The 72,089-nt window shown below is 29.0% G+C and overlaps 5 protein-coding genes and 2 non-coding genes across 7 annotated transcripts; 4 read left to right on the forward strand and 3 right to left on the reverse strand.

The window, feature by feature from the left end:
• Positions 1-13,098: 13,098 nt before the first annotated feature.
• LOC124922215 (zinc finger CCCH domain-containing protein 30-like) lies at positions 13,099-15,635 on the forward strand. Its single transcript, XM_047462948.1, has 2 exons — positions 13,099-13,242; positions 13,723-15,635. Exon 2 carries the CDS (start codon positions 13,790-13,792, stop codon positions 15,482-15,484), a length of 1,695 nt encoding a protein of 564 aa, XP_047318904.1. The 5' UTR covers positions 13,099-13,242; positions 13,723-13,789; the 3' UTR covers positions 15,485-15,635.
• A 2,761-nt stretch (positions 15,636-18,396) lies between these two features.
• LOC124921578 (protein DETOXIFICATION 42-like) lies at positions 18,397-23,161 on the reverse strand. Its single transcript, XM_047462252.1, has 13 exons — positions 23,014-23,161; positions 22,820-22,941; positions 22,515-22,727; positions 22,284-22,447; positions 20,455-20,590; positions 20,152-20,248; positions 19,957-20,057; positions 19,644-19,807; positions 19,488-19,559; positions 19,207-19,323; positions 19,021-19,116; positions 18,797-18,918; positions 18,397-18,687 (listed from the first exon to the last, which is right to left on the reverse strand). Exons 1-13 carry the CDS (start codon positions 23,043-23,045, stop codon positions 18,645-18,647), a joined length of 1,479 nt encoding a protein of 492 aa, XP_047318208.1. The 5' UTR covers positions 23,046-23,161; the 3' UTR covers positions 18,397-18,644.
• A 484-nt stretch (positions 23,162-23,645) lies between these two features.
• LOC124921579 (ALA-interacting subunit 3-like) lies at positions 23,646-26,924 on the reverse strand. Its single transcript, XM_047462253.1, has 8 exons — positions 26,408-26,924; positions 25,402-25,460; positions 25,253-25,327; positions 25,050-25,163; positions 24,867-24,937; positions 24,466-24,763; positions 23,987-24,276; positions 23,646-23,906 (listed from the first exon to the last, which is right to left on the reverse strand). Exons 1-8 carry the CDS (start codon positions 26,487-26,489, stop codon positions 23,852-23,854), a joined length of 1,044 nt encoding a protein of 347 aa, XP_047318209.1. The 5' UTR covers positions 26,490-26,924; the 3' UTR covers positions 23,646-23,851.
• Positions 26,925-33,673: 6,749 nt separating this feature from the next.
• Positions 33,674-35,650, forward strand: LOC124921694 (myb family transcription factor APL-like). Its single transcript, XM_047462384.1, has 6 exons — positions 33,674-33,922; positions 34,086-34,162; positions 34,267-34,324; positions 34,399-34,468; positions 34,717-34,759; positions 34,845-35,650. Exons 1-6 carry the CDS (start codon positions 33,718-33,720, stop codon positions 35,220-35,222), a joined length of 831 nt encoding a protein of 276 aa, XP_047318340.1. The 5' UTR covers positions 33,674-33,717; the 3' UTR covers positions 35,223-35,650.
• Positions 35,651-39,537: 3,887 nt separating this feature from the next.
• On the forward strand, positions 39,538-39,698 carry LOC124922943. The gene has a single exon (XR_007097989.1). It is a non-coding gene; the product is annotated as a U1 spliceosomal RNA (small nuclear RNA).
• Positions 39,699-42,268: 2,570 nt separating this feature from the next.
• TRNAI-AAU lies at positions 42,269-42,342 on the reverse strand. Its single transcript has one exon. It is a non-coding gene; the product is annotated as a tRNA-Ile (tRNA).
• A 1,887-nt stretch (positions 42,343-44,229) lies between these two features.
• LOC124920926 (organic cation/carnitine transporter 3) lies at positions 44,230-45,967 on the forward strand. Its single transcript, XM_047461516.1, has 2 exons — positions 44,230-45,251; positions 45,329-45,967. The coding sequence occupies exons 1-2, from the start codon at positions 44,300-44,302 to the stop codon at positions 45,877-45,879; spliced, it is 1,503 nt and encodes a 500-aa protein (XP_047317472.1). The 5' UTR covers positions 44,230-44,299; the 3' UTR covers positions 45,880-45,967.
• The last annotated feature ends 26,122 nt before the right edge of the window (positions 45,968-72,089 follow it).

Consider the following 72,089-nt stretch of genomic DNA (forward strand, 5'->3'; position numbering starts at 1 on the left):
TTAACATTCTGATTTGTTTCATAATCAAAGTCTTCCACTTCTTGAAAATAACAAATACTTTAGACTTGTACTTCATAAAATAAACATTTTTTTGAGGTGTGAAACTGATCATTGCTACTATATCAAGTTTGATAAATCGTACATTATTCTTCTCGTAGAATCGTAGAATGATCGTAGTCGTTCAATGGGTATCAATAATAATAACTATTATTATGACGCTTTCTGAAATTGGTTCTAAAATCCGATGGAATTGGTCGGAAAGTTAATCGTTCTTCTCGAATACCTACGAACTCGATAATCTATTTGGTATAATTGTTGTATTTTTTTTCATCTCAGACAAAACTTTGTCCTTGTGTGCTTAAATTTTTTTGTCATTTTTAATATAATAATAATAATAAAAAATTAAGACAAGCTGTTTAATAAATATGATATCAAATAAATTTAAATACTTTAAATTAATTTATTAAAAACATAAATTCTTTTTCTTTCCTCAAGGAACATGTTAAATAATTTGACACTTAAATTTCCAATTAATATTGGTAAGAATTCCACTTAAATAGTATATATGAACTAGGGAACAAGAGGCGGTGGAATGATGAATCTGGAATTCTGGATTCTCTTTAATTACAAGTTCCAACCATCTTACCATAAACCCCAACAGAATCAATCGTGTGACCGACATAATAATAATAATAATAATTTCATACACAACCTTAATAAACACATAAACCAAAAGAGAGAAAATTTGAAAAGCCAATTATAGTACTATATTTACTCGTCCCTTTCATTATTTATTATTAATTGTTTATGCATGAGCACTTTGAATGAATACACATTCACATGCTCACATCAATGGAACTCATGAAATGACTTTTATTATTACTTTTTTTTTTGGTAAAAGTAATTGTTCATTGTCATTTACTCACATTTACCTACCATTTTTACTTGGGTAAATGCTTAAAGTAATATATGTGATTGAATTAACTAATTTAATGCATCAATAAAAATAACATACAATCAAAACAAATAGTAGTGGATTTAATAAAGGACTAAAATCTTATAAGTACTCATTTTTTAAAATTAGTTAACAACCAAAAAAATAGATTTGTGTAAATTCATTTTGGTTGTAAAATGGAAGGATAATGACCCTAAATTAATTAGTATTAATTAAAGAATACCAATATATGCATTCAATTTGATTTGTAAGGGTTGTTCAATATTAGGTCTCAACAGAATATTTGACTAAATTTTAATTTATCGATTTTGAATTTTATTTTTAGTTTTCAAATCGAATTTTAAACCAATTGAATTCAATTACAGTGAGTTTCAACTTGAAACCAAACTGAATTATTTTTTATTATTTATTTTAATCATATAATTATATATTTTTTATTATATAATATTTTCAAATTTTGAATTCGGATCGAATTCGAATTATTTAAATTCGGATCGAATTCGAATTATTTAAATTTGAAACAAAATTTAAATTTAAATTCGAACCAAAATTTAAATTTGATTCGGTTTTTTAATTGCCTAAAAAAAAATTTAGTAAAACTCATTCAAACTATAAACTGCTAATATTTTTATTCTTAATTAATTTATAATTTAATTTCAATTATTAGAATCATTCATACTCATTTTTTCCTTCTCAAATTCTAACTATTTTTTTTTAAATTATCATTGATTTTTTTACCATTTATATATATATATATTAATTCATTAGATTAACTGAGTTTTTTTATTTATTTAATAATTTTTTTTTTGTTAAATCAACATTTTGTGATACATAAATAACACAACAAAAAACTAAACAACTTAATAACAAAAAGGAAGAAGAGATAAAATAGTCAAGAATATGCTTCAAAATCAACCTTCTTCTTTCATTGATATCGTCTCTTCCTAATCTACTTTATTCGTTATTTCGTTATTTGTAATATTATACTTATCCAAATTTGACAAGATTTCAAACATTAGAAGTGTTTTCGACGTTATTCATAGGATTAATTATGATCATCTTAATTTCTAATTTCCCACTTAGCTACATATTAATTCGTAACAATGACATACAACACACAAATCAATCATTTCTGAAACAACTCATGATGTAAAATCTGAAAAACTACATTAGTTTAGAGTCATCGATCACTATATATAGCTAATGAGATCCAAACCTGGCTACATGCTTCTTTATCCTTCTACGTATAGAAATAGACTTAGCATGAATTACAAGAGATATATAGAAGACCTCACTATAAAACTTAATCAAGAAGATAGACTCGCAAAAGCCAATGAGAAGAAGTCCTCCAAGTCCGGAGGAATATAAAACGCGGTCTGGACATCATGAGCAGCCAATGCCCGTTTCACAACTCTCCTCTTCTTCTTCGGAGCCGATGGACAAAACACAGTCTCAGATATTCGAAACTCGCGACCTTTGGGAGTACAACAACCGGTTACATAACCATTAATCTCCACAAACTCATCACTACTCTTGCCTTGCCTTTTCTCGCCACTTTTCATAGTGTAGATAGCAAAATTTCCGCCCAATTTAGGGTTCTTAATTATATATGCATGGTCACAGAAAAGCTAGAGAGAGCAGGTATATAATGGAACTTTTGGCTTAAAAAACATGAGCAAAACTTGACTATTGGAGATTAGTGACGTGAGTATAAGCTAGAGTGCACAAACAAGTGAACAAAAAGTGAATCAATTAAACATAACCACTACATGCTACATGATAAAATCCCTTATCTTAATACCAAATCTAATTTATTCAGATTTCTTTTTATTCATCAAAAGAAGTACACTCTCTTCATTAATATTGGTTATGGTTTTACTAATTATTATTGACCAATACACCACCTTTCCGTGAAAACAATCATTTTACTTTTGTCCTTTTTTCTTTGTATACTCTCAAATAATTTATTTTTTTAACTCCAATATTAGTTAAACTAAGGCCATATTTGGAGTATTTAAAAAAATAAAAGCAAATATCATTTCATTCCATCTCCTATCAATCACATAATTCAATTCATTAATCACAATATTAAATTTTTTTTATTTTAATTTATTTTATAAAAAATACCAATTTAAAAAAAATATTATAGCAAACAAGGTTATTAAAATAATTCACAAAGTATTCCAACAGCTCGCCCATAAAGAATTAGAAGAAAAATATAGGTGGATTATTTTTTCTAATTGAGTTGTTTTTAAATATAATGAAGTCATTATGGTGTATCATTAAAATCTCAGTTTTTATTTTTTATATAGTAAAAAAAAATTTAAGATTTTAGCTAGCATAGTCAATATCTCTCCTTCTAATAAGTACTTAATGTGAATGAATCCTATAACTTAACTAAATACTCATACCAAGTGTTTTCTTTCAAAACATTTTCGCATATGCTTGTGAAAGTTTCGAAGACACTTATCAAGCCTCCATTCATAGAGTGGCAGAGTAATATCGAACAAACTTTGTGCAACCAGCTTGATACAAGGCCAGGAGTTCAAAAAGCTGACGTGATCATCCTCCGTCTAGGCGGCTATGCATTGTTATAGAAGGAGTTAAGTATTAAGATAGAATAGTTTCAGGTGTAATAATGACTATTTAGGAATTAGAATTGTGATGGACTTAAAAATATAGCTAAAACAAATGTATGAACGTGGCTTTTACAATTTTTTAAATTAGAGAAGCATATAGTAAATAAATTGAAACAAAAAAAATTATGGACAAAGTCACATTTCTATCATAAAAAAATAAAATTAAGCTTTAGCCCCTTAATAGTTCCCGCCTTTGTTCATGGGAGAATTGGGTACAAGTCACTGTTATTATTGGGCTTCAAAGGCCAACAAAATGTAAACTCAATGAAATTAAACCTTATTTAGTTATACAACCACTAGTCTCCTACCATGATGAATGTGATCTCCCATTTTTAAGGGAATTCAATTCGCTAAGGATGTTCTTCCCTCTCATATTTCTGTGTTCTGTCACTTTCCCTCTAGTTATAGGTTTTCAGGCAAAACTGTGGTTTGTTTAAAAAAAATAATAGGTTGTAACTAGAGTAGTTACCAATGATAGTAATGTGTAAAAGAATTGTTTCCACCAAAGAAATCATATTTACCACTAAGCAATAATGCATAATCAAACTTGTTACCACCAAAATCATTTATATAAGCCACCATATTAAAGTGAGACGTGAGCCTATCTTTTGAATTTTGAATGAATTCGAAAGTGTTATGTGAGTCATTTTTTTCTTTCTTTCTGGTTTTGGTTAAAAATTTATAATCCTAAATTGTAAAAAAACTAATAATTGAAGAAAAGGCATAATTGTGATGTCATGCATGATGCATGATGCATTTAGAAATGTGTATATGTTATATATGTTAATTGATCAATTACTTTTTTATGGGTAATTTTAATTAAGTAACTACTATGGTGGCATATCAATTGTGACTAAATTTTGAAACGTGTCACAATTCAAGAAATAATATTATCAAATTTAATAATATTTATTATTTCAATCTAATTAAACTTCACTTCAATAACAAGTCTTTCCAAACATTTAATATTAATATGTGGGTACCTCATCTTTAATTAAGATCCAAACAATATATAACACCTAACATTGCCATCAGTTCATTTACTTTTAACATATCCTTGGTATTACCAAGACTCTCTAAAAACACCCATTAATATTTGAATGAAATTGAAACATTTTTTACCCTATCTCATCCGTTGAGATCTCATGTTAAAAAAATCTCAAACTAGAATCATGTAATCATTTTTAAAAAATTACATTTTTACCTTTCTCTATGGAATCCAGCAAGAGAGTTATGTAGCCCGCAAACACACTTAACTATTTAACCAGATGCAGAACTTGCTACTTGACGAGCTCGAACCCAAAAACTTAGGGTTAGTATCCCCTCTTATTACCGCTAGGCTTGAAGAGGAGATCCAACAAGAGAGTTGGATTATAATAAAGCCGGCTTCTAATGAATCTAGGCCAAAGAAGGACAGGGTAAGTGTCCTATATGATGTGATTATTCATCAGACGGTGGAGATGAAGCCATGTGGTTGATTCTTAACCAAAGCTTTTAATGATTTAATTATTCGATCCCTTCAAATGTCCCATGCAAAGGTATTTGTTCAATCTAAGGGCCATTACTGATTGTCATGAAAGTGTGACCACATGATCAAATCTAATCTTGTGGTTCAAGCACCACCAAGGCAATGAATGAGTGCCACGTGTCCCATTGGGTTTGCTACTTTTTTTTTTATTAATAGCTAGGGTTTCTATTCCCACAAAATCCTTTCGTTATAATTAAGAATATCAAATTATTTGGTCGGTGGTTCTTTTTCATCAAACAGTCTTAAGGCCTGATTTGGTATGCCAGTGATGGGCTCATGACTTGTTTGGATTCATTTGGATTTTTCACAACCGACTACTTATCCTTTGCTGCATTCAAACATACTTTTCAAACCAACCCATAACTTTATTCAATGTTATTGTAGAATAGCTAGCTAGTCTCATTTTTTCTAGCCAAAGAAAGAAATAAAATATTACTTTTTAAATATATATTTTTTCGGCTTAAAAGAGTGAATCAGGCTTAAATAGTTAGTTTAATCTGGGACATTTTTAATATTTTTTAGTTTTTTTAATTAATATATATATATATATATATTACATCATTATCATTATTAATATAAAATGATCATGATACTAATTGACCGTAATTTGGGGGCAGAAGTGAGAGTATTTGAAGGATTTTTTAATTGGTCAAAATAAAATTTTATACCATTTTAAACTAAAGCATTTTTATGAGTTTATTTTTTTTTATCATTTTGTCAGGTTTATTTATTTGGTTATATCAGAATTTTGTTCAAGCTCGTTTAATGTAGGGGTTATTGGAGTTTTTTTTTTCATTTTTATTTAAAATAATTATTTTTTTATAGTTAAAAGTCAAAAATATCATTTTTTAAAGATAAATTAATTTTATATAATTAAATAAATGTTTATTTTTGTATTTAAATATATAAAATGAGTTATTAGAGGGTTGAAATATAGAAAAATAATGATTGAATTTTGGGATAAAAATCAAGAAAAATTCAGTTAGGTATTAATTTATACTCAAAAAGCTAGTTTTAGGTAGTTATTTTAAAATGTTCTTGCAATTTTATTTGATTTTATAAAAAATCACTATCATTATAACAATCAAATAACTCATTTCATCCATTAAAATACTAAAATACTCTTATTTTATCTTTTAAATACAAAATAATATTATAATAATTTAATAAATTCAAAATCAAAATAATTTACTTTTTAATCAAACAAGTTTTTTATTTTATTAAATTTTTTTATAACTTCAACAAAAATTCTCATATAACCAAAATATGGAACAAACCTTTATCATTTTAATTTTTAGAGTTTATTTCTTAAAATCATGATGTTTATTTGCTCAAATTATTCATGCACATTCAGCTTATTTACAAAATAAAGTCTCATATTTTAAACAACTTATTCGCAGTCACAATATATTGAGTAGTTTGGTTAAGATATATAAATAATAAATTAGAAAGAGAAGTATTATTGTTTTGCTGCTTTTGCAGACGAATTACTAAAACGCCCCTTAATCTATTGGGAGCTGTCAAATTTGAAAACCTTCTTCCTTATATTAAATAAAAACACAGACATGGATATAGTAAAAATAGTGAAAATTTTGTAATTATTTTGAAATAAGGACGGGGATGTTTCTATGAATAAATAACTCATCATGTCCATACTCAAATGCATTCATTTGTAAAACCAACAATATTGTCCTTTTTTTTCTTTCTTTAATAAATTAAAATATTTTAATTTCATTAATTTTCATGGTCTTGAATACCACCTGCATTATACTGTATTTTAGAACTTTTATGGGGTTTTGTCGAAAAACAGATAAAAAAATATATTGTTAAAGATTTATTTAAGATAAATTAATAAAATATTTTTTTTTGTATTTAAAATTTAAAGAAAAATAAATAAAGTATGGATATTTTGATATTTTAATTAATAATTTAAATGATTTGATGATTAAAATTATATTAATATAATAGAAAAGGAGTTAAAAAAAAAAAGAATCCAAGATCAAACCAAACTCTTAATAATAGTACTATAAACTATTTATAAAAATAATTGTCATAAGTAAATACAAACTCCCAATCCAACAAGACATCATATAAATAAACTACACTTAAAGTTATCAAGTCACATTTTTATGTGAAAAGTCCAAGATAAATTTTGAATTCACATTATAGACAACTATAGAAGAAACGAGAAAGCTTGCAAATTTTGACTATTTTAACATAAAAGTTAAACAAAAACAATTATTATTAAGAACTTCATGATTTAATTAGTGGTCATAATAGATTGTTTTCAAAAATAAACTAAAAATAAAAATCTCACTTGACAAACAAAATAACATTATTCACTATAAAAACAAAAAAAAAAAAGTATATCATTTATCAAAAAATCTTACTTCTATAGATACATTAAATGTTTTACCATGGCAACATATAGGTATATATAATATATAAACTGATGGCCATTATGTATATACAATATAATAGAAAGTATACAATTGATACATGTACATATCTAATTTAATTAATGAAATATTTAGTAGATAAATTATATAAGTATAGATGGTAGGAAGCTATAAAATGAATAATTTATATAAATTATAATAAGTATGAGAAAAAATATAAATTATACATGTTTTTATACATTATAATAGATTAAAAGTAAATTAAAGATTTTTTATCTCTCCATACATTATTAATATAAAGCTTGAATTTTATATTTGACTTGATTTATTATTTTTATTTTAATCTGTTGAATTTGAATGATTTGTTAAAAAAAATTATATATATTTTGGTGTATAATTTTGATATAAAGAAATAAGATTAACAGAAAAAAAAAATTATTATTTTTTAATGGTAATATAACTAGACTAACATGATCGCAATCTTTATTTTGATCTCCTTAATAATAATCTCTTTCAGGTGGACGTAACCAAGTTTTATTTTGGTGAATCACGTTAAAATTTGTATTTTTTCTTTATTATTTATACTATCTCTCGTATTTCCGTTACAACAAATTGGTATCAGAACGAAGCTAATTCGACTATTTGTTCTTTCAATTGAGATGACAACAATAAACATTAAATTCGACAAGTTCATAGGGGAAAATACATATAGTCTATGGTAGATCAAGATGTTAGCTCTACTAAAATAACAGACTTATGGGCCACTGAAGTTGTCGATAGGAGCAGAAATAATTGTTCAGTTGACCATTTTTGAGGAGAAGAACCATCGAGGTCTTAGAGGAGGAGAAAGCTACTAAGTTATGGTTGAAATTGGAAAGTATTTACATGACAAAGTCGATCACTAAAAAGTAGCTTCTGAAGCGACGTCTATTCAACCTACAAATACAGAAAGATATAGTAAATCTGGAAGATGTTCTTCCCTTAATTTGAGGGATCTGCGCCATAAGACGACTAGTACAGCTACCGACAATCAAGCCCCGAAGTTGTTTATTAGCGGAAGATTGAGCGATAAAAAGAGAATAAGTACAACAAGTCGTCTATTCCAAAGGGTCTTATGTAATTACAACAAATAAATTGTACTCGATTCTAAAGTTGCATAATGGTTTGTAGCATGAGAGTATTCAAGTTAAGGTGGTGATTTGTTGAAAAGACTTGAATAATTAGGATTTTTTAATGAACCAACTCGATCCACCTACAAAGAAGTTATTAAGTTGTCTTAGAACAACCGTAGGTCGTTTTGGCATTGACTAATACATCTGGAGCTCTAACCCTAGGAAATCTCTTGTCCTGGAAAAGGTCGAGGTTTAAGAAATTTTAACTTTGGTTTATATGTCAATAATTTTTTTAATAAAATATTATTTTAAAAAATTTATAAAAATATGTTTTGACAATTTAAAATTAATTATAACAATATAAACAATTTTTATATGATAACAATTAATACACAATTACTAAACAATATATGTACTCAAAAAAAATGAAGATTTGTGATAATTTTGAGGAAGTGGAGATATATTATTATTATTTTTTTTTGATAAAAAGACTTAAAAATATTAATATATATAAATAAAATAAAAATAATAATTTAAAATAGATATTTTAATATTTTATTTAATAAATTGATTGATTTGATGTATGAGAGAGTGTGAAATAATGTTTGATTTTTTTGGAATTATTTGAATAACTTATTAACAAACAAGGCCTTATACTAAATAAAACTTAATCAACCGCATATTAAAATATTTTTGTTATATTATCCATTTATACTATAATTCCTAGAACCGAATTGTGAATGCAAACAAAGTTAAGAAATAAAAAAGATGTGATCATTTAATTATTATTAATGATCATACAAGATAAGACAATATTGTATATTTTAACATGATGATATCACCATTATAAATTAATTAAATAAATAATTAATTATAAGATAAAGACAATATCATATAATGAGACGGACAATAGGAATATAAATCCGAGATTAATTTTGTTTCTGCTGAAGATGATGTTGTGCCTATTTATTCTCCTCTTGTCTGTTTATAATCGGCCAAAATAGTCAGAAAACACACTTATTAATTACAATCAGTTTCTATAATGTCATGTTTGGTTGGCCCCCTTTTACTTTAATCACTTTCATAATCTATCTTATTTGAAAATACCCAATTTTATATATTGAAATAAGTATAAACATGTAGCATGATTAACCATTTTAAAATACAATTTATATAAATAATAATTTTAAAATAAACTTGTTATAAAAGTCATGAGTTCAATTATTATATAGAATGTCATAATTTGAGATGAGTGTCATGTTTGTAAGATAATTTATATTAAAATAAAAAATAAATAGACTTGTTATAACAAATAAAAAATTATTGGATTGTATTTTTCTAAGTCCAATCATAATTAATTATAATTTTACTTTTATCAAATCATTCCATTTATTAATTAATATATTAAAATATTATTAAAATTTTCTTTTACAAAAATTTATTATTATAAATTAATACTCCACTAGGTCTGTTTAAATTTTTTAAATAATTCAAACAAAATTAAACATTATTTCACTCACATCTCATTCACCACATCCCTCATATCATAAACAAAAATATAAAAATACTTTTTATTTTAAATTATTATTTTTTATTTTATTTATATATATCAATATCATTTAAATTTTTTTACAAAAAAATAATCATTATCTCCTCAAAATCATTCACCGTCATTATTTTTTTCTCCTTCTAGATTTTTAAATAACCTTAATTCAAACTAGGCTAAGAATTTTAATGAAAAAAAACTTTATTACTCAAAAATTAAAATCACAACTATTCAATATTTTTTAAATAAACTTTAAGATAACTTTCAAGTCATCAAAAAGAATAAGACTTCCAATTTTATTTTTTTTAAATAATTCTTTAAACTACCCTTTATACTTTAGAATATTAGTGATTTTGAGTTTAAAGAATTAAACTAATTTGTATTTGATAATCATTGATTAATCTATGTTATGTAAGCCAATCTTTTTATGTTGTAACCTTTAGTTGGTTTAAAAATTATGTGGTGGTAAAGGAAGAAGATAAAAACAAACAAATCCTAAGACGGTGAAGAAGACGAACTTACCCTTATGACTAAACGCGGAAAAATGTGATTGGTGACGTGTAGGGCCGAGCATGGATGCGCATCTAAAATTAGTTGCTTTTAATTTAGTGAGAGCTTGTTTGATTGAATTTTTTATATTATCTATAATCCAACAACCTATTATACATATTACTTTTTCAATTTTAATTATTAATTAAAATATTTTATTTAATTTTAAAATACTAAGCTTGGATCATTCTAGTATTCAGATTTACATAGACACTCTTTTTTTTCTTCAAAGAATCCAATATCAAACCAACTTTTACGCCTTGTTCGGTCTTAACTTATTTAAATAATCCGATAATTATTGGAAGATAAAAAAAAAATATTATTGAAAATGATTTTGAAAAGATAATTATATATATATATATATATATTTTTGTGTGTAAAAATACTTAAAAAGTTATTTATATATATAAATAATAATAATTTAAAATATAGAATTTTTTAGTGTTTTTGTTAATGAATTGATTAATTTGATAGATGAGAAGGTGAGTGAAGTGATATTTAATTTTGTTAGATTATTTAGAAAATTCAAATATGAAGAAGAAGGTCTAAGGCCTTGTTCGGTATGGGTTTTTTAAAAAACTTATATAAAATCAAATATCACTTCATTCTTTTTTATCTATCAAATCACTCCTTTTTATCTATCACATAACTCAAATCTTTAACCAAAATACTAAAATACTTTCTATTTTAAATCATTATTTTATATTTTATTTATATATATTAATACCCTTTAAGTCTTTTTATAAAAAATAATCATCACATCTTTAAAATCATCACAAATCATTATTTTTTTCTTCCTCTGACTTTTTAAAATAACCCTAAACCGAACCAACTATAGGTCATTTTTGGGTTATTATGTATTTTTGAAATATTTTTATTAAAAGAGTCGGTGTTAGCCAACTTCTATATTAATTTTTTTAAATATAATTTTTTTATATTAATACATTTAAAATTGTTTTATTAAATAACTTATTTATTATATAATTACAAATTTATTTAAATAATTTAATTGGAACAAGCTCGTTTGATATTGGGATATTTCTTTGAAAAAAGTACTGTTTTCTTATTTAAATTTTAAATTTTATAAAATAAGATAAAATATTTTATTTAATAAATTCATTCTTATAATACTTAAACAAATAAGATAATATAAAAGTTTATTATTATTATTTTTATAAAAAAAACATACTAAAAATATAGGGTATTATTTTTATTTATTTTTTAAAATTTTTAATAGAAGAGTGATAAGGAGAGGGAACGCGGTAGATAAGAGCATCTCCAGCGCATGACCTGTGCCCGCATAGGACAGCGTGGAAAATGGCAGGTCATTGCTTTTTTCCATTTTTTGCATTGTAGATAAAAGCAAAAGGAGGGCAGTGCCCTCTATGCCGATTATGCCCTCCTCTGACATTTTCATAATTATATAATATAATATTATTATAATATAAAAATATTAATTATATATTCTCAAATTTTACTATAATATAGGAATATATGTTATATATTCTCAAAATTATTTTTGTTTTTAATATTATAATATATTTTAAATTATAAAAATATTTTATATTTTAATTTATTTAATATTAGTTATATATATATATTTAATTAATAAATATATATTTTAAATAAATTAATATAATTTTGTGAAATTTTCAAATTTTCCTAAAATATATATAATAAATTAATAATTAATATATTATATATTTAATTAATAAATATATATTTTAAATAAATTTATATATTTTTTTATTAATTATATTAACACGTTTTAAGGTTTAAAATCTCAAATTTTCCTATAATATAGGAATATAGTTATAATAGTATAAATTAGTTATTTATTTAAAATAATATAAATAAAATTTATTATTTAGATAAGAGGGCGGGCCAAAGCATTGGAGTATTTTGGCCAAGTACAATATGTGTCCGCTTTTTGCTGATGTGGAATATTGATTTCACAAAATAAGAGGGCAGAGGTCTTGTGCGGATGCTGATGCTCTAATGATGTGTCATTATATAACTGGTTGAAAAAATGATAAAGGACGAGAAGAATTCATTATTTTTTCAACTAGTAGGAAGAAATTTGGGAGAGTGAATTAAGAAGAAATTAAGTGGCACAATTTACTTTGTTTTACCCTACTATAAAAAAATCATTAAAGAAATCAAACAAGCCCACTATGAATTTATTACATTACATATGAGAAGTCGTAATAGTACAAATAGCAGGTAATGGAATAGTAGTATTCGTAGACTCGTAGTAGTAGTATTACTTTTATTATTGGTTGGGCGATTTTTTCAACAACAAAAAAAAAAAAACTTTTTTTACTTTTTTATACCATAAAATAATATTTTGAATAACTCCGTAATAAATCTGCACTCTAGAGATAGTAGAGAGAGAAGACATAGGAAATGGCGTAGAAAGAAAAAGAAGAAGAAGAACATTAGTTTCTCTCAGCTGACTGTTTGTTCATTCTAACTCGTTAGATCTGTTGAGTTTCTGCAAGAAAAAAAACACAGGTACGATGATGATGATGATGATCGATCTCTCTTCATTTCCGATGATCGTCGTCGTCGGTTTTAACTGTTCCGTTCACTCTACTTTTGATTTGACTTGGATGTCCAAGACCACCGTCAATTTCTTTCTTTCTTTCTTTAATTCAACACGCTATCTTCTTCCTTAGATATAAATATCAGTTTCAAATGAATTTATGGTTTTTTTTTTAAAGAACGAGAACAAGAAGAAGATGAAGATTTCTTTAACCATTTTGCTTTATTGGGAATTCTTTTTGAGGGATTTGGAATTTGTCATTTAAAAAAGGATCATCCTTTTATTTATAGTCTGTTTATCCCAATCTTTTCTCTTTGTTTCTTTTTGGCATATAATTAATTAATTCTCCATTAACACCTATCTAGCCTTTCTATCTTCTTCTTATAGATAGATAGATATATCTTGATTAATGTCTTTTCTTGTTTTTTTGTTAATTTTCTGCAGTTGGGTTGGGTTGAGTTGGATATATAACTACTGATGAAAGCTATTGTTTGATTCTTCTAATTAAACCTAGACATGAACAACAACAACAACAACAATCTGACAGTTGAAACAGAGGATACCTTCGCCAGTTTGCTTGAATTTGCAGCGAATAATGATGTTCAAGGCTTCACAAGATACGTTCAAAACGACCCTTCTGGGATTCATGAGGTTGGATTATGGTACGGTCGTTACAAAGGATCGAAGCAAATGGTTTTGGAAGAAAGAACTCCTCTAATGGTGGCTTCTATGTACGGTAGTGTTGATGTTATCAAAACTATCCTTTCTTCTTCTTCTTCATCTTCTTCGTATGTCAATCGAGCTTCTGGTCTTGATAAGAGCACCGCACTTCATTGCGCCGCCTCCGGCGGTTCAATCAGGGCGGTTGAAGTCATCAAACTACTTCTCCAAGCTGGTGCTGATCCTAATTCGATTGACGCAAATGGGCTTCGCCCGTCTGATCTAATCGTGGTCTCGCCCAGTCTCTATCATTTGAAACTCGAGCTGGAGGAACTTCTTTTGGTTAGGAACCCGAATTCGAATTCAAATTCACCGCCTTTATCTTCTTCCCCTGATAACAACGAAACCCCATCTTCCGATTCCGATTCGATCCCTGATATCAAGAACATGAAGAAAGAGTATCCGATTGATCCTTCAATACCCGACATCAAGAACAGTATCTATTCAACTGATGAATTCAGAATGTTCTCCTTTAAGATCCGCCCATGTTCCCGAGCCTACTCCCATGACTGGACCGAATGCCCGTTCGTTCATCCCGGCGAAAACGCACGAAGGCGGGACCCGAGAAAGTACCATTACAGCTGCGTCCCGTGTCCTGATTTCCGAAAAGGGTCCTGTCGAAGAGGCGATACCTGTGAGTACGCCCATGGAGTTTTCGAGTGTTGGTTACATCCTGCTCAGTACAGAACCCGTCTTTGCAAAGACGGGATTGGTTGTAACCGAAGGGTTTGTTTCTTTGCCCATACACAGGACGAGTTAAGACCGTTGTATGTCGCTACAGGCTCGGCTGTTCTGTCGCCTAGATCGATTTCGTCGGTTGATTTTTCTCCGTTTACTCCACCAATGTCACCATCGGGAGTCAACAGCGTTTACCTGCAGTCGAGCCGATTGAGGTCGTCTTTAAACGCTAGAGATATTCCAGCCGAGGAATTAAGCTTGATGATGGATCTCCACATGCAAGAACAAAAGATGCTAACCGAATTATCACGGGTTCATTCGGGTCGAACCAAAACAAACTTGGACGAACTGTTCTCGGCCGAGAACCTGTCTCCACGGTTTTCCCAATTTCAGAATCAAGGGATGTTATCTCCTAATCATCGGAGTTCTGGCAGGATGTCACCACGAAATGTGGAACCAATATCGCCTATGAATTCGCGAGTGTCGATGCTTTCGCATCTTGATAAGCATTTTCGTAGCCTTAGCTGTCGCGAACTTGGGTCTAGTTCATCGGGTTCGCCAGGGGATTGGACGCAGTGGGGTTCAAATTCAATGGGCGGGAAGGTTGATTGGTCGGTTGTTGAGGATGGTCAAGTGGGCATTGGAGAGGAGCCCGATCTATCGTGGGTTCAGTCGCTTGTGAAAGAATCATCTCCTCAGGAAACAGGGTTAGGTGGTGTGGGTGCGGGTGATCCATCCGTGATCGGGTCTTGGCTTGAACAAATGCAGCTGGATCAACATTTTGTCAATAGTAAAAAAGGGGAAGATTTCTGATTGAAGAATTAAGCAGATTACTAACTAAGGGGGGAATATTATTCAATTTCTCTATCTCTTGTTCAGATTTATTTGTTACAATCTGAAAGCTTGGCAATGGGTTTTCTTCATGAAAAATAAACCAACCAACCCTGTTTTTCTTCTTCTTTTTAATTGAGAGAAATATAAATTTCTTCCATAAATATTATTATTACCCATTATATTTAGTTTTGTTCATGTGCTCCATGCTATATGTCATTCAATAATATTGTCATTGTAACAAAACTGCAAATTGGGTTCGAGTATTTACATTGAAACATTTAAAAAAAACATAATCGTCGTCTAGATGGAAAAACAAAATATCTAAGTGGAATCAAATGAATTACCTTATTTAAAACTTACCTACCAAGTCCTCAAGAAACAGGTCCTGTTCCTATCCTCTTTATTGAGGGTGATATTAATGAACTCTAACCTATTTTTTACCAATGCCAAAGATGTTTAAGTTTGTATGTACTTTACATTCCAATATTAGGATAGCTTGATTTTTCAAACACTCAATAGTAGAGTATTCAAGCAACTAATAGTAGTAGGTTAGTAAGTAATAACAACGACAAAAACACCATTTATTTCTTAAAAGTTGGACAATTTAAACTGTATCGAGCTAAACAACGCCTAACAATATAGCCCTAATATGGACTCTTTTAGAGTTGGATATTGTTACTAGATTATGGCCAAGTAGAAGAATAGTAACGATTTGGGATCTCCTTTGAAAATCTTTGAATTCAGAATGAGTCTTGCATGTTTCCAACAAGGTTTATTGGGAAGTATAAATGCGGCTTTTGCAAAGTGTCTGAATAAATTAGAAATATTTTTTAACTCCGGTTATCTTTTAATAGACCATTTGACTTAGAGAAACAATAAATATTTCGGTGGACATAATTGATCTTCTGGACTAATCGAACTTAAATACTTTTCATTGTTGATTTATTCTTGTTTTTTTCTTCTATGAATTAGAATGTATTCTACCATCTCATTTTCCTTGTTTTCTTTTATTCCATAACAACCATTACTTTTAAGAAAATGTCATCTCCTCTAACTCTATTATAATAATAAATAAATAAAAAAATACCAAAATGAGCAATCTGTCCAATTGGAGAATAGTGAGTGCACAATAACTATATTGGGCAGTCCTTTATGATGCCCACTCCTAAGCATTGCCAACATAAGGAAAGGGCATCCCCTTTGCCTGCCCCTCCCCCAAAACAACTCACGTCTCATCCTCATTCCTTTTTGTCATCTTAGTTGTGAAGCCTTTCTTTTTAACATGTTTTCCTAAGTTCATGTATTAATAACCGATAAAACGACGTACAACTTTGTGATTGTGATCATCGATTTTATCAAGATTAACCACCTAACTTTTCCTCAATAAATAATTACATGTTATTTTACCCATTTTCAGTTTCAAAACATAAATATGGAGGGTTAGTATTATTAGCTTGGTAAGGTAGTTAACCAGCACCAAACTAAATTATTATTATGCATTTCCCTATTTAATTACCCATGTCATAAGAACCTTAAAATATGTAGTTTGACAAATGATCAAGAATTACATTCTTGTTTTCTATTGTTTTTATTGGGATTTGATTAAGAACCATATTTCTTTGCTTTTTGACTTTATTTTCGGGATAAAGTTTGCACGATCCCGCAGTCATAACTTCTTACTTTAACTTAAGACTTTCTTAATGAGAATCGAATATAATCTCTTGGACAGAAAAATAATGTTAATGGAAAAGTCATTAAATGCCCGCTACATCCATTTCTAGGTGATTAGGGATTCCAATGTGAAAAGATATTAAGACTTTGGTTGCTTATTTAGAGGAGGGATGGTAAGTTGTCCAAGCCGGCCCAATGCTGCAGATATTGTGATACCGATTTTTACTCAATCAATGGCAGTCGTTCTTTCAATGAAAAAGAAGAAGAAGATAGTGTACAATAAATGAAGTCCCGTCAATATCTTGTATCCATTTTGGGTATGGTATTATTAGTTGAAAGATATCAAAGTATGACAAGTAGAAAAAATGAGTCACAAGCCACTCACAACCATGTATGTGGTAGTATTGGATTTGGTTATAGTCATCATCACATTTCCATATATATTATTGTTTCTTGATACTTTCACTTGTTGCTTCCTTTATTTTCTATACCTATGAAAATAGAAACCAACCAGTCCTTGTTTGGAATCTAGTTGTGGTTTCATTCTAACCACTATTTCTAATGATGCAAAATGGGAGTTTTGGGTTTTGATTACAACCAAAATTTCATTCACACTTCCAAAAGGTCTCTTTTTTCCCATTTCTTGCGAACATGTGCATCACTTTCTTCTTCGTTTTTTAATAAAGTCACTTTAGTTAGGTTAAATAATTGTATCCATCAGTGGTTGCAAATGGTTAGCTAAAGTTTTGGTTGCAACCCACGATTCATCTCGAGTCAAAGCATGTTAAACCGTTAAATTAGAACTCTCCTTAGACAATAATAGAAAAAATTATTACAGCCAGAGAAAGCAAACGCCAAGAAAGTGACCAGAAAATGCCATTTTGGATGGCTACATAATGCAATAATTCATATAGACTTGATCATCAAAAGGGAAATCAATGATGGAAAGCATGCAACTTTATGATTGTATTATAACATCTGAAGTCCAATGAAGTTTGGTTTTACTCAAATTGATATATCAACTTATGGTGGTATTGAAAGTGGTTTAGCCCCCATGTTGGGCATAAAAACAGTGCTAGCAAACATAAACCCATAATTGCACACAAATGTTAGAAATATGTCCAATTTTTTCCCATTGTCATTATCACTCTATTACATACAAGTACCTAACTAATTCAATTAAATGATAGAGAATATGCAATCCGTGCCACATATTTCAATTCAAACAAAACCGGCTTGAGATGCTCTAAATTCCAAGAAGAAAAATCCAATATAATTTCAAATAAATAGTTGGAAAGGTGACATTTCTTCTCCCCTCGTGTATAGTTTATAGATCTTTCAGCATTAACATTTACATCATGTGCAAGTAAATGAAATTAAAATAATCTTCCCCATTTAAAACCAGTCGTCGCCAGTAGGGAAAATGTAGAGAATCCACGGATTAAATGTGAAAATATTTAGGAGTTAATCACTCCCTAAGAAAACTCCAAGGTCCAGTTCCAGTTCCTATCCTGTGATATCATGAGTAACCACTAATTGTCGGTTATCTGTATAAGCCAATGCAAGTTTCTAATTCAGGATTTTTTTCACAAATTGTGATCATTAGAGAAGGAACATTACCTCCAAAAGCCAGCCAATGCCCGCAAAGTCATGAAGATGGACAAAGCTAACCATATACCAACAAAACCATAACTTGATGCCAATAAAATCAAGCATAGGATGCTCACTGATGAAACCAAAATCTGCATTAAATTAGGAATGAAGACAATCAGCATAGAAAAGAAGTATAGTCCTTGTCAAAGTCCTATAAAACCACATTTTGGAGATAATATTAAATCTCTTACCATAGAATACGCAGAATAAGAAAAATCTGATGCGCCATAGTTGACACCGTCGAAAACAAATGCTACAGAATTAATGGGTTGTGTTCCTATAACAAACTTAATGAACAAACCAACATTTGTCAGTTCTAACTAAAAAAAATTAAAAAATCTGATAAATTGTTATATAAAGACACTCATAGTCATTACAGGTATGCCCAGGCTTATCATTTGGATGACATTGACATCTTCTGTAAATAACTTTGAAGCAAAATGCAGAACTGAAGCCACGATGACCGAGAGAATCAGGCCAAGTGCTAAACCCAACTGAAATTTACAATTATTAGTAATCTATATATGTAATATATACATAGGCCACATCTGGAGTTTTATGTGTATAAAAAAAAACATTTATTTGTCTGCTTACGTGTTGATAGAGCAAAAAACAACTAGAAACATAATAATATGAGTTAACCAAACGAGAGAACAACCTGCAGTACACGAGCTACTGTTGACTTGGCTTTGACAAAATCCTTCCTTGCAAATGCACTAGCTAGTATGGCCTACAGGGGGGGATTAAACAAGATAATCAATGAAGGGAGAAAGAAAGAAATATCGATCCAAATGGCTTATGGAAGAATTCTTACTTGCCCAGCAACAGCCAAACCGTCAGCCAGCAATGAAGTTGCCAGCCAAACCTGCAAGCAAATCTGAAATGCAGCCATTGATGTTGTTCCCAGTCTTGAAGCCAATGAAGCAGAAAGAGTGACACAGAATGTAGCAGCTATTACTCTCAACAGTAACAGAAAACCTATTTGGATCATTGGTATACCAATTAATCATCAGAACCCAGAAGCATTAAAAAAAGAAAGATTTATGCTTTCCAATCAACAGGCATGAACAATTATATGACAACTGATTCCAATAAATTCCTTAAGAATATCATCATATTACACACACCATTTTTAAGAAACCGACCAAATTGTAGATGAGTAATACTTGGGGGTAATAAATCAACTTCTCCCATTAACTTCCACAACAGTATAAGGGACATCAAGTACCTGCCGGAAATGAACAGTGAACAAAAGCAACAATTATTCAATGCTGACATGATTTGGCAAACTCAATGAAATAATGAGCAAGAAACGTACTTACTGGGACACAACATGGGCAATGGCAGCACCGGTAACACCCATACGTAAAACATAGATGAATATTGGATCTAATATGACATTCACTAAATCACCAACCACTGCAAACACAAATAACCCAAATATTTAAAATGATTTGATGTAGAAAAGCTATAATCATCAAGTGATCTTATTTCATTTTCCAGTCTTTTCTCGTGGCCTTAATCATATTAAAATTACAATAGAGGATGTTTTCTGCAAGGTTTGTGAGACATATTATAGGAACAATTTAACTGAAGAATCGAAAAGGAAAGGAATGTTTCTTTACCAGTTGCATATAATGGTGTTTTTGTATCTTTGAATCCACGAAAGACTCCTTGCATGGCCAAAGAAAGGAGAACAGCTGGTGCACCAAGAGATCTCACTGTCAAGTACTGCCTGGCTGGATGTAGCATAGGTGAATCCTATAAAGATAATAAAAAGAGACAGATTTACCCATGTCAATTCGCATTGGAAGCATTTGATACAAAACACTTAGAAGAAAAAGAGGACGAGAACTGAAGAATCCCTTAAGAAAGAAGAAGAGAAGATAGACCTAAGGAAGAAGATTCATTTCATAATCAATATTCATATAATGTACATACTAAAAAACTACTTTCTCTTGTTTTTTTGAGAAAATGTCAACTTTTATATCAACTAGAAATGCGTTCACAAGTTACAATTGAAAGTCATAAAATTAAAAAAGAGACATCAAATCCTGAGCAGCTAAAAAAGAGACATCAAATCCTGTGCATGTTCTTCTTATTTGTGAGAAGCAAAAGAGTTTCCTTCATCCTTTCGCTTTTAAACTGTTTTCCTTCGAAAATTCTTTTGTTGCACTCCTTCCATTCCAAAGTGTGCACTGCGTGATAAGAAGGGGTGGTCTTCCATTTTGAGTTGATCCTCATGGAATCTATCCATTGGTCCACGGAGTTCGAAACTGTATGAGGCATGATCCATTGAATATTGAGTATACTCCAGAACATATTTCAGATGTGAGAAGCGAGTGAGTAATGAAGAATGATATGATGCACTGGTAATTATTAAGTTATGACTACAAATTACTACCAACTGCTAAATAACTTCTAATAACAATTATAATTAACTACTTATAACTATACTTTAATAGTTGTTGGCTTTTCTTGATAATGAAAACAAATGGGATTGTTAGTCATGTCTAGGGTTGCCCAGAAACGCTTGTCCCATGTCCCATAACATCTTGATACAATAATGTGGAAAATACAATTTAGGCACAAAAATGTGTCCCATTTCTATGGCACACTTTTACCCCCAAGAACCATTTATTCCAAGTGGTTGGAAGTTGTTTGTCTCCCAAGCAATACCAATGTAACCATCTAATTAGCATCTTTTTGTATTGTTTGTACTCTCTATGTATTAGTTTTTAATTTTTGCTAAGATCCTTGTATTAGGTTACATCCAAATATATCACTAAAATCTCGTTCTCTTCAAATTCTACATGGTATTAAAGCAATGCGATAAAAATAACTCGTCTTTTGTTGCCTCCGCGAATGGCGCCAGAAGAGTAGTCATTAGTGAAGGGTTCCAATAGTCTCGTCTCTACATAAACAAATCCAAATCTATTAATTTTTACAGTTTTTTTCTCTATTAATGTTGAAACTAAACAGAGCCAAGCCCAGTTCTCTTATTCCTTGTTGCCCACTTGGTTACTTCCAAGGTCACAGTAGGACTGCATCCTTCCAAGGCACACTTTTACAGTTTAAAAACCATATACGGTTGGAGGTTGTTTTTCTTCACAAACAAGACTCATTTATGCATGTCTAAGAAATTGTTCTTCATTTAATTAGCTTCTTTTTGCATATAGTACTCTCCTTTAATAGTTTATCAATAAAATATTCTTCTATTGTTGACCAAGTCTAAGGCTGCCCAGAAACCCTTGTCCCATGTCCCATGTCCCATAACATCTTGATACAATAACATTAATAATATCAGCATTCTCTTTATTCTTTAATTACTACATACAAAAAGTCCACTAAAAGAAGAAAATCAAAATGAGAAAACTATGAGAAATGGTTCAACAGAGATGTCAAGAAATGTTCATAAAGAGAAAATCCAATGTGACAGTCAGATGATACTTACAGAGTTGATGCCCATGTAGTCCAAGATAGGCTTTGCAGCAAAAATTAGAAACAAAGCTTGAGCAAGTCCAAGAAATGCACCAATTAGTAAAGCCAATGATGCTGATGGAATATGTCTTCGTTTAGGCTCTCTATTTTCCATTTTCCATGTTTCATTGCTTGTTCCTGTTTTGAAGGTAACGCAAATCAAATCGATACTTTCTTGATTCCACCCCCACACAAAAAAATATACCAAGTATGGGCACCAATTCATCATGTTCATCATCTTCTGGAGTAAAACCTCTCTGTATGATCTCAATTTCCTCTACTTTATTGCTCAAGCTTCCAGAAGCATCTTCCTCTGCAACAAAAGAAGTCGTAATGCTGACAAGTGGGAATATTGCAATTTTTGAGACCTGGTTGAAGACCGCAATAGCAACTCCCACAGCTGCAAGCTCCACAGGACCTATGATGAACTCGAAGTCGGAAAAGTAAGTGATATTGGCAAATTGATCGATATAACTGACATGTTATTAATTAACTCTAGCTACAACACACCTATGTGGCCAATGAAAGCTGTATCAATCAGAGAAGCTATGGGATCTGCTGCCAAAGCCAGTGCTGCTGGCAAAGCAATTGTTGTTATCTCTTGATTAAGTTCATCTTTACTAAAAATATTCCTGAGCATATAAAAGTGATATTAGCAAAAAGAAAACAACATATTCTTCAATTTTACATCTATCACAACATACCTTGCGTCACTGAACAAAACCCTTAAAGGCATCTCTGAATAATAATAATCAAGTTTTAAATTACACAATATAAGTAGCCGCCATTTTTATTCTCGTGAATCAGAGATGTAATGGAAGAAACACAAGAGGGAAAGAGATATGAACAGGATACCCAGAAGAACAAATGGGGTGAGAGAAAAGGAAAAAATGCTCACCAGTTAATCCAATGTACGACATAGAGCCTCCCTCAGTTGTATTCGAGCTCTCTTCCACCAGAAAACGAATTTGTCAACATCCCGGAAACCCACTCCAACTTAAATTTAATGTCTGTATTTCAATATTTTAATGGTTTTTCTTCCTCGGACTGTTGAAGATAATTGCTTGCTTGTAGGATAAAGTTGCACTTGATTGTGCCCCCGGTTCCTTCTCTTTTAAACTATCATGACTGATACTGATAGCTCATAGTCCAAACGGATCACTTAATTCCTTGCATTCATATGTGGAATCATCCCAATTTATATGAACAGTTTATTTGAAACTAGTATTTTGGAACCTCCTTTTTTAACCCATCAGTCAATTTTGGATCTTGAACAGATTTGTAAGAAATAAAGATAGATTAATTTTAAGATTGTTCTAAAAAAAGATGTACGTACGTATATAAGTATGCATCATATTAGAAAACCATCATACTTCTCAGAAGCACTTAATATTCAACATCCATCATACATAGAGACATATATCAACGTTTTCCTTTACATAAATTCATCAGATGAAGAAAAATAATATCCATCAAGATCCATTGAAAAAGTATCATCCATCCAGCTAAAAGGGTGTTTGTTTGATAAGCAAGCAAGCATGCTTATCGACCTCCTGGAGCGCGGTTCCAAGATAAGTAAGATGGATCTCCAAGTCGCCTACATTTTGTCAAAGAAACATTTGCTTAATACTTTTTATTGCTATTATAGTGAAGTAGGTTTATTTATATAGAACTCACCTTGGCTTGATAAAGTACACAACGATGAAAACCATAGCCAGGAAAAAGCACAGCCCGCCTACAGTAAGGTATGCAATGCCAAGAAAGTCATTCTTCCCGCCCAGCCAACTCGTCGTAGAAAGGACCAACCTCTTTTTACCATTAAAACTGTAGGTATTGTAGCAGTTATCCAATACTACATCTATTTGGTCCCCTTTATTCAGATCTACATCTATCTTCCCGTACAACTTCCTAAACGTTGGAAGAGCCGCTGTCCTCATCCAGACTATCAAGTCCTCCTGTTCACTCAACTGTCAAACAATTACAGCAACACTTAGTCAGTTTATTTACTTTCTCATCTACCTAAACTATATATACCAACAATTCTCAACCACACAAACAAACAAAGTAAAAAAGACAACTACTTGGAGCGTATATGGTTCCTTTTTATTTTCATGTAAACTTTACTCAGGCAATAAATAAAGTGAAGGAATAATTACTGGTATGGATGAATTGAGCTTTGCACCACCAATGAGGCCTCCATTCTGAAAGTTTTTAGGGAAGACATTGCTTCCAAATTTGTGATCTCTATCACTCTTCCATGAGATACCCTTCTTGTTTACAGCAATTGTCTGGTTGCGGATGGAAAAGCTATAAGTGTCATTGAATAAACTCCAAGCTATGAGACCACAAGGTACGATTGACATGCCACCCTGATTGTCCTCAGGCTTACAATCACTCGTCTTGTTCTCTTGACTGGCCTCTCTTAACTGATGATCACTTCGGCTCTTCACGTATCTGAATACAACAAATTATCAAACTAAGAATAATATTATCACAGGTGTAAAATGGCGCTTATGTTCCAAAAAGGCACGCATAATGAAATGGCAATAGTAGGAACCTGCGATGATTCTGATAGAAATTGTCTAGCTGATAATACACATAAATAGGATGCTTCATATGCTTTGGCACCTGATATTCAGAACAGAAAAAATTAAATAATTCATTGATTTGCTTGGAATCCTTAACCTTCAAATAGAAATGCACAAAATCTTGACAATAATGATCATATGGATGAGCTTACAGTTAAATTTCGGTTGCATTTTGTATTATTAGAAGTCTTAATGAATTCAACCTTCCTATCCTTATATTCCTCCGGTATGCATGCTGCATCGTAGCGATCAATAATTTCAACCACCTAAAAAAAACAAAAAAACAAAAAAACAAAAAAGTTGAGGAACATTACAACACACAAAATAAGCTTTCAAAGAACACTCGTCAACATACATCACGGGAAGCAAGAAGTGCAGCAACCCCGATAGGAATGAAGACTGCGCTGACAAGCAAGAATGATGATATTACCTGCACAACTCCCGTAAAAGAATTAGAAAAGGCTAAAAATGGACATATGAAACTTGCAGAAAAGATAAAATCACCCATTTTGGAGTCAGAATCGGCTTGCAGGCAGGAAGCTCTTGTTGGGTAAACCTTGAATCTGGAACAAAAAAGTTGGAGCAGAAAATTATTTTTACTCCATTATCCAACTAAACAAAGAAAACTTGATCACTCTACCCTAAACCCTCAAAGAAGATCACTGAACAAACCAATAATAAACAGCAAGAAAAGATGCAGAATTTTATACCAAAGACTCTTGTAAGTAGAAATGATTAAAATTGCAACACACATGAACTCCCTAAACATCTTCTAATTATGACCCATTAGTCAACATGGAAAAGTCCATATAGGAGGATTACATCCTTTAAATGAGAACTTTGAGCTCTGACACTTTATAAGGAATCACTAATGCCTCTCGTCTTATAGTACACAAGTTGCATAAATGCAGTACAGACAGAACGAGATGTCAAGTCCTCACTAAACTAAAAACAATCCTCGGCCGGTGAACTGGCTATTAGAATTTCGAAAGATTATGCTTTTCATGTAGAATGCCATTGTCAAACAAAGGCAATTGGCCATTTCCTGACAAGACCATAGTTATATCGTCCTAACAATAATATTTTCATTAGATTCCATAAGAACATGATTCTTGCGTCCTAATGTTACAGCTGCAACGACTAATGCTTTGTTTCACCAAACAAATCACACATCCAATTCAATATCATGATCTTAGCAGCATATACAGACAAGCTGTTCTCAGTAAAGTCGCCTGCCAAATGTAAGATTCACTAACCTAACCAAACCAAACCAAACCAAACCACAGTAAGGTTCATATTTTGTGCAGCTTAATATATCACAAAACAACCAAGTTTGACTCTTTTCGCAAATGTCAATAGCAAGGTGGAGAAGTAAACCCTAAGTTCCAACAACGCGGAAACTCCAACCACTGAACACCAACATGGATCACTCCTTTTTTTTCCATCTGATAACTTATACAAACATAACCAACTATAAAAGTGATGAATAAATTAGGCAAGGGAGACAAACATTTTGGTCGCTTGGATCTCTTGTTCGCCAAAGAATCAGCAACAATGCCTCCAGAGCTCGATGCTTGTGCGGTCGAACTCATGAATTATACCTAATAGACGAATTGGGGGTTCGTCAATTGCAAGCACGAGAATTAAATGAAATCCAAAGAGGGTTCCGATCAAGAGCTTTCTTGTTCACTCTTTCGCTCTCTCACACACACTCTCTCTCTCTCTATCTCCTCCTTTTTTTTTTGGTGTTTCGACTTTAGAATGTAAGAGGGGACGAATGAACTGTTGGATAGATGAGATATATTTAGTGCGTATAAAGATGAAGAAGCATCCAATAGAGCCGTCGGCCGGCTGCGAGAGGACCCTCTCTTGTTTCTAGAAGGATATAGGAGAGGAGAAGGGAGAGAGAGACGAAGGAGGATGAGGACCGAAATGGGGTGCGTGCGGTTAAGGTTAGAGATGGCGAAGAGATCGAAACACAACACGGTTTCTTAGACCCAAGACGATGATGATGAGCACCAGGGCTCCCACCACGACCACGTTCGTTAGTTAACCGGAAACCAAGGAACAAAGGAAATAAATTGTTTTTTATTTTATTTAGGAAGAGTAATAAAAATAAAGGAAAATAAAGTGTATATGTTTTTTTTCTTTTATAATCTGTTAAAGAAAAAAATAATAAAACAATTGCTACATGCTTATAATAATCAAATATATTAATATTGATTATACCCATTATAACTTATGAGAAGAAAATTATAATTCTTCACAGCAATTTTTTATTTGAATTATTTTGTTATGCTTGATTATTTTGTTATGCTTGATTATTCCGAACATTATAAATACAATTAAATATATAAAATTATTAATATATTATCCTATATATTATATTAAACAAATTAATTTACATAATTTTATTTTTTTAAATATAGTATAAATGGTGTTACGCGTCAATTTAAATCTGAAAATAGTAAAAAAAAATGACATTGAAATATCATCCATCCCTACCCTAGACTCACATAGAACTCTACAAAATGTTTTCAAACTGCCTCAGTAAAATAGCATAGCCCAACACCACTACCATAAATCAGGCCCACATTTTGGATCCACCAAATGGCCCAGTTGACTAAATTTGAGAGAGAAGGTTTTATCTTTTATTATTTTATTTATTTACTGTAAATTTGTAATACTATATTTTTTGAGTTTGCGATGTTCACTAAAGTCTAAAACAGAGGTGGAAGGTTTTAATCATGATTTTTATTTTTATTTTTATTTTTGTTTTGTAATATAAAGGTACCTACTATATATATATATATATATAAATTGAATATATTATATGAGTATAAAACTTAAATTTTGTTTCTCTTATGAAATGAATAACAAGATTTGAAATATAAATAAATAAGATTTCATGGATTATATTTACTTATGAGAGCAGATGATCTTCCCTCATATTTAGATTGATTAAATTCCCAAGATTATATTTAGATTTGTTGAATCTTTAAATATATTAAGAAAATCACATGGTGAGAAAGCTTATCTAGCTAGGGAGTGTTTTTATTTTGGAATTCTATATAGATTTTAATTTTTTCTCACAATTTTTTTATTTTATTTTTTATTAAAAACATGTATTTTAATTTTTGGTAAAATTTATTTAGGCTATATTTGGATGGGTGTCAATTCAATAAAAATTGAAATTGGATTACAATTCAATTTCTACTATATTTGGAAAACTATATAAATATAATTCAATCTCAATTCTTATTATAAAAAATATATATAATAAAAATAATTTTAATATATATTATATATTTTATTAAAATATTGATTTCACCTAACTAATTAGAATAGCTTAAAAGATTTTTTTAACTTTTAATTTTTATTTAAAAAAATATCGGCTCAACCGGTTAACTTTATAAATTAAAAAAACCAAATATATCGGTTCGACAATTTTACTTTCTAAATTAAAAACAAAATATCGATTGAAAATTTTAATCATGTTGTAAATAATAAAATATTAATTTATTTTGTTTGAAAAAACATTAAAAAAAAAATTGGAATTACATTTCCGACTTAAAAATAATGAAATTAAGAATTATAAAATTACATTATATTAAATTTCATTAAAATTATAATTTCAATTTCAATTTTTAATATTAAATGATCTATCAAATTTAGGAAATAGAATTGAAACCTTCAATTTCAATTACCATGTCAATTTCAGGCTTACCAAACACACTCTACGGAATGAATAAAAGAATTGAAGACAGGTCCAATCCCGACAGCAGCTCCCGCATTGGAATAATATTACCTTCCATTAACTACATTGGTGGTATTAATTGTGTTATATCATCATATGGTATGATTTTTACTTGTTTATAATCATTTTGTGTTTGAATTTTTTATTTTAAATTATTACAATCTCACTTAAATTTAAAACGTTTTTAATAAAAATCGAACTCTTATGCAAAACTTCAGTTTTTATATCTTAGTTTTTGTTGCAACCAAAATTGATGATTTGAGTTGATAGTTATATAGAGGAAAGAGGAAGATGATCATGAAACTTGTTTAAGATAGGAATCTGATTCTAGGCTAGCTGTCAATTTTTTAACACAACTTGGTCTTGAGTTAACTCAGTGCTTTTTAACAATATTTGCACCCAAATTAACTTGAATTTATTTATTATTAATGCAATAAATAATTGACAATATATCAGGGGTTCAAGAGAGAACAAACCTGATTGGTAATGGGCCTAATGGACATAGAATTGATGTATACATAAAGAAAATTTAAAATAACTCAAATTCATAAGTTTTTGTTTAATAATCAAAAATCTCAAATTCAATTTCTACTTAAAAATGCATTAAAATGACCTGGACTCGTGCTAACTTACAAAAATAAAAATAATAACATTATTACCAACAATAAGTTAATTAGACAATAAGTTAATCAAAAAGTACAATAAAATGAATTAAAGCTAAGAAAACTTACCAAAAAAATAAATAATTAACATCAAAATTAAAATTATAAGTCCAACATAACATTCAATCTTATATGTTATTGTTTTTCAACTTTTTTTTCTATTATACACGTTCTTAATCGGTTATATCATTGGTCATCTTTCATTTTTAGCAGGGAACATTTAGTATTTCATTAAATAATGTTATTCTAGTTTTAAAAAAAATGTTTGTCTATGGCTTCTTGATCATCTTCCACACAAAAAAATCTTTCTAATTTTTATATAAAGAATTGAATTTGAATACAAGAAAAAAAAAATTGTTTAAGTAATTTGGATTGAAAGTAAATTAAATCAAGAATTTGAAACTAAAACAAATTGTCTATCTATGGCTTCTTGATCATCTCTTGTATATGATTTTCATCATCTCAAGAAACAAGAGATGGGAAAGTGAGAAGGCTGTTGAAGAAGTGTTTGGGAAAAGCTTTCCAAATTGTAGATTTGGAAATGAGAGGGTCCCAAAAGCACGAATATATTCATTTTCCATGGGAATAAATTCCCTAAAGGATATAAAGATGCTTGAGATTTAAGCAAACACGCCCTTAAATCTAAGCCAACCCAACCCCACTTCTTTTCCCCTCATATTTCTCTTTTCCTTCACATTCTAACCTGATTTAGTGACATCAAAACCATCTTATTGAACTAAAAGTTAAGCCTTCACTTTTTAGTTCTAAATAACTTAATTCATTAAAGATATAATAATAATTGGCTTATAATGACCAAGAAATCTTTTATATCTTCTTTCACATGCAGTACCGACCCGAAGATTGGGCTGCCCTAAGATAGAAAAACGTGAAAAAAATTGGCTGCCCTAATCTTATTTTAAATTGTTCAAAAATTGTTTTAGACAAGATTTAAACTTATAACCAAGTAAAAAAATTTATTTTCAATCTTGAACCAAATATGCTATGTACACACTGTAAGTTAAATAATTTAATTAAATATTTTTTTTATTAAATGAGTTGCCCTAGATCGTGGACTTGTTGGGCTTACCTGACGGGTCTGTTCACATGGATGATGCATGCATACATGTAGTGGTTTAGGAGATAACAGGGTTTTACTCAGACTGTCCGACACCAATAGCTTGTTTGATATTAGGTTATTTAGGATTTTTATTGTTTAATGAAAAAATACATTATTTGTGTTTTTAATTTCTTAAATTATTGTTGAAAAAAATATGTGATATATATGTGAGTTTTTGGTAAAAAAAAAAAAATCTAAAGAGGCCCAAGATCAAACTAGTTGTGCATGCATATATTGGTTGATCTTTTATTCATTGTTTTTTTACTAAAGAAATATTAATAGGTATCCTAAATCAATTTAAGCTTGACATGAATTGGTACTATATATGTAGTGTAAGTAAATTTAAGGAACAAATTAAAAGTGGCCGTAGTTAATAAGATCAATAATGAATTGAAGTCATCATATTCAAGTCAATTAACAACGTGCCCAAATTAAATAATTTTGTGTCATTTTTGCATTCGCAAGCTTTTGTTTAAAGGTTTAATTTTACGGTGGTTAATAATAAAGACACTAGGGTGAATATTAGCGGTGTTTGTCATAAATTCAAATATTTTAGTTATAATTTAAAACGAGTAACACACTGGTTACAAAAATTCAATTCAATTAACTTTACTTCTATTTATTTATTTTAAAATGGAAAATTTGACTAATAATTAGTAATTTAATTTAATTAAAGTCAAATAACTTTATATAGAGTTTAATTGTATGAAAGAGTGATTATTTCAAACAGAATCTCTCGCTCTCATTGTCGAAGAAGAAAGCATTTATTCCATTTCGGGAATGTAAGTTAGCTATAACATAAATATGATAGTTAGAGCTTTATTTAATCTGGCTTTTTAAAAGAATGTTATACGAGAAAAAAATATGTTACTTGAAAGTTTTATAAGATAAATTAAAAAAAATATATTTAAATTTAATAAAAGTAAAATAAGAATTATTGATTAATGAATTAAGTGATTTAATTATTACATTGATAAATATAATAAAAAAATTAACTTTCGATATCCCCTCACATCGCTAATAAATTGTCGACCGCTAAGAAATTGTCGACTTAAAATGTAAGTGTTTGAACTCACATCGGGGTAAAAATAAATGGATTATTAATTTCAAGTTTTTCTTCATTTAATATATATATATAAGTGTGAGAATTGTTCTTCGATTAGATTTTAGGACGATATTTGGTGTAGTGTCAAAAGTCTAATTACGACGTATCCTGAGTTTACTTTCATGACTATATGTAAAAATGTCATAATTAAGGACATGTTTGATCACCGGTCTAGTGATTTTGCTAGTCGAATTAGTTATAGAAAAATATTAAACATTTATGGAGACTTCATCTCATAATATAATTTTATTTTTGGTATGACACAAACAAGTGTCACCGTCTGAACAAGACATTATTTATTGACAAAATATAAATAGTTTCCATATGGAGTATTGCTACAAGTTGTTCGCTAAGATGATTTCATATAATTTTTGTTGGAAAAAATTTTGAGAGTCAAAAATTTCATTTAAGATCTTGTTCTTTGGATGGAGCGTTGTTCATGGTGAAATTGTAACGTATGATATTTGCATTAAAAATTGTTATATTATGACTAGTCGTATGTGTCACAAAGAGGTTGAAACGACAACTCACTTAGTTTTGCATTGTCAATAAGTGACTAGTATTTGGAGTCTTTTATGGAGTATTATTGAGATTCATTAGGTGATGCCCGAGTATTTGTGTAGTAGCTGGAAATTTTAATTGATGCGGCTGATATGACAAAATACATATTTGAGTTATTATCCAAATTATTTTTTGGTGGATTATCTAATTAGAGAGAAATCGTAGAACTTTTAATGATTGTAGTTGTCTGATGCGTATCATTCATAATACTATTATTATGACACTTTCTGAAATTAGTTCAGAAAATCAGTAGAGTTTGTCAATGAGTTAATCGTTTTTTCTCGGGAATTTACGAGCTCGATAATTTATTTAGTACCGTTTTTCTTGTTTTTATTTTTATGTCATGTTTTGTCGTTGTTTGCTTAAACGATTTTTTTTTTAATATACATAAACTTTTTAAAAATAAATAAATATTATATATATATATATATATATATATATGGCAAACAATCTTGTTTTGTATCCATCCAAAAATGATACGTAAATTATTCATATCAATATCATAAAGCAAAAACACTCTCATGGGACCCTTAACCAATCAAACTTTGATTCATGATTTCTGTATATTTTTAATCTATAAAGCAATTTTCATTATTTTATTAAGGAAACATAGCTAGGTGAAAACTAGGGTGAAACAATCAAAAAGTTATTCAATACAATTGACCTAATTTTGTGATAAGTTAAAACATATAAAACAAGACAACAATATATCACATATACAACTCAAAATGCAAATACCTCTTGTACCCTAGTTCTTCAATATAAAGATTATTAATTTGAATTTAAGACTTCTAAACTTGTCTAAATATTGTCGAACTCGTGACATTTTGGTCTCTTAAGCCGATTCTTACTATTGTGTTATCTTGGTGGGACATAATATAGTTAATATTGTTACCTAAAGAACATTCAAATGTAATATCTTTATTGTTTGTAAAGTGTCACGATTATAATTTTATTTGATTACTTTATTATCATTTCATTAATTTATTTTTATGAAATCATGTAATGTAATTCATTAACTAAGAAATATATATATATATATATATATATATATTATATATTACTAGCTTCTTAAATATTTTTGTCAAAAATTAGTTTGAATATTTTTCTTTTGAAATATAATATTGATTGTTTATTATATTTATTAGAAACCCATCTTGGGTATAGATATACTGACAGTTAAATGGCGAATATTTAACTACTCATAATAATTACTGTATGATATGACTGTAAAAGTAATAAAGAAAAATGAGTGAAAATAATAAAAAAATAAAAAGCTTGCATAGAAAAACTATTGAAGGGTGACATGCGGTTGAATAGGCTTTAATTTGTTGTGTAAGTTAAAAAGGAACTGAATGAAATACGTTGTCTACTACTACAAGCAAGCTACTACTTGCTAGGTCAAAAAGAAAAGGAACAGGTCTATACTTCAATAATTAAAAATATTTAGGTTAAATTGAATATATTGTATTTTTATAGGGATCAAATTGAATTCAAAATCTTGTCTTTTCTTTTCTTTCCTTTATAGCCAAATTAAGGCAGACCTCAAGCACCCACTTATAATTCTCTATATACCCAACTCAAACACTCTTTCTTTCTTCATCATATCAGAAAAAGAATGTTCCATCCCATTCCCATGACCACTAAGAAGCTTATGAATAATTCCAATTCTAATTCTAATTCCAATTCACACGATAATCCCATGTGTTTTCAAGGCGACTCGGGCCTTGTCCTCACCACTGATCCCAAACCACGACTTCGCTGGACAGCCGAGCTTCACGAGCGTTTTGTCGACGCAATTACTCAGCTAGGAGGACCTGACAGTACGATTATCTCATCCCTTAACTTTTTCTTCTTCTTTCAAATTAAGGATTAAACCATTTCGGTGGAGACTCATATTATCAGAGTTATGTACTGTTCTGGGTTCAAATCTTCACACTCGAACCATTTGATTTTATAGCTTGTTTTTGCATATCTTTAATTCAGAGGCGACGCCCAAGACGATCATGAGAGTTATGGGTGTGAAGGGTCTCACTCTTTATCACCTCAAGAGCCATCTTCAGGTTCCAACTTAATTTCAACAATTTTATTTACTTGTAAAAATCTAGGAAATTAATTATTCGTCTAATCTTATAATAATTTGTAAATCTTGCCAACTTCTATTTAGAAATTCAGGCTTGGGAAGCAGCCTCACAGGGAATTCATTGATCACTCCATGAAAGAAGGTTAGTTTTTTCTTCCCCTACTTTTTGTCAAGATTCTTCTTTAACTAATTTGATAATTAATAAATCCATGGCAGCCTCAGCTTTAGAACTTCATCAACGAAATACAGCTTCTTCCTCAGGAATAATCGGTCGTAGCATGAACGAGTATATATATTCCTCTCTCTCTAGTCTCTCTATACATATTATATATCATTAACTATAAATATAAATTTACCGACACATATAAGCGTCGATATTTACATTACCGACGTTAACCATAGGAAGAAACGTCGGTATATGTATTTAGGGGCGCTTAATTATGCGCCGGTAAACGTATAAGAGACATTTTGGTGAGTCTTCTTGTTATCATATCCAATATATGTATGTAATGTTGACGTTACTAATGCAATTAGGATGCAAATGGAGGTGCAGAGAAGGTTACATGAACAACTAGAAGTAAGCACAGAAAGATCGATCTCTAATTTCTTTCCTGCCCTAATTAATTTTTCTTTCTTTCAAATTTCTGTCATTTCTTTAATAGGTTCAGAGGCATCTTCAATTGAGAATCGAAGCACAAGGAAAATACATGCAAAGCATACTCGATAGAGCATGTCAAACGTTAGCCAACGAAAACCAGATGGCCGATCAAGATTTTGTTCCCCAATTAACTTTTCCCTTAATTCAAGACCTAAAACTCTACGGAGGTGATCAACATAATCAGCAACAACAAGTAATGGATCTTCACCATAACCTAGATAGTTTCATGGTCCAAAGTAACAATATGGACAGCGACGATTTCATATCGTTAGGGAAGAAACGTGGAAACCCTAATTTTAACAATAACCACAGGACTGGAAAAGGCCCATTAATGTGGCCGGACCACGATCAAGACGTTCATATTGAAGCATGTCATAATTAAGGAAGTTATATAAGCTCGGTCACACATTGATGTCTTGCTTTTTAACTCAGGTTTTTTAGCTCCTCAATTTCTCCACACACATATATTATATGACCCACAATTATGTCATAATTAATCTGTATCTATTGTGCGGATAATGGTTTACTTATGTCTATGGGTCTAGATTTGATTGAAATTCTTTATCGGTAATTGTATGGAATGATTAATTAATTGATTGATTACAGGTAATTTGAATATGAAAAAGGGGAGTAATAATTAAAGTAGTCTAGATTGAAGTTTCTTTAGCATGTGTCTGTCTGAAGTATAAATGCTGATTTATAACTATAAATATGCCATGGCGGTTGCTTAGTCAAAACGTAATTCCCATTGTTTGCTTTATGATGGGTTTATTTTAGTCATATAACAATGCTTTAATGACTTTTAATGCTCAGACCGAGAATGAGAGCTCTCACTTGTGGAGCCAGTTTCTTTTATTGGTTCTTATTACAGGTCCAAATCCTTAACTGTTTTTTGCTTTAAATATTTCTTTCTATAAATGAGTGAATTATTATGAAACCAACATATTTTTATAAATAAGTGGATTTTAAAAATATTAGTTATCATATGAATTATCATAAAAGAAATGAACAAACAACATAAGCCATAATTAAGGCATGCATCCTTGAGTGAGCTTAGACACAAATACTATTTGGTTATTGATGCCTATCAATATCATGGCATAATATAGTCAATTTAGTTAAAATTAGGCAAGATTTGCTCACTTAGATGTTTGGGATATTGGGAATGAGAACATCATACTAGCGGGAAGATGACCTTCATCCGCCCCCGATTTTCTCATCTTCTTGGTTTGCACCCGGGTATTTTGAGGCATGAGCAAGGGATGTTCGAGATTAAATGTGATGATAATTTATTGTTACTTTCATTTCTATTTAAAATGGGTAAAGATGATTTATTTCTTGAGTTTTTTTTTTTATAAATAATTTAGATATGCATTCGTTTGATTGCGATTTTCGTAAAATGGATGAAAATATTTTCTTATTTCAAAAAATAAATAGTTAAGATGATCATGTATATAAGTAATTAGTAAATTAACAACTATCCAGTTTTGACCACTTTTTACTATATGATTGAGTTGTTAGTTGAATATTTCTCAGTTTGATTTTAATTAATTTATAACCAATCAACTAAGGTTAATGTAGCTTGACTTAATTAGTTCAAAAGGTGACAGAGTTAAGACTAAGATAAATGTTTTAAATTTTAATTAGTAATTTGTTTCTTAAAAGAAAATGGAGACGTTACTCAACACTTAATTCCACGAAATGCATATATATCTTAAATTGAAGGTCACATCATAAAGAAAAGACAATCAATCCTAAATGGACCCAATGTTGAAAGAAGACGGTAGCAGCCTGAAGTGTACACTCTAAGTGAATAATTTATTTTTATTTTATTTCACTTTTGTATATTTCAAATTAAATTAAATAGTTATAATGATTTCTAATTTGATAAATATAATGTTATGGGTATCAAGAATTGATTCAAATATTAATTATAACTCATCACTTTTGTGTTTTAATATATCCGGGAAAGTGGGTGACCCCATGTGGCAAGCCCTGCATTGAGAGACACTAAGAGCACGTTTTGATGTTGGTTATTTGAGGATAAAATTTGATTTTTTATAATTAAAAAAAAACTTGTTTTGTGTAAAAATAAAAAACTAGTTTTTAAATGGTTATTTACTTAATTGCCCTTAAATAATAGTACAATAAAAGAGTTAGTTAATTAATTGGTAATTTCTCTCTGCATTTGGCTTTCAATTGGTTTATGTTTATGTTTCATAACCTTCTTAGAGCATGATTGCTTTGTGTTATTATTACTTTCAAGATGAGAATTTTATGTAACGGATTCCATTATTTTCAATGGATAGTTTTATCTGCATTTTTCTTCATTTTCTTGAGATCTCGTAAGATTTTAATTATTTTTACACAAATCAGTTTGTTATTATACGTCTAAAAGATTAATGTCTACATATTATCGATCGAACTAAAATAGATGTTTGATCGTGAAAACTCTATATCTAACTCAAGAAGAACTCATCAAGTGATAGTTACTATAATAAGGGATTTGGGTATTGACAAATTAAGATAAAAACTTATCCTAAGATTTGTTATCTAACCTACAAATTTTCAGAAATGTTACACATGTTACATCAGATCCTACTGAAAAAATGTTGTCATAATTGATAGAAAAACATGGAGAAAATATTACATTGGCTCACAGGTCACTAATTGACTCACTTCATGTCTGCTTTAAAATGTTATTAATTGACATGTTTGGATAGCTTTGATATTGTTACTGCTAAGAATGTTGGATATAATAGGGTCTTCTAGTTCTATTTGTCTATAATTTCACATAATTATTTTGTTAAGAGACATATATTTCCATCCTTTTAGTATTCCTCTTTAGTTATTATTAGGAAGGTAAATTATATAGCAAAGTTGAAGTGACATTACACAAACAAAAGGACTGATTCAACTCAAATATAAGGTTTATAAACCACAATTTAGTTATGACAAAAATTTGATGTTATTTTCTGATATTTACTTACTATAATAAGTTTTATAGATGTAATATTGTTTAATATGTTCTCACCCTTGATAATTATGTGCAAATATGTTAATAGTGAAACAAAAAAATTGCCGTGAGAAGGTTAGTTATATCTTCTAAATTAATTAATAAAGTGGTCCACATGTCATATTTAGTAGTAGCCAAATGTGTCATATTTGATTAAGCTACTTAGCCACTTGTTCAGTTGGCTAAATGTCCATTTGTACACATGAAAATAACACATAGTAGGATCAAGTATATCCCTACTTAGCCAAATGTTCACATGACTAAATATCCACTTATCCAAATATGGAAGCAACACATATCTATAACTTTATTGATGGAGAGAAGTTTCTAGGTTGCTTACATGGTTTGTATATAAAAGGTCCTTAAGCTAATTTTTCATCAAATCTGATACACCATCTAAGAGAGAAAAACTAGAGCCTAAAAAACCAAAGGTAAATCATAAAAGAAGGGTTTAAAGGGATTAAGCAATGACTGAAGGTATGTAACTTGATCTGTTTTCCGCTTCCACGTTAATTGCATGATTTGATTACAGGGTCACATTATGCAAGTATATATACAACCAGTTGAGTATTTGAGTTTATATATTATGTTTTCCAAATTGAGATTTCAAACATTGTTCATTCCCTAATTTTACGAGTTTGCTTATTTCATTATACGCACATGTATTTGGTTTATCTACACCCATTAGAATCGTTACTCTCATATTTGTCAAAATTATCTATAATTAGCTAATTTTGAATAGATAAAAAATTAGTTAAAGCAAAAGCATAAAGGTATCATCAATAATATTAAAGGCCTCACAACCTCCTTTTTTCTAATCAGGAGAAACAAACACCCCTTACTGCATCCATGAACATCATTAACAGTTTCATTAAAATTCATAATGTTTCCAAACTGATGATGCAATTCCTTCCACCCCTCATCATCACCTTAACCAATCTTCCCCACTCATCTAAGTTATTCTTGTCGAAACCAAACTCATATTTGCTTTCAACAATAAGAGTTTTGACATTTGTATATCGTCTTCTCTCCTCCCTATCGAACACACACTCAACTCTTAGTTTTTTTCTTCTCAAAATAACACACACATATACATTCCTCTTATTCTTTATGCTTTATGTTTGGATAAGTTACTTCAAGAGTTATTTATGTCTCTTCTTGGTTTACCATTTTAGACCAAGTTAATGTCTTAATTGCAGTCATGTTAGTTTGTAACACATAGACCGACTAACAAATACTTTATAAACACAGAGGTAACAAGACAACGTCTTTAAAATGACAATAATCTATTCAAAAGTAACAAAACGACAATGAAGCATAAGTAACTCCATTACATTGAGTAATTGCACATTCTTAACTCTTCTTTGGAATTCCTTTATTAGAACAAACAAAAATTCTAAAACTTCTCTTATTCTAACTTTTATTAACACAAGTTATAAACTTTATATAAAATGTAAATGCAATTATAATACAATAATATTATTAATAATTTTTATTTGTACAAGTATTTTAAGATTGTACTAAATGGAATAGTTAAGGCTTTCCAAATAAATGCTAACTCAATACATATGTTAGTGTGTGTTAGGGATTGCATTGTTGATATTTGTCCCACATCGAACTGAAAATGTAAAAGTGAGTTTGGAAAGCAACTATAAAATGAAGCAGTCATGGTCCATTTCAATTACTTACCTGGACAGGATCTATGGGTGATCAATAAGGCCCATGGTCTAGATTTGCGGTCATCATTGCACTTTGATGATGCGTACTTCTAAGGTCAGCCTTTTGGGTTGAGCCTATGTCATAATTTGTGTCAGTGGGGGCCTGCGTTCGCGCGGCCCCTTTCAAATTTAGTTTTAAATTATTATTATTAGGGTATTAGAATTATCCTTGTTCTTCTCCTTCCTCTATTATTTTTGTATGAAGTTCTCTGTTATCAAATGAAATTTTCCTACTCAGAAGTCTAATTGTGTGGAGATGTGTTTCAACAAGCTTTTATTTCTTCATATCTTATCAATTTGTTTTGCTTTCAATTATCATTCAACAGGAAGCCATTGAAGTTCATGATTGTTCATCGTCGTCTCCAAGAGGTTTGACAATTTTCAATTTTGTAGCAGTAAGAATTGTTAATTTATTGAGAATATGAATATCCTGTGAATACCATGCTATTGTATAGTGTATGAACAAATGAATGCACAAAACTGATAGAACTACATAAACCCTAGAAGTTTATACCGCACTCTGTACAAAATCTATGAAAACCTAATGGTTTAGGGTTGGATCAAAGAGTAACATTTTCTTGAATGGGAATGGAAAAAGTACCCAAAATATTCCAACCCACATCTGCAATTGGCCTAACTTTGCCATTCGAATCAACCTGAATTGGATACTTAAGCAGGTGTTCTATCATATCAGTTAAATCCTCACCAGCATATAGCCTCCAGTTATGCTCATTCATTGCTCTCACCCGTCTAACACACTCGATGTTCTCGGGCTGCACGAAACAGTCCTCCACGACTCCAGTGTGCTCTGCCCATAGTGACATTCTGTAACCATAATCTGAACATTGATTCACAACAAAATTTAGGTTAGTTTGATTCAACCTATTGCAGGCCATAGAGAGTTTTTTTTAGAAACCTGTTTGATTAAGCCTGAATCAAATCGAGGTCTTAGATGTGTGAAGTTTTACCTGGCCAAATGGTTTAGATCATTTCCTCGCCCAAGTGAACTGAGGTTGATATGCACCCATTGCAATTTCAGTATCTCTCGACCCTTCTAATGAACATTGGTTTATGTTGGCGGATCCCAATATCACATACTCATCGTGGACTATCATTCCTTTCAAGTGAACATAATTGTGCTAGAAACTGGAAAACAAGAATTTAGAATAAGCTCAATATTGAGAAGATACTATACATACAAAAAGATATTGATAGGAAAAAGGGAATAGTGATTTACTTGAGGACTGTTTGTGGGTACATTTTTTCATAATCTGAAACTTCACCTATTTCTTGTGTTTCTCGATTTCCGAAGCAGAAGAAATCCAAGTAGTCTTGAGGCTCATACTAATTGTCAAGCCCTACCTCCTCTTGTAAAGCCTTGTAAATTACATCATACAATCATTTGCATTGTTTTATTCGGCATAACATAAGTATTGTGTATTTAGTATAAAACATTAACTAATAATTATAGCTACTGTCAATGGAATTTGAAATTTCAACCTACCAGTAGAGAATTCTTTGTGATTTTCCCTATATGTGCTTCAAGGAAATATTGATTCTCTATGTAGATAAAATGTTTGTGCATATCGAATTTCCTTCATGTATGCTCATGTCTATTAGTACATTCTTATGACATACAAAGTTCTGTCACAAAACAATAAATACAATCAAGATACATCAATAAAAGCAGGAACTTGGAAACATGTTTCTATCTGGATCAGGATTTGGCCGAGTATATACAGAACCATATATGTCTGTTATGAAAATGCGTGGCTTGTTTGGTAAACTTAGCCCTTGTATACCTTTGTAAATCACTTGACTCAAAATTAAAAACGGTAAAAAAATGTATTCATTGGCTTGTTTGGGACACATTTCCTAGAAATAAGTTGACAAGTGGAATGGGTTTTAAGAAATTTTAATTTCAAAATCAGGCCCTCTTGGCCAAACAAGTTTGGCGACTCATCCACAAGGCCGAGTAATTTGTGGGCTAAAGTCTGTAAAGGAATCTATTTTCATGTTACATCATTTTAGCATTGCAATAAAAAAAGGCTCCCATTCATGGAATAGTTTACTTTGGGGGAAAGAATTACTCTCTAAATGGTGTTATTGGGAGATCAGGTAATGGTAAATCGGTTTATATTTGGAAAGAAAATCAATTGGATCCCTTCTATTGGAATCTTAAGGAAGAATTGTTTTTCAACCATCCTTGTCTCATTGTGGTGGATCTTATTGTTGGAGTTAATGGGACATGGGAAAACAGACATCGTCGATACTTTCTTCCATCGTCAGATTATTCTTGATATTCAATTGTCGTTTCCCATAATTTGCATTTGCAACCTTTTGTCCCAATCAAGGCCACTGAAATTGGAAAATGGGATAAGTTTACATGTTCTATCGGTAAAAATAGAGGATACATTTTATTCCTAAGAGAAATTATTTCAATTATAATAAATTGTTAATAGGAATCCAAAACTAATACCACATTTCAAAGAGAGGCCATTGAAGATTTTGGATGACCACAAATGCCTAGTTGATTGGAGTGTTACATACTTACATCTCTCCATCACCTTGATAATGCCAATAGGTATTGAAACCTATTTTTTGGTGTCAAAATATAAGGTAGAAGGGTGACTTAATAATGCAAGTTTATTTTAGGATTGGGACATAAATTAGTTTGAAAATAAATAAAAAAATTGGCCTATGCAGGTCTCGAACCTGCGACCTTCGCGTTATTAGCACGACGCTCTAACCAACTGAGCTAATAGGCCATTATGTTTAGTTTAATTTGTTTATATAATTTTACCTTAATTTGTCCTTGAGTAGTGTTAATTAATAGATGAACGTTGCTACTTTTTCTAAGGCGAGCTTGTGTGGGTTGGGTAGTTGAGATGGCGTTAGAGGCTTCCCTTTTTCTTCTTTATTAGATATATTGATAAACAAAATTAAGTGCATGTTTATAATCACTTATTTTTAAAAAGATATAAAGTGATAAAATATAGATGCGTTGAAATGATACTTATATAATAGTAATACACACAAATTCTTAACAAGACTACAGATCATATTTACAAGTATATGTTATATTTTTAGTAGAAAGGAACCAAAACTCTTATAAATGACGGTGATTATTTGATTAATGAGAATTTTTCATCAAGTTTACCTCCTACCCTTTTACAATTATCTCCACTTAACAAGAAAAAACAAATTAGTACAAAAATATGTTCTATGCGTTTATCCATAATATAAAGTGTACTCAGAAGAGAGTCAATTGGAGAAATGGCCCTTTAGGAGGGTTCAACTTATTAAATACAATTTTGTTACCAACTTGAACTGAGAAAGCAAATTTGTGATGTTTATGTTGATGTCCATTTTAGGAATTAATGTTATTTAAGAAAACAAAATAATGAAGACCACACAAAATTTAAATAACTTGAGCCTACATTTGGTATGTGTAAAATATGTAAATTATGATTCTTTAGTTAATTAATATTTATATATTGTCTATTATTTTGGTATAGTTTATACTCTAAAAAAGGGTATAATATAGGCCATATTTTTACATCTTACAAGAATGTATAATTCTTTATAAAATTTAATATTCCTCTTTTACTCATTAATTTTATAATTTTTTTATTATTATTATCACATATAACCAGAAATACCTTCATAAACTTTTTTTTTGGTTTTTCAGCTTAGTTCAGATCTAACTCCAACTCCAGGGAAAGATGTGTTTTCAAATAAATTATAACATCCTTATAACTTCTATCATTGTAAACTTATACCTATACAATTGAGAGTTCATTGCCTTGTTGAAATTTTTACATACATTATTTATTTAATATATTTGATTAATTTACTCTACACAAATATAATATTTTTGTTGTTGTGCTTAAACAATTATTCAATGGAATGAATCATTTTAAAAGAAAAAAAGTATATCTATATAATTAATAATTTATAACAAACACTTCCTTAACGTGCATAAGTTATTATTAAACTATAATCTTTTTCTTTTAAGGAAGTACACAATTTATATATTAATGAGACGACTGAACTTAGCAGTCAATCATAATTATAAATAATAACTATATTAAAATATGTTTAATATCCAACATCAAATTATATATAAATATAAACTTATGACAAGAATCAGATTAACTATACTTTTGTGAATATTTTTTTATATTAAAATTTGTTTAATATCCAAAGTCAAATTATATATGAATATAAACTTATGATAAGAATCAGATTAAATATTCTTTTATGGATATTTTTTCAGTTTAGAATGGAGTAGTCAATAGCTTTTTATAATATATTTTTCATACATATGATTTTATGTATGTTTTATTTGATTATACAAATTTGAGATTTGTCATGTTAATATCTCAATTTGTTTTTTCTTCGGATTTTCTGTCCCTGTATATAATATTTATTTTAATTATATATTATATAGTATTTATTAAGTTTGGATAGAGAGACGTGTAATTAGTGAATTAATTTGTGGATTTAAAAGATAGAATTTGTGACCATGTAAAAATGAATGAAAATAGAAAGACACGTTAGATATGAAAATGATTCCTTTTTGTTTTTATAAAAGTAATGAATACAATAAAATATTTTATTTTTTATTATTACATATGAGTGTCATCCAGTCACATACATGATTTCGATTCTAGGATCTTCCTTCTCTCTCTTTCTCTCTCTCTTTTTCATCATTCGCTTACCATGGCGGCCGATGATCCCCTTCTCTGTAGCTTTACCGACCCAGAATCCGTAGCTCCGGTCATCGGAAAAAAAAGCAAACCCACATCCTTGGACGACACCATCGAGCATTGCATTGGCGAACTCCGATGGACCCAATTCTTTCAATCCCTCCTCGTCTCTTGCGCCTGGATCTTCGACGCTCAACAGTGTTTCATCAGCATATTCACCGATTCAGATACAGCTGGAGATCTTCATCCAGTTAAGTCAATCATATCAGATTTCTCTCTCCAGAATGCAAGCTCTCTCATCACCGGCCTCCCTGCATCGTCTTTTTTCATTGGTTGTCTCGCCGGAGGTATCCTCCTCACCACGCTTGCAGATTCTTCAATGGGTCGGAAAAACATGCTTTTCATTTCCTGTCTATTCACTTCCCTTTCCGGACTTCTAACAATAGTTTCAACCAACATCTGGTGTTACTCAGTTTTAAGATTTCTCTGTGGGTTTTTCCGCGGTACAATAGGAACTTGCGCTCTTGTTCTATCGACGGAGCTTGTCGGAAAACGGTGGAGAGGACATGCGGGGATTGTCGGATTCTTATGTTTCGCGATTGGGTTTCTCACTTTACCAGCTATTGCTTACTTAAACAGGGGATCTTCGTGGAGAATGCTTTATATATGGACATGTATTCCTAATCTTTTCTATTGCTTGTTAATTCATTTCTTAGTTCATGAATCCCCAAGATGGCTATTCGTCCGGGGCAGGAAAGATGAATTCATTTCATCAATGAAAAGCTTAGCTCCTGCAAGCTACGGTATCACGTCCAGCTTCTTCTCAGCCGTCACATTTGAAGAAGAACAACAACAAAATGTCGATGCTTTTTCTGCAATGAAGATATTGTTCGCCAAGCCATGGGCGTTGAAGCGGATGCTTGCGGTTATGTCGTCCGGATTCGGGATCGGAATGCTTTATTATGGTATTGTCAAAATAAGTTAATCAATCTTCTTCAATAGTTGTTAATCTTATTCTCTGAAATTCATTTGTATAATACAGGTATGCCATTAGGGATTGGGAGTTTGGGGTTTAATGTGTACTTGGGAGTGACATTAGACGCATTATCGGAGCTGCCATCTTTGTTGGTTGTGTTTTTCTTAATAGATAAGATAAACAGGAAAAGTTTAATGATTGTTTTCACGTCTCTTGGTGGGCTGACCAGCATTGGTTGCGTGGCTACTGAACTAATCGCCGGAGAAAATAACGACAATAAACATATATTCAAGATGGTGATGCAATTGGTGTCGTTCTTCTCAGCGTGTACTGCGTTTGATGTTTTGTTGATTTACACGTTGGAACTGTTTCCGACGAGCGTTAGAAACTCTGCGGTGTCTCTGGTGAGACAGGCGCTGGTTTTTGGCGGCGTGTTTAGCCCGCTGTTGGTGGCGGTAGGGAGGAAGGACGGTGGATTCGTTTCGTATGTTGTGTTTGGTATATCGATTGGGATTTGTGGGTTATTTACGATGTGGCTGCCGGAGACGAGGGGTGAGGTGATTTGCGATACCATGGATGAGGAAGAAAGGAAAACTGCGTTCTGCGTTAGCTATTGATTAGTTACTGTTTTTTTTTATGTTTAATGTTTTGTTGTATTTTTGTTTTTAACTGTATCAACATTGGATCTATGTTTGTTTCAATTTATTTTATTTTAGTAAATAATCTTTTAAGCAAAAATAAAGGAAAAAAATGAAAGCAAGCCAATTGCACTAGAAGAAACATACAATTTGGGAGCAATAACAAATGTTAAAATAAATATCATCATTTATTAATACTTTTGAGTGTTTTATATAAAAAAATTGAAAACTTTTACCAATCAAAATTATTAAAATAATCATATTCCTATATATACCAAACAAACACTAATTAATAAAACATTTGAAAACACAATTATTAATAATCATTAAATCAATTGTAATTTATTTAAAAAAAAACTAAATAACTCATTATTTTATTTTTTTAAATCATATCAATTCTAAAATACCTTTTAAAAGTTTGCTTAATCTAGATTTTTTTTGTTTGACAAACTTTATTTGATAAAAAAAAATATATAAATTGTTAAAATTATTATTTTATATTTAAAATATAAATTTAATAAAAAATAAAATAAATATATTTTAGTATTTTAGTCGATGAAAATAGTGATCTGATTATTAAAATAACAGTAACATGATATAAATAAAAAATTATTAAAAAAATTATAAACATAAAATAAAAACCTAAAAATCTAAATCAAACTATCTCCAAATCAAACAAACCATAACACTTGTGTGATGTTTATATGAATTTATTATAATAAACTCATACCAGTTGATAGTTGATTTTGAGAAATTTGTTATATTTTTTTTATTTGGATAAAAATACTTAAATGATAAATGATATTAGTATAATGGGGAAATATATTTTAAATAATTTTTTTAAATTAAGAATATTTTCGTTAATTAATTAAGTGATTTGATTAATAGGGGTGAAAAAATTATTGATATTCGATATATCGAAAATACTATACCGCAAAATATCAAAAATATCGATTGTTTTGATATACCGAAAAAAGGTACGGTACCGAAAGTATTGGTATGAAAAAAAATATAAGATTTTTAATATGTATATATATATTATAAAAAAATAATGTCTAATGAAATTATAAATAATTATGTTTTAATTTTCATTTTAAAATTTAGATTTGCAAATAAAATTTTAAATTTTAGCAAAATTAAACTATAGTCAACAAATAAATATTTATTTTAGTAATTTTTTTTACAAACATATTTCAGGCTTCATTTTATTCTCCAAAAACAGATTTGATGTTAAATATATTGTAAAAATATAATTTTTAAAAATTAAATTAAAATATAATTATTCTGTAATATTATTCTATATACATATTTTTTTTAGGCATTTTCATCCTCAATAATGGTTAATGAGTCTATTTTAAACTTAATAAAAATATAATAGATTTTTGAGAAGTAATTTCAATTCTAAAATATAAAGATATTGGTATGCATAAATTATTAACAACAAAAAAAAAAATAGGAAAATTATAGAAAATTTTGACCTATAAACTTGATTGTTTAAAAACTGTGAAAAATTGAAAAGAGTTATATTTTTTTTATTAATTAAAACTAAATTAAGTAATATTTATAATAATAATAATAATTATTATTGGAGAGAACCCGTTTAGATCTCTCGCTTTCATTTTAATTTAACTTAATATATATATATATATATATATATATATTTGTTTATTTATATTAATTCTAATTATTGTAACCTTGTTAATCTTAACAAAATATTAGATTCTTAAAATAAATATTATATTTTATGAAGCTTATATATATATATATATATATATATATATATATATATATATATATATATTATTTTTTGTTTAAGTAATTATTTTTGGTATTAACCGTATATATCGATATCTTACCAAAATCAACGTAAACCAAAATCAAGTTATACAAAATTAAGGTACGATAAATGTATGAATTTTCTTATATTAAAACTTTTGATACGTAGGAAATATTACCGATATTATAGGTATATCAAAAATACTGTACTGTAATATATCGAAATTATCAATTTTTAAGGTATATATAAAAAAAGGTAAGATATAATACCAACTGAAATTATTTAAAGGTTAAAGGTATGAAATTTTTAAAATTTTGGTATATCGAGATATATCGAAATTCCGAAATATCATTTACAAATAAATAAATATATATATATATATAATACTTATAAAGAAATAAATTGATTTAATATTAATTTAATTCTAAAAACATAATTTTTTAAAATCAAATTAAAATATAATTATTATTCAATATATGTCATCGTTAGACTAGACGATAAGATTTTAAAAAATTCAACCTATCTTTCAATCTCTTGGAGTAGTGAAAATGAGTGAACTATGTACCAAATTTTTTCAATTATTGTCAAAGATATTTTTGCAATTTCATCCTTAATGGTTGCTAGTGAGTCTGTTTTTAGCTTGGATAAAATGATAATTGATCTTTTTAAGAACAAGAGTCTTCTTAAAATAGTGGAGCATTATATGCACAAATGATTAACTTGGGAAAAGATCTTGCATGTGATGAATTTGAATTATTTAATGAAAATGAACCAGAAAATTTTATTAATTAAGTCTAAATTAACTAATATTTATTATTATTATTATTTAACTTAAATTACATTATAAATTTATAAATAAAAATTTGCAAATTCAATATTATTGAAGAACGTTATGAATTTCTCTTGTATCCACTTTAGTATAACTTAAAGACTATATTTATGTTTATTTTAATAATTTCAATTTTCGTAACTAAATTTAATTTTTAACCTTTATTAACTTTTAAAAAAAATATTTTATTTTAGGATAAATATATTTAATTTTGTGTAACATTTAGGTAGTAAATCTATTAAATTATTTTTTTGTTAAGTTATTTTGCTTCTTATGTATGCAAGGTATAATACCGATATTGTACCGAAATTAAGGTATATCGAACTAAAGGTAAGATAATGTATGAATTTTTCTATATCAAAATTCTTGGTAATGTATACAATATGATAATTAATATATTGAATAAATGAGATAAGAAAGTAAAATAATATTTTTGATTAACAAACTCAAATCATTCTGGTACAACACACTTTTTTCGAGGGAGGTTAAGAATAAAAGATAAACAAACTCTATCTATATGATTATATGATGACAATCAAAAACTCTACAGAAATTGATATTATACTTTAAACTAAATACATTTAATAAAATTAAAATAAATCAAAATCGGTTGATATTCAAAATACATAATTCAAAAACTGTATTATTTTTATAAATTTATTAAATTTACAAATTATTAAAAGATTTAATTATAATTAAAATAAAATAAAAGTTAACTTAAATATTATATATTAAAATAAAATAATTATATAAATATTAAAATAAAAAATATTTCATATATAAATATTATAATAAAATGTATATATAATTTATTAAACAAGAAAAGTAAAATAAAATATGTATTTTAGTTTTAACTTATTTTGGAATATTTTTATTTTTATTTAATGTAATTTATTTTATTATTTATATAATATATTTTACTTAAATATATATATATATATATATATATATATATATATATATATATATATATATATATATATTTTGTTTTTGTGCTGAACTCATAATTGTGGGGTGTCAAGTTAATTCTACTTTAATTTTAAAAAATTTATATAATTAAAAAAAATATATATAATTATGTATATATATTATATTTATAAAATTAAATAATTTATAAATTTATAATATCCTTCTTGACTGAATGATTTATTTTAAATACTAATAACTTTAATATATATTGTAATATGTTTTATTTTGAGGGATGACATAGGAACAAAAGTATTAATAACTTGTTTGGATTGAGTTTTTTTTAAAATTTAGTAAAAGAAAAAAATAATGATTGTTGATGATTTTGAAGAGGTGATGATTATTTTTAATAAAAATATTTAAAGATATTGATATATATAAATAAATAAAAAATTAAAATTAAAATTATTTTAATATTTTAGTTAATAAAATAAATTACCTGATTGTTAAGAAGTGATTGATTGGAAAATTGATTATTTCTCTATTTTAAAATAATATATTCTCTCAATTAAAAATAATTTTTAATAATAAAAATGACTCAAATTAAAATAAATAATAATTAATTTTATTTTATTTAATTAAAAATCTTAATATAATGGTCCTTATCTATTTAATTAAGTTTTAAATATCTTTATATATATAATCTTGTTTTAAATGGGTCATTATACAAAGATTGCTAATTATACAATCATCTGGTTTGAAATTGCTAATTAATTCTATATTTATTTTGTTTGAAATTTATCTTATGAGTGATATATCTATTTTTATTTTTCTAAATCTTATTGCGGCCAATGTTTTCACTTTTGTCTTGAGATGATTTTTTTATCTCAATTCTCAAATGACGACGCATATATTATGTTTCATTTTCAGACAACAATGTTACAGACTAAGACGACGTCAAGTTGTTACTTATCTGTTAATTTTTTTTATAGATATTGTCTATTTGTGTTGTGCTTCAAACGATAAAAAATATTGGTTTTAAAAGAGAGAAAGATGTACGATAATTATATAGTTAAAATGTAAATAATATGATAGACATTACCCAATATATAAAATATGATATCGTACTACAAAATTCTTAATATAGTTGAATTGGCCAACTAGAAAGGATTTACACCAAAATGATGACTATCACCTTAGTGAGAATGAATTGAGAGTGAGAATAAATATAATTTTTTTGGGAAAATAGTTAGAACCAATTCATTAAAATTCTAAAAGTTGGAGTGTTAGAAATTAAAGTTAGACAAACCCTAACTATGATTAAAGATGACAATCAAGAACTCTAAAAAAACTAATTAATAGCATTCACACAACCATACAACAAAGATTACAAACTAAAATATTACAATCAATAACAGCTCCTAATTATTTCAATAAGGGTGTTTATTTCCATAGAAGTCTATTACGTCTTGGGACCTTCTTCCCACTCCCCTACCACTTCCTCTTGTGATGATCGTATATTAAATTGAAGAATATGAAGAATCTTGCTTATTTTCATTATGTAATATTTCTTTGAACGAATCCGTGCTAATTTGATGGAATTTTTTTTTCCAAAATTTTAAGATTCTTATATTTTATATTTGTTTTTCTCAACTTGAGTTTCATTATTATTGTCTTTGCTTCCTATAATCAATATGTTGATATTCCAAATTTTATATATATAAGACAAATTAAAAATAAAATATAATTTAGAATAAAAATAAGATAATTTAATATTAAAAATAATTGTCTAAAACATAATAAATTAATTTTTTTTTAAATTTTTTATTCTCTTATATATATATATATATAATATATTTTAAAATATATATATTTATATATTTTATTATTTGATTTATTCATTCTCACTTTTATTATTATTTTAAAGAATATAATATATATTTTTTTAAAACATATGTATTTATATATTTTATTATTTGATTTGTTTATTATTATGTTATTACTTAAAAAATATATAAATATATAAGTTAACCACAAAATATATAAACATATATTTATAAATGAATAGATAAAAAAGATAAATTATTAACGTAGATAGAAGAGAAAAATTACAAATGATAAAAATTAAAAGATATTAACGGTGTGAAAAAAAATTAAAAGATATTAATGGAGAGAATTTTTTTTTTTTTTAAATTATGCTTAATCAATCATTCTAATTAGTATTTCACCGTATCTTTAATTTCTTATCATTATTTTTTTATTTTATATATTTAATTTTAATGTATAATATTTAAATTAATTTATATATGATTTTAATTGTTTATAGAGTGATAAAGTGGGATAACTAGAAAATGAAAATGAAAATGAAATTTGGAATGATAAGTGGGATGAAATTTGGAATGGGGGTAAGACATAAATGTACTCATAAATCAAATTCAATTGATAAAACATTTGAAAGACAATTAATGATAATCATATGACAAAAGATAAGCTCCTACAAGAGTTTGATGTTGGTTATTTGAAGATAAAATTTGATTTTTATAAAACAATTTTTGTTTATTGTAAAAATGATAAAAATTAATTTTTAAAAAGTTATTTACTTAATTATTTTAAATAATAAGACAATAAAATTATAAAATATTTAAATGATGAGATATTTTGATATTTTATATATTTTAAATTTTTAATTTGATTTGTATGAAAATATGGTAAATTAGTTATTTGATTTTTTTTAATAAAATTTACATGTCTGGTTCTCTTTTAGTTTTTAAAATAATTTAAACAAAATTAATTTTATTATCAATTACTTTTTAAATATCAAATCATTTTATTAACTAAAATACTAAAATATTTTATTTTAAATTATTATTTTTATTTTATTTGTATAAATAAATTTCCTTTTAAGTTTTTTTTTTATAAAAAAAATAATAATTAACTTTTTAAAATAATCTATGAACAAGTTTTTTTTTTCTCAATATCGTTTTTTTTAAATTTCAATATGAAATAAAAAATAAAAATAAATAATAAATAATAAATGGAACAAGTTGCAAGTGCTGCCAATCATTTATCAGTACCACTGAGTCACTGACAAAACATCTTCCCGATATTAATTATTGACAGACAGCTATGACCGTTGGTTTGGTTTAATTATTTCTTTCACTTCATATCAATTATGAATTTCCATTGTAATTTGTTTCACTGAAAAGTTTGAATATAAAGTGTAATGGAAATGAATTATCGAATGGATTGGGTTTATTTCATTTTGGTTATTCAGAAAACAATAAAGAGGGATAATTTTGAAAAAATGATTTTTTTAATTTTTTTTATAAAAAGTATTAGTATATAATAATAAAATAAAAAATAAAATTTAAAATAAATAAAATTTAAAATAAATAAAATTTTAATATTATAAATAATAAATTAAGTAATATAATAAATTAATATAATATTTTAAGTTATAATTATTTAAATAACCCACAACATAAAATAAAATAAAACTTTAACTTCAATTAAGATTTAGGACTAACTCATTAAATATATTATCTATTCAATATTTAATAATCATTTCTCACTCTTCTTCTATTTATTAATTTTTAAATTTAAATTTATTTATTTACATATTAAAAAAAATATATGAAAGAGAAATTGGAGAAGAAAAAAAAAAAAAAAAAAAGACTATAACGTGTCATTTGTAAAAAAAAAAAAAAAATGTGTAAGAAAAAAATATAAAAAGAAATTGTTTTATTTTTTTTAACAATCAGGTCAATCAAACTGCACTATGTAATTTTTTTTCTCAAATTCTCTCTTATCATTTCTTTTTTTAAAATAATAATATGAAGAGTTAATAAATCACATTAATAAATATATATATTTTAAAATCTATATTATATATATATATATATATATATATATAACATGATAAATAAGTAAATATTATATAAAAATAAAATTATTAATTATTTTTTTACTTAAATAATTGTTTCTCTTTCATAAATTCTTAAATTCTTTACTTTTAATTATTTATTTATTTAAAAAAAAGAAAAAGAAAAAATAGTTCATTAGTAAATAATATTAGTTGTTTTTATCTTATATTAAGATAATAATGATCCAAAAAAATATAAAAAGAACCAAATCAAAGATGTGATTTAAAAAACGTATCAAACAAAAATATACACACCCAACATATAAAATTAAAATAATTATTTTAATTTATTTTAAAATAAATAAAATCAAAATAATTAACCCAACCAAAACCTAATTAAAACAATTAATTAGATTAATTATTATAATAAAAATCTAATTAATTAAAAAAAAAAAAAATTATTTAAAATAAATATTATACTCATTTTATCAATAATTTAAAATAAAATTAAGGGATAAAAATAAATAATTTAGGATGAAATAAGGTACCAATTTTATCTCGAAAATTATTTATTTAACCCTAAAATATATAAATAAATAAAATTTCAAAATATTTGTCATATTTATTTTTATATTTTGTGTATTTGAAAAAATTAAAATTAAAACCAAAAGGGTAAAAAAAATCAATTTCAAATAAACCCTTAATGTTTTAAATAAAAAAATAAAATTCGCAATCGAGTGTAGCCAAAATTCGGAATAAAAACCCCAAACCGCGTCCATTGGATAGGAGTTGGATTTTCATCCAACTCCTCAAGAGCGCCCGCGTACCCCTTGTAGCTGAAGGAACGCGTGCTCGCGAAGCAGGCGATCATTTGACGCTCGTTGGCCGAAACGCGATGGAGCGCCTGGATCGCTGACAGAATGCAAAAGAATGCTAATGGCGCGTTCTACGTTTGCCAAATACTCCCGAAATGACGTTGTTTCACCTGTAATTGTCGTCTTCGTCGCGATCGCTGAAAAGATAAAACAATCGCTATATTTGTTTTTTCAAAGATAAAGCTCGACTGTTTCTCAACCTTTTCGGCTGATTTGAAAGTTGAAATGATCACCCTACAACAATGATCATTTCCCATACAACTATATGCATAATCACTACCTCTATCAACAAGTTAGATGAAGAACAACCAAAACGCCATTAATGATTTTTGGCTGATTCGATCCACTTGAAGCCCTCAACAGATTTTGGGAGGCTATAAATACTCTCACTCAACAATTCCGAAGCCAAGAGATTCAATCTTCAACTTCAAATAAAAAATTACAGAAAATCTGCTATTGAAGCTCCAAGCTTCTAGATTTTTCGAAATTTTGTATAAGACCTTAAAGCTTGGATCTAAGCATCCCCAAAACTTCCATAAGGTCTAAGGAGTGTTCTTCAATCTTTGGTATGCTTCCAATAACCAATTAATTCATACTTTCAGTTTGAATTTGAAATTTTATATTTCAATATTCACAAGTTTGTATACTTTATGGTTGTTGAATTTTAGAATTGGAAATCGATCCTATGATCATTTCTAAGCTTTCTGTTTAAGTTAGAATTATTGGATTTTGGATTTAAATATATATGTAGAACATATTATTAGATTAAAGTCATGGGCTTAATGATTCTGAAATGAATAATTGTAGATACCCGTTTAGTATTTGTTTATTTGGTGACGTGACAAAACAAATATTAATAATATGGTGGACCTTCTTATATTGTGGGTTTTAACAATATATGGGGCTTCAACTAGGGTTAGGTCTCTGAGAAAAATATTATTTAAGAAATAGGAGAGGGAGATTCAAAGAAGAACTCTCATGCCTTCTCTCTCTCAACTCTACTCAGTTTTCTTATCCTTTGATTTCCCCGTCAATATCAGAGGAGAACGGATAATACTTAGTCTTGGAAAACCTAGCCGTTCCTTTTCAAGAACAGATCAATCCGGCTATACAATGGGATCATCTTCAAGTACGCTTCCTTCCGCTGCGTTATAATTATAGTCTATATTCATGATTAGAATAATGATAAACATTATATAGTTGGTATCAGAGCGATTGGTTTATTTATTTATTTTTTAATTAATAATAAATAAAATATATTATTTTATTTTTATTATCATTACTATTAAACTATAATATTAATCTATAAGATAAATAAGGAAATAATATTCTGAATTAAGAAAATAAAATAAATAAGGAATTGATAATATATTATTATTATTATTAAATAAATAAGAAATTGATAATATAATAATTTTTTATTATCATTAAATAAATAAGGAATTGATAATATCATATTTATTTTTTATCATCATTAATAAAGAAATTAATTATTAGAATCAGTTTTATTAAATTAGATAATAATATTAATAATCTAATATTTATTCTATTTAAATAAAATAATTTTATCTTCAAATGTCACCAAAGTGACCTCTATTTTGAATTGTTTTATTTAAATTCTTAAGGATGGTTGTATATTTTTTTATTTCATGCGTTTATTGATTAACCCAAAGGTTGATCAATACTTGGCAGAAATATAAACATACTCGTGGTAATAAATCTGTGACAGTTATAAAGTTTTCATGTGGATTATACTTTTATCTAAAGATAAATTTATTAGTTTTACAGAATTTATTGTCAAAATTTTATTATTGCAACAAGAGTACCGCTTATAATTAAAATTATTATCCAAAAATTTGGTTTTAATGATGTGTTTGGTATCTTGCGATGGGGTTAACCATAATTTGTTTATTATCTAAATATTTGTAATAATGTGAGTGTTCATATTTTTTTTGTTAACTCAGGATCTGGTTCTTTGATATCTGCTAACTATCCAGTCCCCATTTTATCGGGGGACAACTTTAAGAACAACAAAGAATTCATTTTGATTCATTTGGGCTGTATGGATCTGGACTTAGCATTAAGGATAGACCAACCCGCTCCTCTTACGGATGTAAGCACTGCTGATCAAAGGCAGATGTTTGAGAAGTGGGAAATGTCTAATCATTTAAGTCTGATGATCATAAAGAAAAGTATTCCAGAAATATTTCGGGGTACGATATCTGATGATATCACTAAGGCTGAAGAATTTCTCATCGAGATAGAAAAACGCTTTACTAAAAGTGATAAGGCGGAAATGAGTACTTTTCTTAAGTCACTCATTACCATGAGGTATCTCGGGAAGGGGAATATAAGGGAGTACATCCTTAATATGTCCAATGTCGCTTCAAAACTGAGAGCACTCAAGTTAGACCTTCTAGAGGACATGTTAGTCCTATTGGTCTTGCTTTCACTTCCTGCTCAATACGATAAGTTCAAAGTTATTTATAACTGTCAAAAGGAGAAATGGACTCTTAATGAACTCATTTCTCACTGTGTTGAAGAGGAAAAAAGAATGAAGCACAAAAGGACTGAGGAGGTACATATGATTGGAACCTCGAAATATGTCGGCGGCAATAAAAGAAAGTTTAAGGCCGTGAAGATTGAGACTGCTAAGGCTCCAGTCCCAGCTCCTCAGGCTCGTCCTATGGAGAAATCTTGCTTCTTTTGCAAGAAGACTGGACATGAAAAGAAGGATTGTGCCAGCTATCACAATTGGTGTGTGAAGAAATGTATTGTTCTTACTTTGGTTTGTTCCGAAGTTAATCTAGTTTCAGTGCCTCGAAACACTTGGTGGTTAGACTCTGGTTCATCTACTAACATCAGTGTTTCAATGTAGGGTTGCCTAAGCCACCGAAGCCCAATTGATGCTGAAAGACGCATTTACTTTGGAAATGGGGAATCAGTCGAAGTGGAAGCGGTTGACAATTTTAAATTGTTGCTAAGTACTGGGCATTTTCTTGAATTAAAAGACACTTTTATTATACCGTCATTTAGACGAAATTTGGTTTATGTTTCTTATTTGGACAAATTCGGTTATTATTGTTCGTTTGGAAACAATGAAGTTACATTGTCTTTAAATTCAAATTTGGTTGGTTTTGGTACTTTTATGTTGAATGACAATTTATACATGCTTGACACTTTAACTTCATATCATGAAACCCTAAATGTGCAAACGAGAGGTACTAAGCGAAAATTAAATAATTCAAGTTTATTATTGCACAAACGTTTAGGTCATATTTTGAAAAATCGAGTTGAAAGACTCATTAAGGATGGAATCCTTATATCCATAGTTTTTTCGGATATTGAGGTTTGTGTTAACTGCATTAAAGGTAAATAGACCAAAGTGAAGAGGACATGTGCTTATTGAGCTATAGAAGTCTTAGAGTTGATACATACATACATTTGTGGGCCATTTTCCACACCTTCGTGGAATGGTCAACAATACTTTGTATCATTCACAAATGATTATTCTCGATATGGCTATCTTTAACTCATAAGGGAAAAATCTGAGGTAGTGGACATGTTTAAAGCATTTAAGGTTGAAGTTGAAAATCAACTCAACAAACGCATTAAGATCATCAGATCTGACCGTGGAGGTGAATATTACGGTAGAAATGATGGATCGGGTGAACAACGTCCAAGCCCTTTTGCTGACTTCCTTAAAGAGTGTGGAATAGTCCCTCAATACACCATGCCGGGTTCTTCTAGCATGAATGGTGTTGTAGAGAGACGTAATCGCACATTAAAAGATATGGTTCGAAGTATGATATGTCAAACTACTTTGCCAAAATCTTTTTGGGGGGAAGCATTGAAAACTGCAATCTACATTCTTAATCGAGTACCGACTAAGGCGACAATCAAAACACCTTATGAACTCTGGACTGGGCGTAAACCCAGCTTACGTCATTTTAGGGTGTGGGGATGTCCAGCTGAGGCAAGGAGTTATATGCCAAATGAACCAAAGCTAGCATCTCGTACTGTGAGTAGTCACTTTATTAGTTAGTCGGAATGGTCAAAGGGGTATAAGTTTTATGTTCCCACATCAAGAAACATTTTTGAGATGGATACTACCACGTTCTTTGAGAATGTTGAGTTTGGGGGGAGAAATACAGTTTTAGACTTTTCTTTAGAGGATCAAGAAATCACCAAAGTGATTGACCTGACACCTCAAGAAGGATTAGTCATTCCGACTCCCATACAGTTTCAAGATACAATTGAGGAACTCATTCAAATTGAACGGGAACACCAAGTTGTAGCTGAAGAACAAACTCAAGAAACTCAAGAACATATTGTTCAAGAGACAACGTTATTACGTAGACCCACTAGAGAACGGAGAAATGTCATTCCGAATGATTATGTGACATTTCTTCAAGAAAATGAGGACAATGGTGGCATGACTGAGGATGATCCTATCAACTTTTGTCATGCCATGAAGGGTCCTAATTCGGATAAATGGATCGAAGAAATGCGTGATGAGTATAAATCAATGCAAGACAATAAGGTTTGGGAACTTGTCCTATTGCCAGAAGGTGCAAAACCCGTAGGTTATAAATGGATTTTTAAAACCAAACGGGATGCTAATGGAAATGTGGAGAGGTATAAAGCACGTATTGTAGCTAAAGGTTATACAACTTATACTCAGAAAAAGGGAATTGACTATAAAGAGACTTTCTCTCCGGTTTCTTCGAAAGACTCTTTTAGGACAATCATGGCTCTAGTGGCACATTTTGATTTGGAGCTTCATCAGGGATGTAAAGACAGCGTTTCTGAATGGTGACATTGATGAAACAATCTATATGGTACAAGCTGAAAGTTTTGAGGTCGATGACCCGAAACAAATGGTTTGTAAATTAAGAAAATCTATCTATGGACTAAAACAAGCGTCTCGCTAGTGGTATCACAAATTTCATCAAATAATTTTTTCATACGGTTTTGAAATGAATGTAGTTGATGATTGTGTTTATCAAAAGTTTAGTGGGAGTAAATTTATTTTTTTGGTTTTGTATGTGGATGACATTCTGCTTGCCACAAACGATATGAGCTTCTTGCACGATACTAAGAAATTTCTTTCGAATAACTTTGAAATGAAAGATCTTGGTGAAGCATCTTTTGTATTAGGGATCCAAATGTACCATGAAAGATCTTAGTATATTCTTGGGTTATCTCAAAGGAGCTATATCGATAAAGTGCTTGAACGATTTGGCATGCAGAATTGCAAACCAGGAAATACCCCAGTTGCCAAAGGAGACAAATTCAGTTTAAATCAATGTCCAAAATCAAGTTTAGACATCCAGGAAATACAAAAGATTCCATATGCTTCTGTAGTTGGAAGTCTTATGTATGCACAAGTATGTACGCGTCCGGATATTGCGTTCATAGTTGGTGTGTTAGGCAGATATCTCAATAATCCTGGAATGGATCACTGGAAAGCAGCTAAAAGGGTGATGAGATACCTAAAGAAAACAAAGGATTATATGCTCACATATAGGAGGTCAGACCATTTGGAGATCGTTGGGTATTCTGACTCCGATTTTGCGGGTTGCCCAGACAGTAGGAGATCTACATCTGGCTGCGTTTATACATTGGCTGGAGGAGCCATTTTTTGGCGTAGTGCCAAACAGACACTTGTTACCAGATCTACTATGGAGACTGAATTTGTGGCATGTTTTAAAGCATCACATTAGGGAATTTGGTTAAAGAATTTTGTCACAAGGCTGCGCATTATTCCGGGGGTCGAAAGACCTATTAATATTTTTTGTGACAATAATTCAACTGTTTTGTATTTCAATAACAATAGGAGCTTGTCGAAGTCAAAGCATATTGACATTAAGTTCCTACGTGTGAAAGAAATGGTACAAAGTGGTCAGATTTGCATCGAGCATTTAGGAACAAAATCTATGTTAGCAGACCCCCTAACTAAAGGTGTAACACCTATGGTATTTTATGGGCAAACTGCACGTATGAGTGTGTTACAATTTAAGGAAACTTCATTATAGTGGGAGAGTATGCTACAATTATTTTTTTTGTCAATTGCGCGATGTTTTCTAAAGCACTTTTCTGATCAGAATTAAAGTTTATTTTTGACACTTTTGTATATTATATTCAAAGATAACGATCTCATTAAGTTTGGACCAGAGAAAATTGACATATTCAGGTCATATTAATGTGATTTTCTCTCTACATGTTTCTTAATTGATCTATGTCGTTTGATTTCAGTAGTATCAGTGATTATTGTTAGTTTAGCCATAAATATGACGAATGCTTCTTTAGTCCTATATTGCTATGATTGATGGACCAGATTGTTATAAGCCCTTTATTTTTATTGATTGATAAATTGAGCTCTTGAAGAATAATGTGTTCATTCGGATACATATTAATTTCAGTGGGAGATTGTTGGATTTTGGATTTAAATATATATGTAGAACATATTATTAGATTAAAGTCATGGGCTTAATGATTATGAAATGAATAATTGTAGATACCCGTTTAGTATTTGTTTATTTGGTGACGTGACAAAACAAGTATTAATAATATGGTGGACCTTCTTATATTGTGGGCTTTAACAATATATGGGCTTCAACTAGGGTTAGATCCCTAAGACAAATATTATTTAAGAAACAGGAGAGGGAGATTCAAAGAAGAACTCTCACACCTTCTCTCTCTCAACTCTCCTCCGTTTTCTTGTCCTTTGATTTCCCCCGTCAATATCAGAGGAGAACGGATAATACTTAGTCTTGGAAGACCTAGCCGTTCCTTTTTAAGAACAGATCAATCCGGATCTACAATGGGATCATCTTTAGGTACGCTTCCGCTGCGTTATAATTATAGTCTATATTCATGATTAGGATAATGATAAACATTCTATCAAGAATCAATCAATCAACCTTAAATAGAAAAACCTTATTTTGAATTATAATAATCCAAAAATCGGGTTTGTTGTTCTTGGGCTAATCCTCAAGAACAACAACTCAAAAAGTTTCCCAACATATTTCTAATGATGTTGAACAACTATTTAGATCATATTTGATCTATCTTGATTATGTTTGATCAAAATCAAAATTTTCAAAATAAATGAAAATTTTGTGTTCTTGAATTGGTCCAAATGAATAGCTAATTTTCATTTTTTTTGTACCAATCAAGTATATATATGAAGTATGAGGAAACTATTGGAAAGCTCCTTACACTTCAAAACAACTTTAAAATCAAAAACCCGATTTTTGGCCATAAACTGTTTTGAATGAATTGATAATCATCCATGTCGATTGATACTTTAGGATGATGTTCTAAATGTTACTGGGAAATTTGTGAAGATACCTAGGCCTTTGGATCAAAGAATCCAAGTCTCCATCAAAATTTCAAAACCTTCAATTTTTATGTTCTTTAGGACCGAGAAATCTAACCTAGGAGCGACAAGTACGACTAATGTTTTTTAGCTAGGACCAAGAGGTTCGACCGATGTTCTTCATCGATGAACAAGAGGACCTATCAATGTTCTTCATCTAGGACTGAGAGGTTTGACCGATTTATATCCGACCGAGGAGTCAGAACTAGGACCGAGGAATCTCACACCTGACCGAAAACTTCCAAACCCATGACTGATGAATTCCACCTAGGACCGATAAGTCAGACCTAGGACCGAGAAGTCATACCAATGACCGATGAATCTCACACCCGACCAAGAACTCTTGAACCCATGATCGATGATTTTCACCTAGGATTGAAGTGTACGACCAAGAGTTATATATAGCCAAGGACCGAGAGGGCTTAGCACCCCAACCAAGGGACTCCCGCACCCCGACTAAGGAACCTAAATTGAGGGGTTTTCGACCCAGGACCAAGGGCTCTTAGCCCTCGAACGATAAAATGAACTCAAGACTTGGGACACCGGTCCTAAGGCTGTTTGGTTCCCATTTTCAAAAAATAAAATATTTGGAGATGTTACTTACAAGTTTCGTTGTCTTAAAGTCTTCAAGTGATATATTAAATAATTTTATTTCATCTTTAAGAGCTTGTTCATAAGAGCTATAATCATGTAGCCAAAACTATTAAATAACATAAAATCACATTAAAAAGCAAATTTAATAAATATCACTTCAATTAGGTAGAGCTTACATATGAGTTTGTAGTGAAGAAAAATTTCTTGAACTTTTGTTTTTGTTCTTTTTTTAGCGAATTTAGAATTTATGACCACACATCAATTATGCTAGAGTCCAAATATTGTCGACTTTCCATTGTACGCATAGTTTTCGTGGTCAATATGACATGCTCAATTCTGAATAATGGAGCCCTACAAAGAAAATTAAGAAAACACGTGTTGAGTTAATAAAATATTATAACGATTGTGAAGAGTTCTAAAGATGTTAACTTAAGTCATTATATCCAAATACTAAGTCTGCAAACACTTTTTTTTTCTCTATTCCTATATTGGCCTTCGTAAAAGTAATGACACATTTCTTTAATAGTCTGATCAATACCAAAGATCTAAGAAGGTAATTGTATGTATTTTTGGCAGCTGTAATTGCATGTACAACCTTTGTAGCTGTTGGTACAACCTCTGCAGCTGCACGTACACTTTATGCGACTACAAGAAAATCTATTAGTGTTTTTGTTCTTTGTGTAGAGGGTGTTTTAGAGGTTATTCTCTTTGTGAAGTATTATTCGAGGGTATCCCTAAGTATTTGATTTGTGCCCATGGCTTCGTATATAATATGGATCCCTTCTTTATATATTTATATTGATGTTATCTTTGACAACGATTAAGTGGCACCTGCAATCCTCTGTGCAACTTCAACCATAGTCTGAGCACTTTCTGCAAGAATCATGAAACCATCTGTAACATTTGATGGTGGATGCTCTTGATGTGCTGGCTACTCTAGCTACGATGGTTATGATGGTGGATGTGGTGCATTCTCTGGCTGCTCTGTCATACGCCTACTACTTGGAGGTGGAATGTGTGGAATTGGTCTTCCAAAGGCTCCTTATTTGAATTCCATGTCCAATCTCTCTTTAAGCGTATAGTCATCCCAGTATGACAATATTGGATATTGTTGCTCGTATTGTCGTCTTACAGTTCAATCGACGACTCTATCCAAGAAGCATAACTGAAAACATATATATTCAATATGTTAGAAAATTTATATTTGAATAAACCACAAAATTAAAGTACTGATATTTGACAAAGAGTTTTTACCAATAGAAATGTCTAGGGTATGTGGAAAAAGCTGTTTTCATTTTTCTTCCATTCGTTATAGGAATCAAACAATCCCTTCAAGGTGAACTGACACCAGTTGAACTTTGGGATGTTATCAACATTTATTAGAGATTTGAGGATTTTAAACTTGCATTGCTGATTTTGTGAGGTTCACAAAATGCTATTGACAAGATAGACTACAAAATATATCTTAAAATTGTTGTCAGTTGCTTATTCCCTTTTATCTTCGATAATATGTCAGTTGCTTATTCCCTTTTATCTTCGATAGTATGTCACTTGTTTCGGGAGCGCCACCTCTATTATGGAATCTCCACCTTCTCCTCCATTATATCAAAAATTGATTGTAATGGAGGTCATTGTTATCATTTCCAGTTGACTCAACGATTTCGATCTTTCCTTTAAGGATGTCCAGTACACAGTGAACATCTTAGTCTTCTATTAGAACTTTATCGTCATTCTTAAGGATGATGGCACTCCTCCTATAATCGAATGACCTGATAACGTGTCGAGAGAATTCAACTAACCATTTTGAGCTGGCAAGTGAAAGCAACCCTTCCAAGCCAATGGCCTTCACGACTTTTTTGTTCGTCCGATAATTGTCGAATGAGATTGTAAAAGCCACTTGACGAAGTCCTCGTCATGAAAAAGTTTCAACTAAATTTATATTTTTGGAATTAAAAGAGAACTAGCATGACACCCTATAGCCATAGCCATCTACTTAAACTCAAAGTGCTTTCAGATGAAATTAAACTTGTGACCTCTTGGTCTCTTAGGTTTAGACTAAACTTTTGTCTTTTTAGTGGAGGTTGACAATCTCCAAATTTAGAGGCAACTGTGGCAAGTAGAACCAGATCCATGTCTGCCGAAGGCCTTTGAGATCCACTACAAAAAATATGAATTTGTTTAAAAGTATACAGCCCTATAAAAACATTACCATGTTCTTTAAAAAAAAAACATGAAAAAATTCAAGTTTTTTTAACTGGAAAAGGCGCTGAACATGCAGTTTATTGGCGCTAAACATGATTTTTTTTTTTGAAAAAACTAAGTTCTTTAAATAAAAAATGTGTTGAACATGCAACTTAATGGCGCTGAACATGTAAATAAATTTATGAAAAAACTAAGCTTTTTAACTGAAAAAAGCGCTGAACATGAAAATAAATTTGAAAAAACTAAGTTCTTTAACTGTAAATGGTGCTGAACATGCAGTTAAATGGCGATAAACATAAAAATAAATTAAAAAAAACTAAGTTCTTTAACTGAAAAAGACACTGAACATGTAGTTCATTGACGCTGAACATGAAACAAATTAAAAAAGATATTATGTTTTTTAACTAAAAAAGGCGATGAACATGTAGTTCGTTGGCACTGAACATACAGTTCAAAGACGCTGAACATGAAAAAAATACACTTAATGTGTTTTTACAAGAATATGGTTTTTACAAGGCTATGTTCTTGGTCATGTTTTTACAAGAACATGAACTTCAAATACATATTAATCTAATTATCACCAATATTAGCATCATGTACTATCATTCAACACGATTTTAACAACTAAATCAATAGTAGAAACAATAAAAAGCTAGAAATAACTCTTTTGAAAAAAATATAGTTCTTGTATTTTTACAATAACATGGTTTTTATAAAGGCAATGTTCTTGGCCATTTTTTTTATAAGAACATGGCCTTCAAATACATATTAGATTAACATGAACATCTACTTACCATGTCAAACATGATTCTAACAACTAAATCTACAACAAAAACAATAAAAACTTAAAAATAACATACCTTTCTGTGATTGGCGCTAAAGCTGAACCGGTTTCGAGAAGTTTGTTTTGTTCCTGAAAAGTTAAAGAACATAACGATGAATGAGGTAAACCAAAATAGAAACAAAAATAGCTAAACCAAAAACAAGAATAGGTATCAAGCGCTTTGAGTTTAAGCGGGGGGTCATGGCTGTGGGGTTGTCAAGCTAGCTCTCATTTAAAAAAAACAAGAATATGTACCATTTTGAATGAGGAAGTCGACGACGAAGAATAGGGTTTCGCCAAAGAATAGGATTTCTAATGTTTAACGCGCCGAAGAAGGAAGTCGCCTGTCGCTTTTTGGAAATATCTCTTTTTTGGAAAGAGAAGAGAATATGAAGATGAAGAAGCGCGAGATTTAGATTTTTTACTTTTATTTTTTACACGTGGTCTGACATACCTTTCTTTTGTTACAATTTAGTTCCCCTATCGCTTCTCATTTTAAAATTATTTGGTAGAATGGTGATGATAGTAAACACAAATATTTTTTTATTAGATGTGTGAAAAGTGATTAATAGAATATATTGACTATGGTTTAATTAAGCATAATATAATTAATTAGTTTAAAAACTATTATTATTGAAAATTATTTTGTTATTTTAAAATAAATATAAGAGAATAAATTATTAGAGAGGATAAGGAAAAAAAATTAAAAATTTTATATTTTTTCACTTTATTTTATATATATTTTTAATAAAAAATTGTATATATTATTTTAAAATTATAAAAAAGATATATATATATATATATATATATATATATATAAATAACAAATTTAATATAGAATAATAAATTTATATATATATAATTTTAAAATTTTATTAATTTATTAATAATTCTAATAAGATATGTATAATAATTTAATAATAAAAAATTGAAAGGTGATAAATTATTAAATATTTTCTTTAAAGATGGAAGAAAAATAAATTATTTGATGTATTTTTGTATGGTGACATTAAAATTTATAATGGAAGAGTTTGTAAAGTGGTAGGTACAATGTCAACTCATCAATGTTCTTACTCATGTAATATTAAGATGATTAAGAATTCAAATTGTCTTTTAAAAAAAAACATTAATACATCTAACCTATTCTCTTATTAATTATGTTATTTACATTATTAATTAGAATATTAAAATATTTATTAATTTCTTTTAATAATTTTTTATTATATATTAATACCTTTCAAATATTCTTACAACATTAACTATCTTTCTAAAATTACCATAATTTTTTTTTAAATAACTCAAAATTTATTCTAAAACAAAACCAAAATGGAACGAGTCTTACTATCTTGATAATATTATTTTCATTATAAACCTCCTTTTATAAACAATTTAATGTTTATAAAATAAATGTAAGATCTGTAATTGAATATCTAATATGAAATCAACTTTATTATCTTGGGGCTGATTCAGATTGAGGTTTTTTTTAAAATAAATGTTTATAAAATAAATGATCGGTGATTATTTTGAGAAAGTGATAATTATTTTTGGTAAAATAACTTAAAGGGTATTGATATATATAAATAAAATAAAAAATAATAATTTAAAATAGAGAGTATTTTAGTATTTTGATTAATGAAATGAGTGATGTGATTGTTGAGAAGTGATTGATTAAAAAATTGATTTTGTTTGGATTTTTCAAGTAACCCAAAAAGAATAAAGCTTCCTAATAATATTTTCATTATAAACCTCCTCTTATAAACAATTTAATGTTTATAAAATAAATGTAAGATGTGTAATTGAAAAAGTACAATCATATTCTTCTAAAAAGTTGAAGTACACGATGTATATCATAATTTATATAGTTCAGATATGTGGACGTTCCCACTAGCTTAGTTTAGTGGGAAAGTAATATGCAGCTTTTGAATGATGGGTCAGCTTTTTTCCGCTTGCTTCTCAAACAATAACATCACTATCAAAAGCCAAAAAGCTTGATTCATAATTCAGTGGGAGATGTGGGGTAAGAATCATGATTCATCATCAAGAATATCACCATATATATTATTATAAACAAAGTAACATAGTTAATAACATACAAGATGATATTTGAAGCTTGTTTGAGAAGGTGGTTTTTTGAGTTTTGTTTAGTTTTTTTTAAAATTCTTGTTTGATTAAGTAGAAATATTTTTGGTTTTTATTTATTTTTTTTTTATCAAATTATCCTTTATCTTTCTATATTTGTATTTATAATCAATTTATATTAAAAAAATAAAAAATAATTTTAAAATTTTAAAAGATAAATAGATTAATTAGATTGTTAATGTAATAATTAAATTTTAAGATAAAAACTGAATTTTATCCCGATAACACATTCATGAAATAGGCCTCACAAATTCATACATTAATGAACTTACAAAAGAAACAATATCCATTAGACAAACAAATAGCCATATATAAAAAGTTTATCCATAACAGGGTTCATGAACTTGTTTATACCTTTAGCAACTTGTCCTAGGTAAGAATCCAATACATGTTTTTCTTTTATCAGGTTTAAATGGATACACAAATGATTTGGGGAGAAAATCTGGGAGAGAATTACGTGGGATTAGTTGAAAAATTAATAAATTTCCTCTCTTTTCTCACTCTTTATCATTTTTCCGGTCAGTGATGTGGTGACACATCAATCCCTCTCCATTTCCTCTCCTATCATTCTTCAACCCTACACTCTCTAGGGCCTTATTCAGATTGAGGTTTTTAAAAAAATTTAGAGGGTGAAAAAAATAATAATTTTGATGATTTTGAAGAAATGATTAATATTTTTAGTAAAACTACTTAAAAAATATTGATATATATATATAAATAAAATAAAAAATAATAATTTAAAATAAAGAGTATTTTAGTATTTTGGTTAATGAAATGAGTAATGTGATTGTTGAAAAGTGATTGATTAGTAAATAATTTTGTTTGAATTATTTTAAAAACATAAAGAGAACAAGACCCGGTAGTTAAACTATTATTTTAAATAATGAAAGGAGAATATAACTTTAGATATTTTAGCAGGGACCCATGATTCAGTGTAGAGCTACAAATGAGCCGAGCCGAGCTCAAACTTATTGGATCTCGAACTCGACTCGAACTCGAGCTCGAACGAGCTTATAAATTTGAGCTCGAGTTCGACTCGACTATATTACCCAAAAGCTCACACGAAAGCTTGAACCAAAATTGAATTATATATAATAAATTAATTTTTTTTATATTTTTTAATATTATATATATTATATACTTTTATTATATATAATATATTAATGATTCTTTGGTATCTTTTTCAATATTATATACAATATACTAATTATTACCTACATTTATTTTTATTATATATATATTATATTAATATATTTTTTATCTTTTTAATATTATATATAACATATTAGTTATTATATCCATAATATTTATTTTTATTATATATAATATATTAATCTTTATTTATCTCTTTCATTATTATTTATAATATACTTTTATTATATATATAATATATTAACATTTTTTTATCATAAATTCCTAATATTGTTTGTCGGCTTTTTTTTCTATTCTCAATCAATTGAAAATTTCATTGATTTTTATATTTATTCAACTTTATCTATATAAACATAAGTTTCTCTTAATACATGAAGAAATTATCTAAAAGCAAAAACAATAACTATACAAAAAAGTTAAAACAAATTTAATTATCAATAAGATTTTGTGAATTAATGAGATGTGAAGATTGAAGAAAGAAGAAGAAAAAGAAGAGTAAAAAAAATTATGAAAACTAAATAAGAAGTATATAAAAAGAAGAAAGAGATAAGAGTGACGAAGAAGAAAAATTAACTGATGAAGAAGAGATAAAGAGTGACGGTAAAATATGATGAATGAACTATATATTAGAAATTAGGGTTTTACTTTAAGGATTATGTGCTTTCATATTGGGCTTTGAAGAGAGAGGGAAATAAAAAAAATATTGTGTAAAATTTTAATATTAAATAAATAAAAAATATTTAATTATTTTGAGGCTCGAAAAAGCTTGACAAGTCATCGAGCAAACTTTATGTGAGCTCGAGTTCGACTCGAATAATAAAAGAGTCGACCCGAGATCGACTCAAACTCGGTCAAAGTCAAGCTCAAGTCGAGCTTTGACCGAGCAGCTTGTGAGCGGCTTGACTCATTTGCAGCCCTAATTCAGTGGTGGGGTGGGTTTAAAAAAATTAGGGTGAGATTAAATAAATAACAAGAGAATTTTGAATAAAACGAGTAAATAAAAGTAAGTTTTACTATTTTTTTATAATTAAATAAATAATAAATTTTATTGATTTTTTTTAAAATTAGGAGGTAATATCACATTTTAACCGTAAAAATTAAGAATTTTTTTTGGAGCCCCTACATTGATATGTCTCTGCTTTGAATTAATAAAATTGGAATTAAAACTAGCATTTAAATTCTTATTCAAATTTCATAAGAATTAGCATTAGAGTATATATAATTCATATGTTTGAATTTTATAAAATTGTATTTCAATTTAATTTTCTTTTTTTGAATGAGATTTTTTTTTTAATAAATTAAGTTAATGTAAAACAACATAATAAATGAATATAAAAAATGATGGTTTATAATTGATTGCAATACTTTATCCAATAAATAATTTTCAATTTTCTCATTTAGTCTCCACTTTTTTTTAAAAAAAAAAATCAAATATTATTCACAACACTATTTATAATATAAATTTTAAATTTAATTCTTATATTTAAATCACTTAAAAAACCTAAAAAAAGACTTTCTAACAATTGGTAAACCAATCATTCACATTTAAACCAATCGTTAGAAGACTATAACTAGGGCTGGGGAAAAATACCGATATTAAAGGTATATATCAAAAATACCGTACCGTAATATATCGAAAATATCGACTTTTAAGATATATCGAAAAAAGGTAAGATATGACACCAATACCGTAATTATTGGTACGGTAAAAGTATGAGATTTTTAAAATTTTGGTATATCTAGATATATCGAAATACCGAAATAGTATTTATAAGTTAATATATATATATAATACTTATAAGGAAATAATTAAATAGATTTAAAATTAATTTAATTATAGAAATATAATTTTTGAATAATATCAAAATATAATTATACTGAAATATTATTCCATACATGCAATCTCTACCTTACCGATGGGATTGATTTTTTTAAAAATTAATATATTTTTTAGGTATCAAAGATATAATACCGATATCGTACCGAAAATAAGGTATACCGAAATGAAGGTAAGGTAAATGTATGAATTTTTTGTATACCGAAATTAAGGTATATCGAAACAAGGTATACCAAAATTAAGGTAAGGTAAAAATATGCATTTTTTGCATACCGAAATTTTAGGTAAGGTATAAGGAATGGATAAAATATTAAGGTATACCGTACCGACTCACCCATAACTATAGCGATTGGTTATAAACCAATCACCATCAATCAACATAGGTGTTCTTGTTGTTGCCTTAATTGGCAACGGCGGTTGGTGAATGTCCACTCGCAATTTTCCTATGGCGATTGATTAGTTTTTCAATCGTAATTTTCTTTTACTCTATGACGATTGGTTAGCATACCAATCGCAATTTCCCTTTAGTCTATGGCGATTGGTTAGTATACCAATCGCAATTTCCTTTATAAAAAAAATTAAGAAAAATTAGCGATTGGTTAATAAACTAATCGCCACTTCTTATATCGAAAATTATTTATCAATTTCTTCTAATAACAACAAATGAGAAGATGGGTTAGAAATCCCTAAACTAGAATGTGAATCCACGTGTGTGGCTAGGGAACCCTGCAACTGTATAATGCCCAACCACAACCCATAGTAAGTCTAGAACCAATCTTCTAATACATGTACACGACAATAATAATATCACTGTAAATTTGCAAATTTGTGATGCATGTACATGACAATAACTAAAGAGTTTTACGAATTTTCTCACCATAACAAATATAAAGTATGTCCTCAGATAACAAACATGTATTTTGTCAGATCTATTTCTATAATATCACCACACGAATCATCCATTTCAACAACATTAAGAAAGAAAGGTCAAACGTCTTAACGTGTGCGTTTGAGGTTTGATTGTACATACTTGATTGAATTTCATGAACAACAACACCAGAATGGATTCACTTCAGGTATGTTGATGATGTTGATGAGAGAAGCGACGATCATCCAAATGGATTCATTCATCTATTAACAGTACCTTAAAAAAAACGAGTTTGTTGCTGAAATTTAGAAATAAATGAGGAAAATTTCTCAGCTAACATTGAGTTTGATAACTATATCTTTTAAACCATTTGAAATTGTATTTGAATCCGAATGTAAGACCATTGGGAAACACTGATCCGGGTCTGGGTTTTGACGATATACCGTCTGATAAATTTATTTGAAAACACCTGTCATTATTCTATGATGCTATCTTAGATTCTTAGTCCTAGTCTGTCAAAACCGGGGACAAAGGAATAGGTTGAACGCATGAAAAGGCCAAGTAGATTATTTTGAAAACATGATTCAGATCACTGGAAAAGTGTGCTAACATATCCACAACTATTATGGTGCTTATGCATACAGATTACATATAGGATTATATGAGTTCATTGAATAACAACCTTCAAGATCTAAGTTATATCAAGACAAAAGGCATAGAAGCTTACAGTGTTTATATTCCTTTCTGTGGCAGAAGCAAAACAATTCTTCATCAAATCAATGGCTTCTGCTTCTGAGAGAGGACTGAGGAGTAACAGCATCCTGAAAAAACATCATTTAGGCGGTTGTGTTTGATAACATAATCTAATTCAGTATAACATTCAACACTTAATTTTCAGTTTATCAAACACACCCCTAATTAAAATAAAATGTGAAGAGTGG

Source organism: Impatiens glandulifera, chromosome 1 (genome assembly GCF_907164915.1).
Source record: "Impatiens glandulifera chromosome 1, dImpGla2.1, whole genome shotgun sequence".
Taxonomy (NCBI): Eukaryota; Viridiplantae; Streptophyta; class Magnoliopsida; order Ericales; family Balsaminaceae; genus Impatiens; species Impatiens glandulifera.

Excerpts from the sequence above, each read along its gene's own strand:
- LOC124921694 (XM_047462384.1), top strand. The coding sequence starts at position 33,718 with ATGTTCCATCCCATTCCCATGACCACTAAGAAGCTTATGAATAATTCC. Across the intron at positions 33,923-34,085 it reads TCAGCTAGGAGGACCTGACA|AGGCGACGCCCAAGACGATC; the intron begins GTACGATTATCT and ends TCTTTAATTCAG. Across the intron at positions 34,760-34,844 it reads GGTTACATGAACAACTAGAA|GTTCAGAGGCATCTTCAATT; the intron begins GTAAGCACAGAA and ends TTTCTTTAATAG.
- LOC124921579 (XM_047462253.1), bottom strand. The coding sequence starts at position 26,489 with ATGAGTTCGACCGCACAAGCATCGAGCTCTGGAGGCATTGTTGCTGAT. Across the intron at positions 25,164-25,252 it reads CACTTCTTGCTTCCCGTGAT|GTGGTTGAAATTATTGATCG; the intron begins GTATGTTGACGA and ends TGTTTTTTTTAG. Across the intron at positions 24,277-24,465 it reads AGCTCAATTCATCCATACCA|TTGAGTGAACAGGAGGACTT; the intron begins GTAATTATTCCT and ends ATTGTTTGACAG.
- LOC124920926 (XM_047461516.1), top strand. The coding sequence starts at position 44,300 with ATGGCGGCCGATGATCCCCTTCTCTGTAGCTTTACCGACCCAGAATCC. Across the intron at positions 45,252-45,328 it reads GATCGGAATGCTTTATTATG|GTATGCCATTAGGGATTGGG; the intron begins GTATTGTCAAAA and ends TGTATAATACAG.
- LOC124921578 (XM_047462252.1), bottom strand. The coding sequence starts at position 23,045 with ATGCCTTTAAGGGTTTTGTTCAGTGACGCAAG. Across the intron at positions 22,728-22,819 it reads AGCTTTCATTGGCCACATAG|GTCCTGTGGAGCTTGCAGCT; the intron begins GTGTGTTGTAGC and ends AGTTCATCATAG. Across the intron at positions 20,249-20,454 it reads AACACCATTATATGCAACTG|TGGTTGGTGATTTAGTGAAT; the intron begins GTAAAGAAACAT and ends TTGTGTTTGCAG.
- LOC124922215 (XM_047462948.1), top strand. The coding sequence starts at position 13,790 with ATGAACAACAACAACAACAACAATCTGACAGTTGAAACAGAGGATACC.